This window comes from Mustela nivalis (assembly GCF_964662115.1).
Source record: "Mustela nivalis genome assembly, chromosome: 7".
NCBI classification, from domain to species: domain Eukaryota; kingdom Metazoa; phylum Chordata; class Mammalia; order Carnivora; family Mustelidae; genus Mustela; species Mustela nivalis.
Window position 1 is genome coordinate 54,288,292 of NC_139026.1, and position 72,089 is coordinate 54,360,380.

The 72,089-nt window shown below is 37.0% G+C and overlaps 4 protein-coding genes across 4 annotated transcripts; all 4 read right to left on the bottom strand.

The window, feature by feature from the left end:
* Positions 1-1,146: 1,146 nt before the first annotated feature.
* Positions 1,147-2,142, bottom strand: TAS2R9 (taste 2 receptor member 9; the record flags this gene model as incomplete). Its single annotated transcript, XM_082742430.1, has 1 exon — positions 1,147-2,142. One exon carries the CDS (start codon positions 2,140-2,142, stop codon positions 1,147-1,149), a length of 996 nt encoding a protein of 331 aa, XP_082598556.1.
* A 10,265-nt stretch (positions 2,143-12,407) lies between these two features.
* Positions 12,408-13,373, bottom strand: TAS2R10 (taste 2 receptor member 10; the record flags this gene model as incomplete). Its single annotated transcript, XM_082740539.1, has 1 exon — positions 12,408-13,373. One exon carries the CDS (start codon positions 13,371-13,373, stop codon positions 12,408-12,410), a length of 966 nt encoding a protein of 321 aa, XP_082596665.1.
* A 19,323-nt stretch (positions 13,374-32,696) lies between these two features.
* Positions 32,697-33,632, bottom strand: LOC309870238 (taste receptor type 2 member 8-like; the record flags this gene model as incomplete). The annotated part of the gene is made up of 1 exon (XM_082742431.1): positions 32,697-33,632. The coding sequence occupies one exon, from the start codon at positions 33,630-33,632 to the stop codon at positions 32,697-32,699; it is 936 nt and encodes a 311-aa protein (XP_082598557.1).
* A 16,123-nt stretch (positions 33,633-49,755) lies between these two features.
* LOC309870239 (taste receptor type 2 member 46-like) lies at positions 49,756-50,679 on the bottom strand (the record flags this gene model as incomplete). The annotated part of the gene is made up of 1 exon (XM_082742432.1): positions 49,756-50,679. The coding sequence occupies one exon, from the start codon at positions 50,677-50,679 to the stop codon at positions 49,756-49,758; it is 924 nt and encodes a 307-aa protein (XP_082598558.1).
* Positions 50,680-72,089: the final 21,410 nt, after the last annotated feature.

Consider the following 72,089-nt stretch of genomic DNA (forward strand, 5'->3'; position numbering starts at 1 on the left):
TAATACGGGAAATGCTGTCCATGACAATTCACTTCCTGAAATGTCATCTCTTGGATAAGGAACATTTTCATGTAAAATTAAGAAAACATATTTTAAATTATTCTATTTACAACCAAACCCTTTTATAAGATTTATAATCTCACATTCTAAATTATAGTCATTTCTCTAGATGGTGCAATCACTTTTAAGAAAATATTTACTGAATTATATTTCCAGGGAATAGGACTAATTCTACTATTAAATTGATTTATTCTTTCTTGGGAAAACCAACCCACAATAAATTTAAATCTAGGTAATACAAATCACATAAACTAAGGTTCTTCTAACTGTGTTTAGGTATTTCTATAATGTAAGAAACATATGTACTATTTTTCCTATTTCTTATGCATGCATAGTGTGTAATAAGAAAGCATGAAATTAATAATTTAAGGAAACCCAGTTGTCTTTAAAATGTTACAATAAACAAAAAAGAAGAGAGAATGATGCTAAAGAAAAAAAAAGACATGTCAAAGATTCTTGAGTAAAAAAAAGAAAGAAAGAAAAGAAAGAAAACATTCTAAAAAATCTTTGAGAACTGACTCTTAAAACTGGCTAGGGTGGTTTCAATATGCATATTTCTAAGTGTACACCCTTTGTCCCCTTGTCCCCTTTCCTGGTCAAACTTTCCTTGAGATCACCCCTCTTTTTTACCATTGTATTTCACCCTAGGGAGGATCTCACCAGAGTGTCCTTTCTCCCTCCACATGAGGATAAACCATTCTGAAATGGAGAAGACAGGGCAGAAAAGGTAAGTACTGACTTCCAGCACAAAGTAGACAGGTTTTACATGATTGATTTTATAGGAAGGACTGATATATTCTAAAATCTCTGCTCCGCACCCTATTTGCCTAAAATTCTACTTTTGGAGTTCAAGACCTTTACCAGACAGAAAGAAGTAGAATCTCTTTGCATTTAGGCAATGATATGAAATGTTAGCATGGGGTTTGTATTCATTTTTTTCTTGCAAAGGCAAGGAAATATACGTGGCTCGATAACATTTGATTTAAAGTTAAGACAGAAATGTGAAGGAACACAAAGGAAAATTTAGGATAACGATAGATATAGATATTAATGATTTTTAATAGCATCTATAAAAACTGAATGTAATTAATTGGGAGAAGGGAGAGGATCTTTTGTTGATTTCTTTCTCCTTGTATTCAGGATTCTCCGCAGAACAAAAGGTTTTCTTCCTCTGTGCAAACTTTTCACAACCCTTAGCACTTTCAGAAAAGCCTTCCTCAGTTTGCTGTTCCCCATTATCAGGATGAATGAATGGCTTGATGGGAAAATGACAGCTATAGCACTACCAAACATCACCACTAATTCTCCCTGAGGAATCAGTAAGCTAGAGGTTAGTATAATAAAGACTGCATAGTACATAAGGAAGAGAAGCAGAAAGATGATCAGTGCCTTTATGGCCCTCATGTGGGCCTCTGTGCTGGGGTCTCTGGACCCTGTGGCATAAAGTTTCCTCTGCTTGGTGTGTCTAATCAGAGAGAAAAGTAATAAGAGAAACGAGGTTAGGCAAAGAACAAAGGGAATGATAACCCCCAGGTTCAGGAAAAGCAGTTTGAAAGCACTTGGGATTTTACTCACTTTCAGTTCCCAAGTTGTGTTTTCCTTATGATTGACTTTGAAGGGATCCCAGAAGTCCTCATTCATTGAAACACTAATGATTATACAGCTAAGGAAGGACATCAGAAAAATCCCCAGGATGATTCTGTTAATCTTTAGTTTCAGCCAGAGGAAAAGTGGGTGGGATATATTGACTATCTTCAGTAAATAGAAGATGCTGAGGCAAGAAGTAAACCAGACACTTGAATGATTGCTAAGTGTCCAGAAAACATCCACAATGCTCATTAACTTGCTATTGGCATATGTATCTGGAGAGATACATATAAGAAGGCCATCTAAAGATATCACACACAACAAACAGATTCTGGAGAAGGCTAAGCTCACCAAGATGACGTCTATCATGGAAATATCTCTCCTTTTGATCCAGCCAGTACAGTTAACCAGTACAATAAATCCATTTCCCCAAACTCCTATAGTCAGTTCACCAGCGATCAAGATGGTATATATTACCTCCATTGTACTTAGCATGTCAACAGAGAGATCTGATTTGGGATATCACTGAGGATGAATTGGCTTTCAGCTGACCGGTGAAGAAGGGTGTATATGTCTGTCACTTAGGTCATGCTGCAGTTGTCTCTTCTGTCCTCTTTGTCAGCTTTGATCCAGGTCAGTGAGATTGCTAGTTCTGCTCCAGTGAGAACTGCCTAAAGACTTCATTGATTGGCCAGTAATGTCTTTCATGTGCAGTGATGCTTGAAAGTCTCCAAGATGCAAATAGGAATGGATCTCATTTCTTGGATTTGCAAAATCTTCCTTATTTTATGCTCTGTGTATTTTGGAGTTGTTGAATTTAAGCTTTTGACCAGGAACTTCAAGAAAAAAAAATAATTACTTGGAAAATATGGATACTATTTAATTTGGAGATGTGGCAGCATTACTATCTCTGATGACTTACAAAGTACCCCCAAATTATGGTTCATTTGATGCAAAAGGATGCTTTGGAGCTGAAAAATAATTGTGAATTTAGAGTGTAGACAGTTAACATGACTAATTTCAGCCTTGTAGCCATGTATTCACCTCATTAATTAGGATAACTCAGGTAAGGAAGCAGTGGTTTTCAATTTTCTTATAGAGACAGTTACTTGACTTTCCAGTTCTTTCACCCTATGATAAAGAAGTCTGAGCATTGAAGATATTCCAGTTGTGTCTGTTATTACTCAGAATTTGACCTCAGAATATGTATTTGTATGTAGCTTACATTAGAATCTGAGTACAATCTTCCTTGTAATAATCCCTTATAATGCTTTTATGATAATGAATACCAATTTCAAAGACAAAACATATTGAATCACATTTTTACTATTTGTATACTTTTTTTATCTGTATACTTTTCACGATTTAAAGCACATAGCATCTAAATCCAGAAAACAATAAACCAAGCTATATTAATGTTCTCCTGTACAGACTTTAATAGTTCACCAACTTAACATGTATGCTGGTGATTTCTAGACTTTGCTCTGACTGGAGAAGCTACTCTATCAGAGGGAAAGGACTTGAGGTGATGATCTTAGCAAACATCCAACATCATTTGCACATGCGTTTTAAGAATATTCGTGACAAAAGACACTGAGTATCGGGACTGCAGAGGAAGAATCTCACCCATTAGGTGAGTTAGGAGTCAAGTATCATTTCATATATTTAAAAGCCATTTGAATTTTTTTTTTGTTAGACTGTTTATATTTTTGCTCATTTTTCTACCTTTTTATAAATTCCTGTGGTGTTTCTATGTTAGAGAAATTAGCATATTTGTATCGACAGTATTTCCCCACTTTGTCATTTGTCTTTAGTTTTTTCTTGTATTTTATAAAATGCAAGCAGAAGTTTTCAAATTTCATATAGTTATATTTATCAGTTGTTTATAAGTTCTGGATTTTGAGTTATTGTTAGAAAATTTCTCCATTGAAATTTTCTGATATTTTCTCTGTTACTTTCATGGTTTGCTTTTTTTACAATAAAAAAATTGTAAAAGTAATTTGGCAATATATACATGGCTATATTGTCAAACTGTGGATCCAACTTGATTAATGGAATCAAGATGGGTATCCACTTGTTTCAATAATATTGATTTGGTAATCCATCTTGTACCCCTGCTTGAGAGGCCACCTTTACTGAAATAATCTCCCTTATGTATTTGCAGACCAAGTGGCTACTGCTTTTGACTTTTAATGCATTAGAAATGACTAAAAGGATGGTGAGTGGCGTAGTTATTTCTAACTGCATAAGGAGAACTGATGACAACTGGAGATTTTACATTTTCAACTCATGACAGTCTGAAAACCAGAGATCTATGGTGGCCCTGAAAGATTCATTTCTTTACAGTGGTAAGTCAGCTCTAAAAGTTAACTGTGTACATAAGAGAATTCCTATATAAGATGTAGTCACAGACTCATCATGTTTCATCAAATGAAATTTAGAGCAATGATGGGAAAAGAGTAGGACCTTAAAACTGGGAATGAGGAGATCAAGGTACACCTGGATCAATAAACGTGAGAATCTCAAATTTCCTTTCTGGTGGAAGCAGTCCACCCTCCCATGTCAGAGGGAATCAGCCTTGCTTTGTTTGAAAACCATGTAGTAGCCTCACCTGGGAAAGTTAGCATGCAAAGTGATGTTTATTTTCCTTAAGATCCACCTCAATCACTATTTTTGTCTCTAGACCCATAATCAAAGTCATACGCAGCATGTTCCAGGCAATGGGGGCAGGAAAAGGTGGAAGGTGTTTACAAAGTCTGACAAAAGGGGAAAACATCTCTTACTCCAAAAGAACTGCAAGATTTCACTCGTTTATACTGGCAGACCCTCCAAGAATACATGTGAGAATGGACCGTATAGAGTTTAGACCAAAGAGGATAGATTATAACACTGCACCTGGGTCAGTGTATTGATATAACTGCCCCTTGGTAGAATCTGGGTTCAACGTATTAGCCTGGGTTATTTCTCTCATCTCTTATTATCAGAAGTGATCAAATACAAACTTATGTAGGCAGATGTTTCTTTAAATGTATTTTCTTTTCTTTGTTGAAATACTGTTTACCATTCTTTAGAATATTGCATTTTCTGTTGATATTTTCCCCTTAGTTTTGCTCCTGATTATTTATGGACAAGTCAGGCAAATGACTATACTTTCTACATGTATCAGGAACAGAATGCTGGGGCACCTGGGTGGCTCAGACTATTAAGCATCTGCCTTCAGGTCAGGTCATGATCTCCAGGTCCTGGGATACAGCCACATGTCGGGCTCCCTGCTCAGTGGGGAGTCTTCTTCTCCCTCTCCCTCTGTGTCTCCCCCTCTATGTCCTCTCCGTCTCTCAAATGAATAAATCAATCTTAAAAAAGAAAAATAATAGAATGCTGCCATACTGGTCCTATTTTTAGACAACTCATAAATTGAATCACTTGCTGATTTCATCTCCCTCTCCACTCCAAATCCTTCACCATGTCCACAGCAATTCATGGTAAATTATCACAAAAACCTGATGTTCTCATCCATTTTTCTGACAGTTCACTTTACCTTCTTTGTTTGAACTCAGGGAGTCTTAAACTTTTTTGTACCATGGACTACTTTGACAGACTGGTGAAGACTATTATGTCCTCAGAAGAATGTTTTTTTAAGTGAATGAAATGAAAATACACGGAATTTAAAGAAATCCAGATAGATTAAAGTGTATATATTTTCCTGTCAACTCAGAAACCATTTATCTTCACATTTAAAGCCTACAGTGATTAGTAGCATATGTTCCTAAGCTGACCTTTCTGGATCAGTTTTCCCATATATGTTGTCATTCCAACATATGACTTCAAGTAATTTATTTTATTTATCTTATTTTTTCAAATAATTTACTTTTAAAAAGCTTTCTTGAATGTTCTTTTTAAGTATTAGCTCATTTCTTTATTTTGTTTTTTCTCTTCAGAGATCCAACTGTTTGTTTATTATGACCTGCTTTATAAAAATTTTTATTTAAGTTCAATTTAATTAATATATACTATATTATTAGTTTCAGAGATAGAATCCAGTGATTCATCAGTTTCAGACAACACTCAGTGCTCATCGCATCAAGTCCCCTCCTTAATGCCCATCACCCAGATACTCCATCCCCCACCTGTATCCTCTCCAGTAACCCTCAGTTTGTTCCCTATAGTTAGGAGTCTTTTATGGTTTTTTTCCCCTCTCTTTTTTTTCATCCTATTTTATTTTTCTCTTCCTTCCACTATGTTCACCTGTTTTGTTTCTTAAATTACACATATGAGTGAAATCATACATTTGTCTTTCTTTGTCTGACTTATTTTGCTAAGCATAATACCCTCTAGTGAACGTCTTTCAGAAATATTTTAGGAAATATAAGATACTATAAAAACAAGGGCGCTTGGGTGGCTCAGTGGGTTAAGCCTCTGCCTTCAGCTCGGGTGGTGATCTCAGAGTCCTGGGATCAAGCCCCATATCAGACTCTCTGCTCAGCAGGGAGCCTACTTCCCCCTCTCTCTCTGCCTCCCGTCTGCCAACTTGTGATCTCTCTCTGTGTCAAATAAATAAATAAAATCTTTTTAAAAAAAAGATATTACAAAAACATTGTAAATTTATATACTGTGGCTAAAAAGAGAGTAGATTTAACCAAAGATTAGAATTTGGGAAAAACTAAAATTAAATACAATAGATTTTTATTCATTGAGAAACTCTTCTTTCTTTCTTTCTTTCTTTCTTTAACAGACAGAGATCACAAGTAGACAGAAATGCAGTCAGAGAGAGAAGGGGGAGGGAAGCAGGCTCCCCGCTGAGCAGAGAGCCCAATGCTGGGCTCCATCCCAGGACTCTGGGATCATGACCTGGAGCTGAAGGCAGAGGCTTTGACCCACTGAGTCACCCAGGCACCCCAAGAAACTCTTCTATAGAGAAGTTATATGTATGTTCTAAGAACAGAATATAAACAGAACAGAATGGAAAAAAAATCAAAAGAGTCTCATTTATTTCACCTTTATTCAAAATAATTTGGTCAGAAAATCCTCTGATTTGAAATCTTGCTGTTTCATATTGAAAGGCATTGACCAAAGTTTTTTAAGAATTTATGAACTGAAAGAATATTTAAAGTAAAAAATTTTGTGAATTACGTCCTTTGCATACTTGTTAAAGTAGTTATTAGTGTCAAGAAGTAGTTTCTGTAACTAATTTTCTGAGCAAAATAACTCACTAGTACCAATTAGTTAATATCAAAATTTTGATGACATTTGTGTTCAACTCTTTTCATGTGTAAAACATGGCTAAAAATAATATCTACCTCATAGAAGTTATGATTAATGAAGTCTTATATTAGATATTATTATTGAATTTCTTGTCAATTCAAAAAAATCATGACACCTTTATCAAATTGTTTTGCCATAGAGCCTTTCTTGATGTATCATAATTATAATTCCCTATGTTTGTACAAATTCCAAGGCTCATGATAGTTATATGAAATCTAATATGGCAATATAATAGTGATGGTTCAACAATTTATTTATTATTTACTGAAGATGTATAAACTAACAATGGAGTTAGTAAGGTTTTCTTATTCAGTTTTTTGTTCTTTTATTCATTCAGTATTAATGCTAATTACATATTCTGATACTGATACAACAGGTTTCTCTTTTGTTTCCTTCACAATGGCATAAATAAAATGAAACTAACAGTACATCCATGTAAACACAAAGGAATGTTTATTTCTATTTGATGACTCAATTAAATGTGCAAGTTAAATGAAAATATTCTCAGGTATATAGGTTTCAGAATGTTTACAACACACAGACCTTTTTTCAAAGAAGTTTTTTGGAGGATGCATTAGCAAAAACTGAAGCAGAGTGAGAAGAAAGCCATACAACATATGTGGAGTTAAATTTAGTAAGGAATTTTATAAAGTTTATGATGGAAATCTATGTAAAGCTGTGGTGAACATCAGTTTACTAGGAAAATAAATCTTAAAACTCTAGTTGGAGGGTATACACACAAAACATGCTGTTTCATATACCACTACAATAAACAATCTTAAAAGTAAATATAAAAAATAGTTCCATTTACAATAGCATACAAAAGAATAAAATGCCTAGAAATAAATTTAACCAAGGAAGCAAGAGTATTATACACTAAAAACTATGAAGTATTGCTGAAAGAAATTAAAGAAGACACAAATAAATAGAAAGATAAGACAGAGATTCATGGATAAGAAGACAATATTGTTAGGATGCCAACACTACCCAAAGTGATGTATAGATTCAGTGAAATACCTACCAGAAATTCCCAGATGTTTTTTTTTTCTCAGAAACAGAAAAACTGATCCTCAAGTTCATATGGAATTACAAGGGATACTGAATATCTAAATAATTTTTTAAAAAAAGAACAAAGTCGGAAGACTCAACACTTACTGTTTTCTAAGACTTACTACAAAGCTACGGTAGTCGACTGTATGGTACTGGCATAAAGATAGACACATGTACCAACACAATAGAGTTGAAAGTCATGAAATAAACCCATACACATATGGTAAATTGATTTTTAACAAAGATGTTAAAACAACTTATTAGGAGAAGAATCTTTTCAAGACTGCACAGCATTGTGAATATAGTTAACGTGACAGAATTGTACACTTAAAACAGTTAAGAGTGTATATTTTTTGTTGTATATATTTTACCATAATAAAAAGACATTTTAAATGAAAACATAAGTTTTGAAATTGGAAACCTCAGACCATAAAAATATGCACATAGGAAAGACTAGAAGTAGATAAGCTAAACTTCAATTTTACTTGGGGTGAAGATTTTTATTTGATTTTATTTTTTTATTTTTATTTTTTTAAAGATTTTATTTATTTATTTGACAGAGAGAAATCACAAGTAGATGGAGAGGCAGGCAGAGAGAGAGAGAGAGGGAAGCAGGCTCCCTGCTGAGCAGAGAGCCCGATGCGGGACTCGATCCCAGGACCCTGAGATCATGACCTGAGCCGAAGGCAGCGGCTTAACCCACTGAGCCACCCAGGCACCCCTATTTGATTTTATTTTTTGAGGGAGAGAATTCATGAGTGAGTGGGGAGGAGGAGAGGGAGAGGGAGAGAGAGAATCTTAAGTGGGGAGCTTGATGCTGAGCTCAATCTCACAACCCTGCGATCATGACCTGAGCTGAAACCAAGAGTCGGATGCTTAACCAACTGACCAGAGGACATGAAGGTAAAGATATTTTTAGACCAGCACATGAAACTGTAGTATCAATAGAGCATAGGAAAGGAGGGAAAGAAAACTAGAAGAAAGGATGAAAAACTGAAACAAAAGAAGAAATGGGAAGATAAAAAATTAATATAATTGCAGTTACAGTAAGTATAAAAGGGTTCACTTGATGACCATAATTTTGAGATTCTAATATTAAAGCATCAAAAATCAGTTATTTGTTTCCCACAAGAGACAATAAAAGAAAAGTATAGAAATGTTGAAAATATACAGATAGAAAACACGTAGTAATCAAATATGAAGCAAAGTAACAAAATTAGTGATTTTTAACATGGACAAAAGAAAAGTTAGAGCAAAAAACTACATGTGTGCCAAGCAGTATTTTTAATATAAGTAAAAATAATAATAAAAGTGATGACCATGGGGTGGGAGGTCGGGTGAGCCTGGTGGTGGGTATTATGGAGGGCACGTATTACATGGAGCACTGGGTATGGTGCATAAACAATGAATTCTGTTACACTGAAAAGAAATTAAAATAATAATAATAATAATAATAAAGTAATGACCATGAACACAAACACAATTATTAAAATATTGCTTCAAGTTAAATGCAGCTACAAATAAAAGAATTATCAATCATTTGGTAATTGTGAATGAATGTATATTAACTATTGCAAATTAACAAATAAAAAACACAGATAATAGAGAAGCCATATCACTAATATGGTTTATCTCATGTATGTAAATTTCACTTGAACACCATCAAACTCCTTTTTTGAAAACATTGTCCATTCACCAAAACAGATCATATATTAAGCCAAATAAATCTTATTCTAGGCCAAGTATCATATAAGTATGTTGCCTGACCTCACTTCCGTGAAATATCAATGCAAAACTTCCTTTATAAACCTCTTCTAACTAGAAAATTATTCTGTTAACTCTTAAATAGAAATTACAAGGAATATTTTAAAACTCTTCGAGCTGATTGAAAAATATAAGAACTATGTGTTGACACTGCAGAATGTATCTAAAAAATATTGAGGCAGAAAATACAGCTTTGGATGTATTTACAAAAAAGAATGAGGAGGAGAGGGGGAGGAGGAGAGAAGGAGGAGGAGGGGGAGGAAGGAGGAGAAGGAGGAATAAAGAAAGAAAAGAAAATCCAAAAAAACACACAGAAAAACAAAAAAATGCAAAAAAAATTAAAATTAAAAATTTTTTTAAATTAAAAAAAAAAAAACAACTTTTGCTTTCAAGAGTATGCCAAACAAGATGTCTAGAGAAATACTTCCAGTTCAAATACACAAAAATAAGGAAAAACAAGTCTTCAGAATTACATTAAGTGTATGGCTTAGTTGCCAGGAAAAAATTTTTTAAATATCTTCAGATGCAAAAAATAGTGAGATACTGCAAATTTTGAGAAGAAAAGAAATGCTGCAAGTAAAGTTTTGGGGGGCATTTTCAACTTCATACATTTTGAAGGACCATGCACAGGCCAGATAATGGGTGTAGCTTGGGCCTCTCCAAGGTTAGAAGTGAGATTGAATGCTATCAATTAACCAGGACCCTTGAAATGCAATTCCTTAAAAATGATTGAAAAAATACTGTGTGTCCAGCAAAAGGTTAAAATTAGGGATATTTACCTGTCAAGCACACTGAATGAAGTGAGAATGTAAAATATTTGTTATTCTGAGATTTTCCAAAAGAAGACTTGTACATATGTATATTTGCAACCAGAATTTGTACTATATATGGAAAATGGATGAGCTAAAGGAGATTATGCTGAGTGAAATAAGTCAAGCAGAGAGAGTCAATTATCATATGGTTTCAATTACTTGTGGAGCATAAGGAATAACATGGAGGACATGGGAGATGGAGAGGAGAAGGGAGTTGGGGGAAATCGGAGGGGGAGACGAACCATAAGAGACTGTGAACTCAAGAAACAAATTGAAGGTTTTGGAGGGGAGGGGGTCAGGGGGGTTGGATGAGCCTGGTGGTATTAAGGAGGGCATATATTGCATGGAGCACTGGGTGAGGTGCATAAACAATGAATTTTGGAACACTGAAAAAAAATAAAATAAAGTGGAGAAAATATTAATTTACAATTTCTGCAGGGTATTTTCTCAATTCTGCAAGGAATTTATCAAATTTTTCCATATTGGAGTTTTTCTTAAAAAATAATTTCACATACTGCACTCTCTATATGCTAGTCATATTGGACCTTCAGTTCCTGCAATGCCCTCTACTCCTTCTTGCTTCAACACGTATGCACTTGCATGTTCCCCACCCCAAACCTCTCCCGCTCTGCCCACCTTACTCTTAGGCATTATTCAGATCTCAAAAACAGAAACAAAAGCATTTCAACTTCAATGGCACCTTCTCTTTTCTCAGGACCAAGTCAGATCATTTATTTAGTATCCTTCAGTTTTTCTTTCACAACTCCACAAATAAAATTGTCTAAGTTATTATTTGCTATTTATTTGCTTTTCTACTAGAATATCTTGTTCCTTATGCTGGCCTCTTGTTCAGTACTATAGCTTCATCCCTTAACAGAGTTAGTGTTCAAAAACTATTTGAATGAATTAAGCACTTATATTTAGAAATCTTCTAGACCTCAGGTCATAGTATAAGATCAATGCACTTCTGCAAGTGACCAAAATAAGTTACTTGGTTCACATTCTGGATTAGGCATAAATATTCCCTTCTAAAATCAGCATTTGAGATACATCTGTGAGTGCAAGTTTGTGTGTATGAACTTAAATACATGTAAGAGCTTAAAGCAGAACATCTCCTAATTCATACTGATTCATCCCAGGTTCAATCTTGTGTCCCTCAGCATAACTCAGGGACCGTGTTGAGTCTTTTGTATCTGTACCTCTAGCAGAAGTTTTGCTCAGCTCCAGTTGGTTCGTGATTCTGCTTCATCTCTAGTCAGTGGGTTTGAAATATAAAGACTCCTTCATCAGGGCTCTAATGCCCTGACCCCCATGTAGGCTGTGCTTCCTAGCTCCTTCTTACCGAGCACCTACTACTATCTCTATCCCATCAAACACATCCAGTTCCACACAAATTAAGATTTAAACAGTGAGAGTAAAAGTGATCTTTTAAATAATTAAAATTGCACACTCAAAACACACACTTCTGTCTCTGACTCTTATATCCATGTTCTAAATATCAAGGCTGATTATGATTCCCTTTGTCTTGCTTTCTGTTTCTACGGGTCTTCTTGGTAAAAGGCTCTCAGTGGTTCAGGGAAGTCGGGCAAAGCACAGTGCAAACTCTTGTTTTAGGTGCTTATTCTCACCATCATAAACTTATCAGTGAAAATAGTCTCCAAGCTGGTTTTCCTCCAGGAGGCGTGTGGGAAGAAGACATCACAGGGTCGGAAAGGTGACAAAGCCACCGAATCATCACTCGAAGAGTAAAATTTCCTAGAATGTAGTCAAGATAATTATGGACGATTTTAGCGAGGTTCAATAACACAGTTACAGTCAATGCAAGTGCGTGTGGTGCAAGTAATACAGGTCTACAGGGGCTTCTTCTCTAGATTATTCTCCTAGAACATCCATTTGCCCCCACGCGGGTCTGTCAGCTGTGAGCCGTGTCCTGGCCTCACAGCACTTGCATCTCTGCAGGGCCTTCAAAGAGGCTCGCTTCAGCTTGCTGTTTCCTAGAATTAGGATAAGGGAGTGACCCCAGGGATAGATGGCTGCGGTCGTCATGCCAAAAATAAACAGTAGTCTGTTTTCTGGCATATTGAAACATACTATCTCTATGACAATGCCTATAAAATACAAGATGAAGAGAAAGATAAAAGATATTAAAACTTTCATTGCTTTCACGTGTGCTTCTGTACTGGGGTCTCGGGGTCCAGTGACCTTCATTTGCATGCGCCTGCTGTGTCTCCAGAGGGAAACGATTAACAAGAAACATGTAACCAGGCAGAGTGTAAAGAGAAGAATGACTCCTAGGTTGACCAAAATCTGCTTAGTAAAGAACATACTTTTTGGCATGTTGAAGTCCCAGGTTGTATTTCCACTCCTCATTCTGTTATCATTAATAATCCTTACAATTTGTGGAAAAGTAAATAACCATGAAATAAACAAGGATCCCATCAGAAGGTGAAGAACCCTATTGATCCTACCCTTCAGCCAGAGAAAAATATGGTGGGAAAAATTTGCTATCTTCAGGAAATAGAAGATACTGAGGCTGGTGGCAAACCAGATACTTGATTGATTGATAATTATCCATGAGTAACTAATAAAATCAATTAGTTTGCCAGAGTAATACATATCTGGAGAGAATAGCTTTATAAGTCCATCTGTAATTATTAACAATATCAGAAAAACTCTGGAAGTAGCTAAGCCAGTGAGAATAAAGCCAATCATCGAAAACTTTTTGTTCTTCACATAGTCTACACAGTTGACAAGTCCAATAAATCCATTCCCTAGAACTCCCAGTACCGCTTCACTAACTGCTATAAAAATGAGAAGGCCTTCCAGTATGCTTATCATATCTGCCAATTCCTAGTATTGCTTCTGTTACATTACATTTATGTTACCTGCTTCAGAATGAGACGAATGTTAGCTGCTTGATGGAAGAATTTTTTTCTTCTATTTCATTTCATAAATACTTAAAAATACCCCTAAAATGCCTTGTGATGGAATCGGAAATGTCTTCATGGAGACCACCTCAGTTTCATTTATAACTTAGCGAGTCTGAGGAACATGTGTTCAGACTGAATGCCTATGTACGATTTGTGAAGATGCAAATGAAAGTTTCTGTTTCATGGATTTCACTTATCCTCCTGTGAGACTATTTTGCATCTGTTAACCTGACTTGTGGAGTAGGAGTGTCAAATGTATACCCACAAGAAACAGAACAGAAACAAAAATTTGACTTCGTCCTTTTAAATATCAACTACAACTTCATCATTTGGGTTGTATTTATGACCGATTAAACATATATAAATGAAAAACAGTTTATAGAGGTGGCAAATGAATCTAGCCAATGTAGACACTTACTTTGAATAAGTAGAGGCATAAACACATTTTTGTTATTTTCCTGATAATTTAGGCAAAACACATTTTAAGTTTCAATATAAAGAGGACAATAGATTATGAGTCAATTATATAGAAACACTGAGCAATTGCCACTTTGCAATAGAAATGGACTGATCCAGCGAGCATAAAATCAGTAAGGACATAGCTGGATTCAATAGGATATAATTGACATCTATAGATTACTTCCTCCAACAACAGCAGATTATACCTTCTTCTCACGCTCACCTGGAACATTCTTAAAAATAGACCGCCTTCTGCGTCACACGGTACACCTTAACAAGTTTAAAGAGTAGAAATTATACAGCATCTGCTTTCAGACCAGAATGGAATTAACAATCAATAACAGAAAGGAACTGGAAAATCCCCAAATACAGGGAGAACAAACAACACATTTCTAAAGATTATGTGGGTCAAAGAAATAATCCCAAGAGAAATTTAAAATATTTTGAACTAAAGAAAATGAAAACACAACTTATCAAATCTGGGAGATGCAGGGGAAGCAGAGCTTAGAGGGAAATACATAGCATTGAATGCATGTATTAGACAAGAAGAAAGATCTATAATCATCATCTAAGCCTCGACCTTAGGAAACTAGAAAAAGAAGAGCAAATTCAACCCAGTAAGCAGAAGAAAAGAAATAAGAATTTGAGCAGAAAACAATGAAACTGAAAGCAGGAAATCAATGGACAAAATCAATTTAAAAAATGCCACTTCCTTGAAAGGTAAATTAAAATAGATAAACTTCTTAGGTTAACAAAGAAAAAAAAGAGAGGAGATGAATTACTAATACCAGAAATAAAAGGGGACATCACCAGTAATGGCATAAAGATTATTTGTAAAAATCAAAATCTGGAGAGTAGATAATTTGTTTTTGGTTAGCATTACTAAAAGTTATGATTTGACTTTTATATGAATTAGAGTACCTGCAGTTAAGACACATCGACTCCAACTCATTATACACACATTCTGCCACAGATAAAGATTTTTTTTAATTGACTTTGAGCTACCAGGAAAATTTCCAAGGCAGTTCATCTTCATTTGACACATTTGATATGAAAACCATTATTCTATTGACAAACATTTATAACTGCTCTGACATTATCAGATGCTATTTGGGGATGCTCTTAGAACTAGGGTGAATTCATTCTGAGAGCAGTTTCAATGTGTGGAGAAAGTTTGGTTCCCATACCATCAACAAGAAACTCTCCAGACATCGAGAGTTCTACAATTCAATTCAATTCTCACACTATTTACTAGGAGATGTCAGATTCCAGAAGGTCAGGGCTTGGTCCTATACAACTACCTCCCTCTTCCTCCACTTCAGATACCAATCACCAGCCCACGCTGTTACGTGGGGCTCTGAACTAACTCTAAATCAGAGAGATTCCCATAACCTCCTCCTTGGATTTTGATTAATTTACTAGAGCAGCTCACAGAACGTGGAGAAACATTTTACTTACTCTATTACTGATTTATTTAAAAAGATATGACTCAGAAACAGCTAGATGGAAGAGATGCATAGGGCAAGGTTTATGGAAAGGGTGCAGGGCTCCTGGGACCTTTCCAAGAGGGCCACTGAACCCCCAGGCGTTTACCAAATGCTGAATCCTATCCTTTGGAATTGGAAAATCATGATTAACACATGGGAGAGCTTCTTACATTATTTGGAAAGATAACGTTTATTAATAAACACTTTTTTAATAGGTAATTAAGAATATTAATAGATTCAAGTGACCTTGATGATGAGACACTTCTTGGAAGGTAAATCAAAATTCCATTCAAACATTATTTTCAATTATATTATTAATGTAATATAATATATTATATATTATATACTTAATATATATAATATATATTAAATAATATACAAATATATACTTATATATTATTTAATATACAGTATATATCATATATTATAATTACATATTATATATATGTAATATATGTAATAATATATTAAATATATATTTAATATATTTAAAATATATTATATTTTAATATATATTTAATATATATTAAATAATATATATTATATATTATAATTGCATATTATATAATATACAATAAATTATATATAAAATATTATATATAATGTATATATAATATAATATAAGTGCTCTGAAATTTTATTAATATTAATAATAACAAGAATTCTACGGACTACGTCAGAAATACCTTCTTTGATCAGATGCCCAAATTCTTTGATAAAATGTGAAATGTATCATACTACTATGCCCATATATTTTTTTCTACTAAGTGTGTGGGAGAAGAGGAGCATGTAATTATTTCATTTAGTTTTCTTATTGAAATGTTGGAAAATAAAAATACATTTGATTGAGTCTGTATAAGGAAACACTAGATAGACAAAACAATTAAAATAATTATTTCTGGAGTTGGGGTTCAGGGGTTTCAGTTTGGATTTATTTGAATTTACACCGAAGATGGACTTTCAAAAATACAAAAATACTGTAATATTATAATTTAAAATAAACATATATTTTTGTCTCCCACCCATGGTGCCTGGTTCACAGTTCCCAAAACCCTTGGAATTTCCTAAGTGATAATTATGAACAGTGGAAGCATCTTACATTATAACACATAGTTTTTTCCTCAGTTTGCTTCAGAGCCATAAAGGTGAAATGAATGTCCTGTTTTAATAAGCCCCTTTCAGCTGCAACTGAGTTTATGTTAAGGAACTGACTTTTGGAAAGCTGGTGAGGATAGAAGTTGGTTGCAGGGAAATCAACCAGAATTAGAGGATGGAAACTTTCAGTCCCATCCCCTGATTTCTGGGGCAGGGGATTAGAGATGGAGGTGAAGTCAATCACCAACAACCAATCATTTAATCAATCTTGCCTATATAGTGAAGCCTCCATAAAACACCAAAAAGGATGGGGCTTGGAGAGCTCCAGGCTGTTGAATCACAATGCTTCCAAGTGCCACTGTGCAGGGTCCCACGTTACACAAGGACAGAAGCTCCTTGCTCAGGACCTCATTCTGCCTATCTCCCCCATATGACTTTTGATTTGTAATCCTCTAATGTCTTTTGTAATAAACCGGTAATCTGCTGAGGAAACTGGTTTCCTGAGTTCTGATGAGCCATTCTAGCAAGATTAACAGACCCGGAGAAGGGGGTGTGGAAACCCCTGATTTATAACCAGTTGGGTCAAAGCACAAGTGACAACATGAGCCTGGGATTAGCATCTGACTGGCAGTCTGTCTGGTGGTACTGAGCCCTTAGCCTATGGGACCTGATGCTATCTCTGGGTAGAGAGTGACAGAACTGAGTGAAGAGCTGGGTGGTACAGGTGGTATAGGAAATCTCTCTCCCTATTCCCCCCACCCCCCAACACACTGGAATTGGGTGTCAGAATCAGTAAACACATACACACAAGATTTCTCATAGCAGCATTGTGTGTCATTGCAAAATATTGGAAACAAAATAAACATAAGAACGTTGCTGAATCCATTCTGGTACTATGAAGCCATGAAAAAGGATAAGAAATAATTTTACAAATGGATGAAGCAGTCTCTTACATATTATAGAATTAAAAAAAGAAAGTGCAAACTGTCATTCGTATAAGAAATGGGAAAAAGGTAATCTGTATGTATCTTTTTTTTTCTTTAAATTTTTATTTTAAGTAAACTCTTTTCTATACATGGGGCTTGAGCTCACAACCGGGAGATCAAGAGTCACATGACCTATAGACCGAGCCAGTCAGAGGCTCCATATTTGTTTACTTTTTCAAAAACACAAATAGGAGGGGCAGTCCCTACAACACAGCAGCGACCTGAGGAGGTGTCACCTGGTGGTAGGACAGCCCCGTCACCTCTGCCAGCACCGAAGCCCCAACTGCGCCCCCCACTCCGCTCATCCCAGACGGCGACCCGCCCTCCTCCCCCCACCCCCAACGCCCCCAACCCCCATCTCCCATCACTGCAGGACAACCATACACACATCTCAGATCCCTGCCCTCCATCCCGGTATCACTTCCATTCATCCAAGCAGACAGCCCACACACCCCTGTCCCCTGCTCCTGGCCCAGGCAGAGGTGATGCCCAGGAGAGCCCCCGAGGTTTGCCTGGGGCACGCCTGGGGCAGACGGCTTGAGCTCAGCTCCCTTCCTGTTGATCTTGGGGGCACACTGAAAACCTGTCCACCTCCTTAAAGCCTGGTTTCCTGCCCATTCTCTCCACTGCTGAAATCACCCCCAAGCCCAGTGATTGTGGACCACCCTGGAAAGATCAGGAATTCTCCAAAGTTGGTGCAACATTTAAATCAATTTATGAGTCACCATGGTCATTCCTGCCATTCATTGGTGAACCGCTGAACTGAGTGAGGATGAAGGAGCAAAAGTTATTCTTTGATTTTTCACGCAGTTTGGGGCTCTGTGCTTTTCCAAAGCATTTTAAGCAGCATAATTAAAATAAACAGTGAATTTTGGAACACTGAGAAAAAATTAAATTAAAAAAAAAAGAAACTGATACCTTCCTATAAAAAAAAAAAGAGTGAGAAAAACAAACAAAATACAAATAGGAAGAAGAAACCAGAAATAAGTGAAATTGACTACCTATAGGGAGTGATTTAAAATGAAATGGAAGTTATGGAAGAGGGATTACACTATTATCAGTATGCCTTTTGTTTAGTTTTGAGTCTTAATGATAATGTTTTAGATAATAAAGCAAGGGCTGAAGAAAAAACCTAAAGCAAAATGCAATTAAAATACAGCCTTTACATCTTCAAATTAATAGAAGGGGAAAAAGAAGAGAACCAACCAAAATAACTTTTTTTTTCCAAAATAACCTTTGAACAGATTTTTTTTACTGTATGTCTTCATATAGGCATTCATGAACAATAAAGAAGTATTGAGATGTAGTTAGTACTCTTTCTTTCTACAAGTGGCATGTGTTAGCAAATCTGAAACTACTTTCGATGTATTTTATGATTAAACAAATGAATGTGTAGACTGAAAAAAAATGAGAGCCATGTTTTTCATTGTGAAAGAGGATATACAACATGGAAAGAATAGTCTGTAATTTTTAATTGGGTTAGAGATATCAGTGTATTTTCATCATTATATATATATATATATATATATATATATATATACACATATATATATATATAGACACGTGGAGAGAATAATGGATGTGTATGTATGTATGCTACCAAATCCTGATTTTTAAGTACACTTCTACACTAAAAGAAATCAGGACTCCTTGGAGAAATAGTAAATACAGGGCAAAATTAGAAGAAATACAAAATGAGCCCAAAATATTTTGCTGTGCAAGAATGTAAGGAAACACTAAAAGCATTATGGAGACATGTCAAAAGAATACAAAAGTCAACTAGAAGTGGTTTTTACTTGACAAATCTAGACCCATGTAGGCATTAAAATAAATCATGATAGTAATAGGTAATAACCCATTGAATAAAATATGAGCCTGCATTATACAGTATGTCTGCTGAATAAAATATGAATCATCCATATATTTTAAATATAAATATATATTTATTCTTATAAGCAAATGAATAAATAAGTGATTTCAAGTAAGTGTACTTTGTCAGACAAAAGAAGTGTTCTACTTGTTTATTAAGTGTGTGTGACAGGGTATCTGGCTGGCTGGCTCAGTCAGGAGAGAACGTGACTCTTGGTCTCAGGATCATGAGTTCAAAGCCCCACACTGGGTATAGAGCTTACTTTATTATTTTTAAAGATTTTATTTATTTATTTGACAGAGAGGGAGATCACAAGTAGGCAGAGAGGCAGGCAGAGAGAGAGGGGAAAGCAGGCTCCCCGCTGAGCAAAGAGCCCAATGCAGGGGCTTGATCCCAGGATGCTGAGATCATGACATGAGCCAAAGGCAGAGTCTTAACCCACTGCGCCACCCAGGTGCCCCTAGAGCTTATTTTAAACAATAAAATATACCTTGATTTTTTTTTAGGAGTATAAATCAAAAGACCATTAAATATAATGTCTCCCTTATTCAGGTTAAGAGTATATTTAGAAGACTACTAGTTAACTTGATCCTGGTATATTTTAAGAAATAGAGTCTCTTTTCTTGTCTCTCTCTCTTTTTTCATTCTCAAAATCCATAATAAAGTCTCAGCTTTACACAGCCAGCCCTTTGCTTCCCTCTGTGTGGGAAGCACTTAGCTCTTGAGTGATGTGCAGGCGGCTCCTGGAGAATAAAATCTTCAACATAAAATGAAGATTTCTACTAACTGCTATCTTCTTGACTCTGAGATTTATAGCACCATCTGAAAGTAATCAGAAATCTTACCATTTTGGGGCTCCTGGGTGGCTTAGTCAGTTAAGCTCAGGTCATAATCCCAGAATCCTGGAATTGAGTCCCACATTGGGCTCCTTGTTCAGCAGGGAGCCCACTCTCACTCTGCCTGCTGCTCCCCCTGCTTGTGTTCTCTCTCTGTGTCAAATAAATAAAGAAAATCTTTTAAAAAAAGAAAGAAAGGAAGAAATCTTACCATTTTTCAATTATGTCCTTATCTTCGGAGGATGGCTTAAGAAAGTGGTGAAGTCTGTATTTTTGTGTACAATATAATGGTCTTCTCTGTATTAACAACATAGTTCCATTTTTATTGGAGGATTCCTCCTTAAGGATCAACTATCAGGTAGGATTGTGCATTGTGAATATATAGGTATGGTAAAAAAAAAAAATCGAACCACTTTTTCATACTTTTACCTTTCTAAGCATAACTTATAAAACAAGTATTTCCAAGAAATTGTTTTATTGGCCTCTTACTATATTTTCCCTCTTTCATATCTGTGTTTTATGCCAACAAAAGACTAAGATGTAAACAAAGAGCATTTCTCTTCATTTTCTTTTTTTTATTGTTTTATCTTTTATAAACATATATTTTTATCCCCAGGGGTACAGGTCTGTGAATCGCCAGGTTTACACACTTCACAGCACTCACCAAAGCACATACCCTCCCCAATGTCCATAACCCCACCCCCCTTCTCTCAACCCCCCTCCCCCCAGCAACCCTCAGTTTGTTTTGTGACATTAAGAGTCACTTATGGTTTGTCTCCCTCCCAATCCCATCTTGTTTCATTGACTCTTCTCCTACCCACTTAAGTCCCCATGTTGCATCACCACTTCCTCATATCAGGGAGATCATATGATAGTTGTCTTTCTCTGCTTGACTTATTTCGCTAAGCATGATACGCTCTAGTTCCATCCACGTGTCGCAAACGGCAAGATTTCATTTCTTTTGATGGCTGCATAGTATTCCATTGTGTATATATACCACATCTTCTTGATCCATTCATCTGTTGATGGACATCTAGGTTCTTTCCATAGTTTGGCTATTATAGACATTGCTGCTGTAAACATTTGGGTGCACGTGCCCCTTCGGATCACTACGTTTGTATCTTTAGGGTAAATACCCAGTAGTGCAATTGCTGGGTCATAAGGCAGTTCTATTTTCAACATTTTGAGGAACCTCCATGTTGTTTTCCAGAGTGGTTGCACCAGCTTGCATTCCCACTAACAGTGTAGGAGGGTTCCCCTTTCTCCGCATCCTTGCCAGCATCTGTCATTTCCTGACTTGTTAATTTTAGCCATTCTGACTGGTATGAGGTAATATCTCATTGTAGTTTTGATTTGTATTTCCCTGATGCCGAGTGATATGGAGCACTTTTTCATGTGTCTGTTGGTCATCTGGATGTCTTCTTTGCAGAAATGTCTGTTCATGTCCTCTGCCCATTTCCTGATTGGATTATTTGTTCTTTGGGTGTTGAGTTTGCTAAGTTCTTTATAGATTTTGGACACTAGTCCTTTTTTTTTTCTCTTTATTTTCTATTTAACTTTTTTTTATGAAAAATTTCAAGCATAAACAAAGGCAGAGAGGACAATTCAATAAGTCCTATGTACTAATCATCTGCTTTCATCAGTTACCAATATATGACCACTCTACCCTTACCTATCCTACTCCCTGTGCATTATTTTGATATGTATTCCAGATATGATAGCCCCACATCCCTCAGGATGTACAATACGCTAGTATAATAACATTTGCAGCATTAGTTACCAGATGATACGAAAGGATTTTAACAACCTCAATGAATTTTAAAACTATTTGATTTCTGCAGTTACATCAGTACAGAAATACTCTCAAATACCGTTTATGGCAAAAGATTACCAAAACAGGAATTAAATGGCTAAATCTGGATTATTCCAGAAACCAGGTGGTGATTTAGAGGAATTAAATAGCTTTAGGTAAAAGCACATTAATATGACATTAATATCCCTGAATGACCATTCATATCACAGATCCATACTCGCCTCCTAACATTTGTGAATGATTCAGTGTTAATGACAGCGATTTTCAATTGGTCTTGGAATTTTTTCTTCTATTTAGCTTTGTCTCTCTGCCATATCTTACTATACTCACCTGTTCAATTTTGATTACTTGTGTTTGATTTTTAATAACATCTTTCTTCTCTAGGTCTGCATGAGTGGAAGGTGACTTATACATACATACACAGAAGTTCGAACAGTTCAGAGAGGTGATAGTTCCTATTTATTTATTTATTTATTTATTATTTTTTCATCTGGTTATTGCTTAGAGGTCTGTCCAGATCTAGGAAGAATTTAAATGACACTCAGTGAGATAGCACATATACAAAAGGAAGAATCCAGTGAAACAAGGAAGATTACACAGACTTCTCATTGACTTCTCTCATAGGCCAATGTAGCTGAAAATGCCCTCCCTTTAAGATTTTACTCATTTGGCTGTTTCCAAAAATCACAACTTATGTGTGACCTGAAAGATAGGGAATTCTTATCATACCACCAAACATCCAAACCAAGCCAGCTTGTTCTGTAGCAAAAAAATGTCCCCCAAATTTGAAAAAGGCAAACGGATATAGCACAAAGAACACAAGAAAGAGAAAATTACGTTTGCCTCTCTGAAATGGGCCTTCATACTGGGGTCTCTAGAATCGCTGATGAGCTCAATGTGCTTCCATGTGTGTTTCCACAAAAAAAAAAAAAAAAAAGGAGGAACAGAGAAAAAGAAAATCAAGGGGATACAGGAGTGAGGAAACTGGAGGGGCCAAAGCCAGGCCACTCCCACAATGTGCCACTTTGGCATACTGATTATTTTAAATAAAAGTTACTTAAGAAACCAGTGCAAAAACACTTGGACCCTCCTCCATTCCCCTGAAAGCAGAAATGAATCTCTTAAATAAAAAAATATCCCCTCTGCGATAAAGTAAAAAGACATCCTTATCACCGGAGATAGGGACTTGAAAGCTGAGAAAGCTGTAGAAACAAACATCTTTGCCCTTTTTTCACTCCTTTACAACTTCAGCCCAAATTCTGTTTAGAATTACTTACTAATTAAAACTCCCAAACACCTATTTTCCTTGTCCTGTAAATTCTTCACAAATTTATTTTTTCTTTGTCTAAAATGTATAAAAAACTGCCTGCCTTGGTAATTTCTTTAGGTCTCAATTTCATTGTTGAGTTTAATGAGGGGGAAGAAAAAAAAAAGCTTTTTTTTTTCCTCCTCTTAATCCCTCTCACATAAATCTAATTCTTAGTCCAGCTGGGAGAAATTGCAGATAAAGGGAGAATTCTGCCTTCCAACAGACCAGTAGTAAAGATAATCATAGAATTTAAATTTTTATTTTTATTCACATTGAATATCCCAGTTATATTTCTCTCTCTCCCTCTTTCACTTCCTCTTTGTTGGTGTTTTAGGGAATGATATTAGAAACATCAAAACTATATGGCAAAGGAAAGCTTATGAACAGGAAGGTCACAGATACCAGCAGAAGGATGAAAACTGCCTCATTAATTCTCCATTCTAGGCAAAGGGAAAGTGAATAGAGAAATTGGCGACCTTCAGGATTAAAACAAAAAGGCAGTGAGATAGATAGCTAACCAAGTGCTCAAGTGGCTGGCCAATGTCCAAACACTAGTTTAGGATATGGTTATTTCCCATAGGAACAGGGATTTTCTGGTACAACAACACTGAAAACAAATCAATGATTGTTAACCACAATTGACTAATTCTGTCAAAGGCCAAACTAATAAGAATAAAGCCAATCAAGCATAATTTTTTACTTCTAATCCAAACAATGCAATTTGTGAGTCTAATGAATCCATTCCTTAAAATATCTATTTTAAATTTCTCACGTGTTACAACCATGAGAACTTTCTCCAATGTATTTGATATGGTTGCAAAGAAAAAACTGATCTTCAGTTTGTTGACTAATGTCCTTACGATTTACTAGATTAGGATATAGGTTTTGTTTAGTTATGCAATAATATCTACTTTTCTTTTTTATTATGGCTCTTCTTCTTAGCTATGAATCCAGTCATCTCCAACAGCCATTGAACATTTCCAACCAGCTCTGCTAAGATTTCCAGTCTTGGTCCAGATGTCAGCTAGAAATTGTAACATCCTATGTAAAGAGAAGGTTGAAAGACTAGACCCTCATTTGCTAATATGTAAATAAAGGCACAGATTAATTTTCATTCTTTTGAATAAAAATTCCTTTCTCCTCTCAAGGAACTGCTTCATTTGATTTACAAATCTCAATCGTGAAATAGGTACCTCTGTTAAATAACAAAAAGTCAACTGAGTTAAATTTTAAGATCCCATTGGCTTTATTAATCAGTTCTTGAATCAAACAACATCCTATGTAACAAGTAGAGGGGAGCTACAAAGGGCTACAGAAAAAGAAAAGTTTTTAAAGGTAGAGAGGGAGCAGAAAATAGGGAATTACTAACAAAGAATCTATTATTTTAGGCAAGGTCACACTCCTAAGGTGACTGAAAGGGGTCTATCAGTAAATTTGCTGGTGCTGGCCAGGAAATTCCCATGTTGATCTCTCTCTCTCAAATTAATAACTTAAATCTCTGAAAAATGTTTTACTATATTTAAAATTACCTACAGGGTATATTTCTGCTTAAAATACAAAATGCCTGAGGGATATCTGTTCTGATCATTTGAAATAAATTAGAAAAATATTTTGATTTATTGATGTCTTCAGTGCAGTTGAATCAATAGTAATTAGATGTCACTCTCATCCCTACCTTTCCGACTTGGTCTTTCAAGAGAATTAGTAGTGAAAAGATTCAAATAATGACATAACTAGCCCAAGGGAAGAGATCCTATGAGATTATGATGTTCTAGAAGCAGATCATGTTAAGGTAGTCCTGCAACAAGCAGCTAGTTAGTTAGCTGGTTTGCTAGTTAGATGATGCTTTGGGACTAATTAAACCTTGCCACTTCGACCTCTACGAACAAACAAATCTACCATAAAGGAGGGCCCATCAACAATCTAGACATGATCCAAGGACAGTTTGATCATCACGTTTGTTGCTAGCAAAATACATTAGAGGAGAGATACACAGACCTTAATCACTTCATGCCCTAAGGACTAGAGATCGTGTAAGAGAAGAGGGGTCGGATGACACCCCTTTTTGCCCTCCACTTTCCAGTATATCCAAAATAAATCTCTTTCTTTTATATTGTCCAGTGTTGATTTAATCATTCCATAGACTAGAGAGAATTCGCAAAGACTAGTTCTGAATTTCTCAAACAAATCCAGAAATTATAGCTCTAAATCCTTTGTAGGTCATCTATTCACAGAAGCCAGAAATCTGTGCCAGTCTGATTTTACTTTTACTCACTACCAAATCCAGTAATTTTTATGATCTTAAAAGCTCTCAAATCTATCCCCTTGTCACCAAGTCTATGACTACTACCTTGATTCAGACCCTCATCATTTTGGCACGGACTGCAAGACCAGTCTCATTACTCTTTACTTAGAGTCTTATCCTTTTGTAGAAGTTCTTTCCATTATGTATGTAGAGGTTCTGCTTTGATGAAAATGCTGTCATTCTTTTCAGGATGAATGCATCCCTATTTTCATGCTTTAGTCCTGGCGCTCATCTCCTTTCTGATTCCCGCAGACATAGTTTGGATACAATTTCTTCTGGAAAAATGTCCCTCATCATCTGAACTTGGATTTGGTGTCCTTTTTCATCATCCTGTGTCTCTCTAATTATAGCATTTTTTTGTGATCTATTATGACTACTCTCTGGACTGTAATTTTTTGGAAGGAAGAAAAAATTCTAATGTTTCACTGTCAAAATCCTCTTAGTAAATGCAAAACCTGACAAATAGTAAACATTTCATAAATATTTGCTGGATTGAAAAAAGTACAATTATAGAAAGTTCTAGAAGTATATAAAAATTTCAGGCACCTGGGTGGCTTAGTTGGTTAAGCTTCTGCCTTCACCCAGGTCATGATCTCAGGGTCATGGGATCCAGCCCCACACAGGGCTCTCTGCTCAGAGGGGAATCTGCTTCTCCCTCTGCCTGCCGCTCCCCGGCTTATGTGCTCGCTCTCTCTCTCTATCATATAAATAAAATCTTTTTTTAAAAAGTAGGTAAAAATTAAAATACCAATAATGTATTAATATTTATACTGATTTTCTTCCAGTATTTTAATATTTAACTATTCCTTACTTATCATTACACATAGTTATAATCATACTATTTTTGTAATGTTGAGGTCTAATTTTGATTCACTAGCTTTAGAAGATAAGGCCTTTTGTAAATTTTGTAAACTCTCCACAACAATTATTCTGATTATAGCTTCATAACATTACATCAAAGGCATATAATATTTTTATTTCAAGTAATCCCTTATTGAGAGTACTTTTATCTCTTTTTCTACTTTATTTTTTCACAATATGACAATGATTACCCAAGTACCTGTAATTATTTCTCTACTTAGATAAAACTTCAGAAGTGAGATTATGAGTTTAAATGTGTAAGTATTTTTGGGTTTTCCAATGCATATTTTTCAACCCAAATTGTTATCAGCCTATGCAAAGCATTACCATTAATTAATAAAAAATATTTAATTGAAAAGTGGAACATGGTGTTTTCCATCATGATATATCGGCATACTTTCTGTTTTCTGTATCAATTAATCAATCTCAGTTGCTACTTGCTTTTTAAATTTAGAAGCTAAAATAGAAGTCGTTAATTTATAATTTAAAATGTATACCAAATGGAATATTGAACAACTGTACTCTTCTCCTTCCAGACAAAAACTCTTTAATATCTCTTTACTTACAAAGTCGTTACCCCCATGATTTCCACTGTTGTAACAAGGTGGAACTTAGTTCCGGGTTATGACTCTTAACTTTCTATACAAGTTCATCAAACTGCACAGGCCTTTTAACAACATGTCTCTAAACAGAAGTTTTATTTTTCTCATCTCAAACGTAAGACAAAAAATATATTTAAAATTAGTTGGGAAACTAAAATGGATTTAGGAATAAAGTCAATAGAAAAAAGCATAATACCTAAGGGAAAGAATAATTATGAAATGTTATTGAATAACCTTAGAGAAGGCGTAAGGAAACTAATTTGTAAGTTATATGCTTTAAAGGGAATACATTACGTTTTAGAGAAATCTGTAAGTTCACTGCGAGTCCAGTCAAAATCCCAATAGTGTATTTTATGGGATTTGAGAAGTTGATTCTGAAAATCCTCTACAAGAGTAAATGTTACACAGTAGCTAAAAAATTGAAAAAGACAGTAAGAGGCCACAAACTGGCAGACTGATCTGACAGTAACTGTTTAAAACATAAATTTGAACATAATTACGAGGAGCTCATTCATAGGTTCATCACAATTAGCTCTACTATCAAAGTGCTTACACATTTATAGACATTCCTGGCTCCTGTGGACTCTAGAGTTTGCTACCACTACATAAAGATATTTTATTTATCCTAAGACCCTGCAATTACACTACTGGGCATTTACTCCAAAGATACAGATGGAGTGAAAAAGAAGGGCCATATGTAGCCCAGTGTTCATAGCAGCAAAGCCACAGTCACCAAACTGTAGAAAGAGCCAAGATGTCCTTCAAAAGACGAATGGATAAAGGAGATATGGTCCAGATATATAATGGAGTATTACGCCTCCATCAGAAAGGATGAATACCCAATTTTTAAAAAAAATTTTATTTATTTATTTGACAGAGAGAGAGATCACAAGTAGGCAGAGAGGCAGGCAGAGAGAGAGGGAGAATCAGGCTCTCTGCCGAGCAGAGAGCCCAATGCGGAGCTTGATCCCAGGACCCTGAGATCATGACCTGAGCCGAAGGTAGAGGCTTAACCCACTGAGCCACCCAGGTACCCCCCCCCAATTTTTGTATCAATATGGATGGAACTGGAGAAAATTTTGCTGAGTGAAATAAGTCAAACAGAGAGAGTCAATTATCATATGGTTTCACTTACTCATGGAGCATAAGGAATAACAGAGGACACTGGGAAATGGAGAAGAGAAGTGAGTTGGGGGAAATCAGAGGGGGAGACAAACTATGAGAGACTGTGCACTCTGAGAAACAAACTGAGGATTTTGGAGGGGTGGGAGGTGGTGATTGGGTGAGCCTGGTGGTGGGTATTAAGGAGGGCACGTATTGCATGGAGCACTGGGTGTGGTGCATAAACAATGAATCTTGGAACACTGAAAAAAAGTTAAATTTAATTTAAAAAAATAATAATAAAATAAAGGTATTTTACTTTAAACAGTTTATTGATCATCTATTCAAATTAGTCAGATTCCCTACCTCACAAAATATACAAAATTAAAAATGAGTTTGATTAAAGATGTAATTGTGCCAAAACTTGCATATAAAAAAGCTAACAAAAAAACAAAACTAAACAAAAAAAGAAATGGGTAAATGTTTCTTAAAAATTGAATATGAAATTCTTCCTAAGAGTTCAGTTCAAAATTCTAGAAAGGGGGAGATGGGTGGGCGATGAGTGAAATGAAGAAAACTAAGAGTGCTCTTATTAAGATGAACACTGAGTAATGTACAGAAATACTGAATCATTAAATTGTATACCTGAGACTAATAGAACATTATATATTAATTACACTTCAATTTAAAAAGTGAGGGAAAAAAAAGAACAAAATCCCAGAACCATAAAAGAGGTGAAAATTTTTGTACATACAATAGTAAAATGATTCTATAAAAATTAATACCATATGTAAAACTTTTAAAAAGAAATAATTTATTGGGAAATATTGCAATATTTGAAACACGCAAAGAGATAATAGTCATAATTCATAAAGGGATCTGAAGAGTAATAAGAAAAACTCAAATAGTCCTGTTAAAAAAAGGGATAAAGTTCATGACAAGACAAACAACTAAATTGAGAAAAAATAGTGCAGTATCTCAGGTTCTTTCAAGGTGTAAAGGATGCCATGTTTCCAAAAACAAGCAGTCCATTTATCTTAAGAAAATTCTGCAGTCATTTCTTCATGCTTTTGTCTAACATATTTACCAGACCCAGGGTTTCCTAACCATGATGCTCTAGTTTTTAGGCAACTGGTGACTTTCACTTGGACAGAGAAAACTGACTTGTTCCCTCTACTTATTAAGGCATATCCTTGAGTAAGGTCATAAAATCAAATTCCTATAACTGCTGGATGGAAACATGAAGGTGTGTTGTACACACATATGGATATTAGAGATTAATATTGAGGAAAATCAAAACAAGAGAAATGCTAAATTGAAAAAACAAATGAACTAACCTTCAAGAAAGTGCAGAAAATGCAGAGGTCATAGAATATTAAATCAATATTAAATAAAGAACAATTGGTGGATCCATAGGATAATATGCCTACATATTATTATTTAAAAATAGGGGCACCAGGGTGGCTCAGTAGATTAAAGCCTCTACCTTCGGCTCAGGTCATGATCTCAGGGTCCTGGGATCAAGCCCCGCATTGGGCTCTCTGCTCAGCAGGAAGCCTGCTTCCTCCTCTCTCTCTGCCTGCTTCTCTGTCTACTTGCGATCTCTGTCAAATAAATAAATAAATCTTTAAAAAAATAGAAGAGAAAAGATAAATGACAAGAAATAATCACATAATAGGAAAAAGTTCCTAGCCAAATAAAACTCTGGATTGTGAGGGTAGTCCAAGTGCTAAACTGAGGACATTCTTGAGGCTTTAATAGAAGGAGAATACTCATCATTATAATAATAACAAAAATTTTAGAAAGCAAATAAGCAAACTCCACACCTAGATATATCTTGGAGAAATTTATAAATTGCAACAATAAAGATCGATGCTTCAAATTTTCAGGAAGAAGGTCATTAGCTCACTAAAATGCTGTTTAATCCATATAACACAGGAGAATTTTCAATTTTCATAACAAGAATCCTAATTTAGGTTGCTATGAAAGAGAGCCACAGTCTCTCACCCAGTTTGGAGCTACTTTTCAGGCATTATATCTGTATTGGAGTAAATTAACAGAGCACAAGCAATCGTTGATCTGTCTCTCCCCACCCCCCCGACTGTCACTATAACAGCCCTTCTGAGTTCCCTGAGTATTTTTGTGAGTCATCAAACATGAGGGTGGTCTTGGGGATCCCAGACATAGATACCTACAGAAGAATGAATCTGCATTAAAATATCTGATATGACTGACAACTTTCCTTAGCCAAAAGAGAGCTATAGGGGACACTAGCTATCCAACTCTTAGAATCATAAAGAAACTAAAAGCAGCAGGAATACTGGGGAGAAGAACAAGACTCAACAATGACACAAGCTTTCCTATGTCAGGTTTTCAAGCTTGAGTAGGATCTGAAAAAGGTGAGTGAGAGAAGTTTGATATTAAATGACAGATGTAGTCTCTCATGGTTCACCTCCCCTTCCACGTCAGGCTCCTTGCTCGGCAGGGAGCCTGCTTCTCCCTCTGCCTCTGCTGCCTCTCTGCCTGCCTGTGCTCACTCTCTCTCTCACTCTCTCTGGCAAATAAATAAATAAAATCTTAAAAAAAAAAAAAAAAAAAAATGACAGATGTAAGTTTTGGTTTTAGTCTCGATTGGACTTAATGTATGAGTGACTATAGCAGCTGTGGACTCTGTCTAAGGTTTTATCCTGGAAAAAGATAACTCAACAAAAAGGGTTGTGGAGCCATAATAAGAAAGAATAAATTTGCTTTCTGCTTTCATGCTATTAAGTCCAACTTTTTAAAGATAAATTTCATTTATATCTCACCTAGGCAAAGCCTCTTGTATATTCTACCCCCTTAAAATGTCGGTACCCCATATATAAATTGAAATTCCCAAAGAAGGAGCCAAAAGCAAGTGATCACTCATTTTGCTAAGTGAGATAAATTACACAGAGAAAGACGAATACTGTATATTACTTATATGTGAAATCCAAAACATCTGAATTTATAAAAAGTGAGTAGAACGGTGGTTACCAGAGGCTAGGATTGAGGATTTGGGGGAATTTTTGTGTAAGGGTATAAACTGGCAACTAGTAGATAAATAAATCCGTGAGGTCTAATGCGCAACATAGTCATTATAGTCAACAACATAACTTATAAACCTCAAAGCTGCCAAGAAACTAGATCTTAATTGTTCTCAACACAAAAAATAAATCATAATCATCAACATGGCAGAAGTATTAGCTAATGAATCACAGTGGTAATCATAAGACAATATATAAATGTATCCACCCAACACACTGTACACCCCAATTACACAATGTTATATGTCAGTTACATCTCAACAACAACAAAAAATAATTCCGCCCCATTTATTTTCCTATGATACATTCTATAGGCCTTTAAAACAACATATTTCTGAAAAATAAATACTCTTTTTCTCATATACCAATGGAAAGTCAAACAGTGAACCCAAATCCTCTTGCTTAAAAAATAAAACACCAAGAGAGAGAAAAGTGAAATAAATAAAATAGTTTATTGGGGAATAAACTTTACTGGGGGGGGCGGGGAAAGCAAGTGATCTCTGTCAATACATGAGATTCCTGATAACCCAGCACTAACGAGTAATGCTTAGTACCAAAACTGGTACCATACTTGAGGAATGAGAAAAATGTAAAACTATTTTGCATTGTATTTTCTGTGTTTTTTACCCAACAAAATAACTTCTACTGTACCCTCTACTTTGAGTTTTGTATCTTTTTTGGGGGGGAGATACCAAATTACTTTATTTGAAGGAATGGTACAAATGAAAGAAGTTAAAAACATATGGAATGCTTCACGAATTTGCGTGTTATCCTTGCACAGGGCAATGCTAGTCTCTATATCATCCCAATTTTGTGCTGCCGTGTGATCACGCCTTGTATTTTCTAAGTCATGTGTTTTCTCTCTTACTCATTTACTTGTTTGAGACCGCCTTTGGTATATATTTAAGAAATAAATAGTAGGGTTCTCATGGGTTCTGTAACTGGACTTCCAGGAGCATATTTTAGATAGTAGCCGAAAATTTGTCATACCAGTTCATTCCATGTTCATTCTTTCCCAAATACAATTTTAAGTCATGGTTAGCCATCAGCCACAGGTAATAAGTTGTTAGAATTCTGAAATATTCATTTCATGATTTGGGGGGTTTTTCTGTCTCTGAGACTTGCTACACTTAATTTTTTTACAGTTGTAATCTAAGCACAAGTAAATTACTATCTTCTCAAAGTCTATTTGTGTCTCTCATCAAATCCCCACTGTCTTGGTGATATGTTCTAATTTTACTATTAATTATATCAGCATTATTCTGATGGAAACACAGCAAACTCTTCTTTCTTTTAACTTCTTCCAGACAGATATTTCCAATAAGGTTCAGGGACCTACCACAGAACAGTATAAAAGAAGTTGAAGGAAATAAAAGAAAGGTACATGGAGTTCTATTCACGATCTTCATTCTTCAGAAAATCACAGTCATTTCAGGCATGCTTTATGGATTTGCAGATTTCCTGACATTCCTGCACCACCTCAGCTTCCTCAGGACACAGAGAGAAGCCTGTTTCAATTTGCTGTTCCATAAAATCAGAAGGAATTGATGGCCAGATGGATAGGAAAATACAAACATATAAGCAAACATTTTTGCCACCAAACTGTCTAGCATGACATAGGCCATATATATTATAATATTGCTCCACCAGTACATAAAGAAGAAGAGTAGGAATGAAATCATAGACTTCATGGCTCGCACGTGGGCCTTGGTGATAAGATCCCCAGAACCTGTGCCCTTCATCCGCCTGGTGTGTTTCCATAAGGAATGGATCAAAAGGACAAAGGAAGCCAGAGACACTCCAAAGGGGATGATGAACATTATGTTCAGGACTATATTAGAAGTTAATAAATCATATTTTCTTACTGTGAAGTTCAATGTCTGATTGCTGTCAGGGTTTACCCAGGTTTTGATCAGGTTCTTAAATACTGTATCCTTAAAAAGCAGGGACAAACAGAAAGAGAGGACCGCTCCAAGGACAATAATGAGAAGCAGTCTGTGAGTTCTCTGTTTTATCCAGAAGAAAATGGGATTGGAAAAGTTGGCTATCTTAAGCAAATAGAAGACACTGAGACAGGCGGTACAGGTTATGCAGAAATAATTCGATCCTGTCCAGAGGATTTCAAAAGTCATCAGTTGATTGTCATTGTAGCATATTTCCTCACAAATTATATCTATACCTATGCCTAGCATTATTATACAGAGAAGAAGTATTCTGGAAATAGCTAAGCAGGTAAGAATAAAGTCAATCAAGAAGAACTTCCAGCTCCTGATCCAATCAATACAGTTAACCAATATAATGAACCCATTTCCCAAAAGCCCCGCTATGAATTCTCCAGCAAAAATCATCGTAAATACATTCTTGAATGTGCTTGCCATGACTGCTGTCAGGAAATCTCTGTCTTCAGTACTTCACTGATCTGTAAATTAAGTAATTTGCAAATTACACATTTGTGGATCCAAAACTTTAATGTTCAATACATTTCTTTTTCCTGGACGTTCATAACCACTGGCAAAGAAAAGAATGCCTCCAGTACACCCCCAAAGTCTTAGTTAACGTTGGGAAATCGTCTCTCAAGTTCCAGGCTAGTGATTTTCAAGGCAAATAACAGATTACCTGCTCCCATGACTCTGATTATAATTTCTATGTAAAGCTATTCATTAGGATTTGAATCCTGGTTTGTAAAAACACAAACCAGAGCTAGATTTTTACATATTTTTACAATGTCTTTTATTTTCTTTAAGAGTTAGACATTTTTTTGATTCATTGACCTTTGATTTGTTGACCTTTTTTTTAAGAGTTAGACATTTTGGGGAGCACCTGGGTGGCTCAGTGGGTTAAAGCCTCTGCCTTCGGCTCAGGTCATGGTCTCGGTGTCCTGGGATCGAGCCCCGATTCAGACTCTCTGCTTGGCGGGGAGCCTGCTTCCTCCTCTCTCTCTCTGCCTGACTCTCTGCCTACTTGTGATCTCTCTCTGTCAAATAAATAAATAAAATCTTTAAAATTTAAAAAAAAAAAGAGTTAGACATTTTTTGATTCATTATAAGCTAGACAGAAAGCACCAATCTAGAAAACAGAGTGACTCGGTCTTCTGTTCTGAGAAATAAGCAAATGAGCAGGGGAAAGGCTTGCATGGAAAATCAAGAAGGGAGCAAGAGAGGGCTGAGGGAGATGTTATAGGCTACATTAAGTCTGAGTCCTGTGGAGGGAGAGGGAAGGCAAGAAGGTAGGTCTTGGTCGCAGAGCAGTCCTAAGAGAGTGTCAAGAAGTCCAGTGGGACTTGGCAAGCCCACAGAGCCCATCAGAGGTGTCCCAAGCCTCGTGGGAGTGACCCTGCCACTGACTCTCTGCCCAGCTCAGTCACTGGCGGGGAGCTGCTCATAGAAGGGTCGCAGAGCATAGGAACATGGGCTGGCCAGCTGTTAAAGCAAAAAAGCAAAATCTCCTGCCAAACCCCAAAAAACCTCTCCAGGAAAGGTAGTAGAAAAAGAAAACCACTTTATTAAACCAGAATCGGATACACCTCATAAAAACTTTAAAAAGCAGAAAGAAGTCTCACCCTTTTATAGAGTGCAACAGATACTGTCCGTATGTTCTCAAGGTAAACAATAACTAGTCCTCAAGTAAGGAGACTTGGCATCATGGTTGAATACAGGCAATTTAGCCTCAGTTTACCTGGGTTGACCATCTATGTTAGCTAATTGGCTCTCTACAAAGGAAAAATTAGTGTTTATATTTATGACAGGAGGTAGTTTTGCCACTTGGAGTCAGGAACTCGCTGAAGTGAGGCTCCTACCCTCCCATAGACACTGGGAGATATTGAAAACCCTAAGGAGTGATTGTGGAAGCAGCCCACAGGTCAGCAGCATTCCTGTTCTCAGGCTTTGGAACACAGGCTTTGGGCCTGGTAGAACTAGGATCCCACAGACCCAAGGGGCTGGGCATGAGTTAGGAGCTATGGAAGGATGTGACCCTCAGTCCCCACCCCATTTCTGCACCTAGCGACTGGAGCCCCAACACCCCACTCCTCCCTTACCCCATGACTGACGCCCTGCGTGCCTACCCATAGGGGAGAGGGCAAGCCTGCTTCAGTATATTTGCCATCCCTTTGTACTCCTCTCCCATGCTGGGAAGCATCTGCCCTTGCTTTCCTCATTAAAAAAAGCAAAAACAACAACAACAACAACAACAAAAAAACAATAAAAAAAAAAACATGAAAGCCAAGTACAGGTTTCAGCGGCTGCTGCTCTCCCTTGCAGAGGCAGCCCTGCAAGGCTGCTCAGATTGGTGTTGGAGAACTTTCTTTCAGGGCGCAATCACAATTAAACCTCTCATTTTAATTTGTATGTGCCCTTACGTAGCCAATGAGGATCCCTTAGGTCAGAGATTTATGGGCACGTTTTCCTCATCACCACAGACAGCAGGCACCTTATAAGTCAGATTGATTGTTCATTTGTTTTGTATTATAGATTCTAAGCGAAATCATAAAGTATTTGACTTTCTCTGTCTGACGTATTTCACTTAGCATAATATTCACAAAGTACATTCATGTTGTTGTAAATGACAAGATTTCATTCTTTTGTTTAATGGTAAAGCAGTAGCACATCTTGTGGTATATATACATGTACACATATATGAGGGAATACGACTACATTCATTCACTAATGGACATTTAGACTACTTCCATAAGTCAGCTATTATAAATAAGGCTGCAAGGAACATTTGGTGCATACGTCTTTTCAAATTAGTGTTTTCATTTTCTTCAGATAAATAGCCGAAAGTGGAATTGCTGGATTGTATGGTAGTTCTATCTATAATGTTTTGAAAAACCCCCATACTGTTTTCTAAAGTGTCTGCACCACTTCAGATTCCCACCAAAGGTGTCTGAGGATTCCCTTTTCTCCACATCCTTGCCAACATTTGTTACTTCTTGTCCTTTTAAATATAACCATTCTGACAGGTGTGAGGTGATATTTCATTGTGGTTTTCACTGACATTTCCCTGATGTTGAGTGATATTGAGCATCTTTCATGTGTCTGTTGGCCATTGGGGTGTCTTCTTTGGAAAAAAGTCTGATCATATCCTCTGTCCTTTTATTCAGAGCGTTGGACTGGGTTTTTGTTGTTGTTCTTATTATTGAGTTGTATGAGTTCTTTATGTATTTTGAATATTAACCCCTTATTGGAGACGTGTTTTGCAAATAACTTCTCCCATTCGGTAGCATGGGTACTGTCCATTACCTTTATATTTTGGTGATGGTTTCCTTCATCGTACAGAAGATTTTTAGTCTGATGTAGTTTCATTTGTTTATTTTTGGTTTTGTTATCATTCCTTTTGGAGTCAAATCCAAAAAGAAAATATCATTAAGAGCAACATCAAGGAGTTCATTACCCATATTTCCTTTTAAGAGTTTTATGCTTTCTGGTCTTAGATGCAAGTCTTTAATCCATTTTGAATTAATTCTTCTGTACAGGGTAAGATAGTGGTCCAGTTTCATTCTTTTGGAAGTGACTTTCCAGTTAGCTTAGCAAAATTTATTAAAAGATGTTCCTTTCCCTATTATATATTATTGCCTTCTTGGTCATAAGTTAATTGACCATATGGGCCTGGGTTTATTTCTGCACTCTCTGTCCTGTTCCACTAATCTATATGTACATTTTTATGCCAATGCTATACCATTTTGAATACCATACTCTTGTAATATAAATGTGAAATCAGGGATCATGAAGCCTTCAGCTTTGGTCTTTCTCAAGATTTTTTGACTCTTTGGATCTCTTACAGCTACTTACAAATTTGGGGGTTTTTATTTCTATAAAAAATGCCATTGGAATTTTGATAAGGATTACCTTGGGTCTGTAGATTGTTCTGGGTAATATGAACAATTTAACAATATAAATTCTTCCAATCATGAGCATAGAATATGTGTATTCTGCCACTTTGGGATGAAACGTTTTGTATGTATCTGTAAGTCCATCTTGCTCTTTTATGGTAAGTCTGTCGGCAGCAAGTGCTCTTAGTTTTCTTCCATATAAGGAATTGATTTCCTCTTTAGTACTGAAGAATATTTTCACTGGATACAGCATCCTGGATTGACAGTTCTTTGCTTTTAATACTTTAAAAGTGCTCTGCCACTCCCTCTAGTCTTCATGGTTCCTAATGATACTTCCACTGATATTCAGATTGTTTTCCCCTATAAGTAATATATTATTTCTCCCCCACTGCTTTCAAGAATTTTTCTTCATCTTTAATTATGAGAAATTTGACAATAATTTCCAGTGTAGATTTCCATATATATATATATATATATATATATATATATATATATATATATCTCCTGGTTGGGGTTTGCTCAGCTTTATTAACCTGTAGGTGTATATCTATTGCCAAATTTGAAAAGTTTTCAGCCATTATTTCTTTGAGTAGATTTTCAGCTCCACTTTCTTTCTCCTCTTCTTCTGGGACTCAGATGACAAAATCATTAAGTCATTTGTTATGGTCCTTCATGTCCTTGAAGTTCTACTTGTTTTCTTTTCACTTATTGAACCTTGTGCTCTTCAGGTTATATGATTTCCATTAAGTCACACTCAAGAGCATGGACTCTTGTCTCTGTCACTTCCTTTCTGCTATTGATTAAACCTGTCATTTTTAAATTTCAGATTTATGTTTTTCGGTTCTAAAATTTAAATTTCATTCTTTTGTATAGGTTCTGTTTCTCCACTGAGAAAATATTTTCTGTCCATGTATTTGGAAAGTGTCTACTTTTACCCCATAGAGGATAATTGTAACAACTGTTCCGTGCTCTTTGTCTGATCATTTCCATATCTAAATTATTTGAGAGTTAGCATTGTTTGATGGTTTTATTTCTTGAAAATTGCTCTTTTTTTTAAATATTCAAGGATTTGCTCTCTTTCTGATACCAAAAGTTCTATAAGGAAAATTTTGGACATCAGAGAACAAAGGCACTCACACTAACTCTTGATCTACCTACTGGCAGCAAATGGGAGGGGAGTTTGTCCCCCTGACACATTCTCCTTCTTGCAGTTTTCCTCTGGATGACTCTCTCTGGCACTTATGAGACAAAAGTATATGTACATAACATCCTACTATACATACAGATGAAAAGTAACAAAAAAAAACCACACTGAGTAGTCCCAAAAGGTCCAACTTTTTTTTAAGGCAATGTTTGTTCAAAACTTACCAGTCAAACCCAGTCAGCTCTTCTTTTCTTTTCCATAAGAACAGCAGAGTTGAAATATCTGCTTGTTCAGGGCTATGATAGGAGGTCCTGATATCTTCTGGCTGCAGATTTGTGGAATGCGAGAGAATGAGGCTAGCTTGAGAAGAATGGCTAGAGCATCCAGGGAGGCTCTTTTTCCTCTTGTCCTAATGTCTGCCTCCTTTTCAGTGCATCTCCCAGGGTCTGTAGAGTCTGCAGACTCAGGGTTTCTCTTTTTCTGTCCCTTCACACACCACTGTGGCTCCATCCTCTATTCCCCAGCACCAGTGTTTATTCCTGTGCCTGGCAGGTTTCCTCCCAGTCCCCCAGAACTGAGTAGGATGGGGATTTGAGCTCCAGTACTCAACAGCGCCATGGAAGTTTGCATTCTTACCCTTCTTGGCATTTTGAAACATATTTGGATGAGTTCATAAGGTCTTTGGAGCAGAGAAATCTCAACCCCAACCCAAATTCTTTAAGAAACAGAGGTCAGAGCTGAGGGGAAGAATGGATCAGAGATATCCAGATAAAATATCTCTGTGCCAGTAACAAAACACATTTACTTTTGAATTCAAACACTTCAGTGGCTGCTTATGGCTCAACTGAATACATTTCCAACATTTTAGTTCTACCAAAATCTACCAGATCTGGGGAATCCTTAATCCTCTATCTATACCAGAGAGCAAAAACTAAAAGTGCCATTTGGGTGGGAGGCTTGTTTCAATACTACCAGCTCGCTCAACTATTAACCACTTCTCAATCTTACTCATTAATAAGCAACAAAATGGAAGATACTTTATTGACTAAATGGCTACGCAGTTTGGTTAATATGCCAGCTAATGATTCCTATGGACTTCCTCAAATACTATTAATCAGTCTGCAGAGCCCTTGAACTTCTCTCTGGAAGGCCATGTCTTTGCCACTGCCCCAACCTTATTGTCAAAATTATTGTAAGCTAATAAATTAGTCTGCCATTTGTAGTACAGAAGACATTAGACTATTTGTTACTCAGAGAAGCATTAGCCAGAGGAACATCACAGCACTGGATTCCCTAGTTTCAATCCTCTTAGGGAGGTAAGATGACAGCCAAATATCATATGTGTGTGCAGTGAGGGGAAATAACAGAAGAATCCTGAAATCAGGAAATTCTGATCTTATAAATTCTGACCACTGTGGATGATCTATCTTCCCTTCTGGGGATAAGGTCTCTGTGAGACCTTATCCTCACACTGGAATGTAAGCAAATTTCTCTGGGGAGAGAAGGAAACTATCTTTAAACAACTTGCCCTTTGACCAAGAGAGACACACCATTTTAAAATTCTAAGACTTTAGGCCAGCACCAGGTTTAGAAGGAGGCAAGAGAGGCACCTAGGGCATAAAATTTAAGGGGGTATTTAGTCAAGTGCTGAGCATACACTTGAGGGACCGTGAGACCAAGCAGCTTGTTAATCTTTGCCCCCTAGTTGCCTTGCATACCGCCCTCCAGCCCTGACCCTGGTCTTGCTGTTTGCTAATCAATCATGCTCTTTACTCAGAAAGGAAGACCACGGCCATGCAGAAATGCAATAAATTCAGGGAGGTTTTTCTTCTAATGCCTGTCACCAAGATCAAGTTTACATAAGGTGCTCAAGATTGTGGACTCTACTGAATCACAGCATCTATCATGGCCTGTGACAATGACATCAAATTACCTATCCTCTAATCATCATACAGTCAATGAGTGAGTTACCTTGAAGGTCAACATAAAATAGTCCCCGATATTTTATGGAATATTCCAAGGAAACATAGGAAGACTTCCAGTAGCTGGAATAAGTTCTTTCTCTTCCAATATTCTGGTTTTTTCCTTTACATGTCCAGTTTTCAACAGGACTGCTAATTACAGGTAGGGAATATAATTTTCAGCTAACTTTCCTTCTTCTTGGCATTATCTGTCCATCCAGTTATCCAAGATCCCAAGTTTAAGTCTACTTCCTCCCAAACTTGTTGTTAAGAGTACTATGAATCATTAGCGACTTATAGCATAAATGTTGATGTTTTCATCCCAGTATCAAATTCTTATATTTTGTCATTATTCTCTCTCTCTCTCTTTTTTTTTTTTTTTTTTTTTGCCAGAAAGTAGCTTGTGATTATGATTTGTGGGTCTGAAAGGCAATCTGGACGCTGCCATCAATCTATGTTAGCACACAGGATTAAAATAATCAAAGCAGACTCATGCAAATCAAATAAATATCTCACCCCATGCCAACATTTACTAGTGACTAAAAGAAGCCAGCCAAGGGGCACCTAGGTGGCTCAGTTGGTTAAGCACCCAACTCTTGATTTCAGCTGAGGTCCTGAGCTCAGAGTCCTGGGATCGAACCCTATGTCAGACCCTGTGTCAGGCTTCACTGTGCTGAGCATGGACCCTGCTTCAGATTCTCCTTTCCCTCTGCTCCCCACTGTTCTTGCTCTCTCCCTTTCAAAGAAGAAGAAGAAAAAGAACAAGAACAAGGAGAGCAACAAGAAGAAGAAGACAGGCAAACACAGATGTAGCATTTCTTGCTGGAGGACCCTAATCTATTGAAAGTGGCTTTTAAAAAGTCTCTTTCTCTCATGTTAAGATGTGTTTTAGTTTGGATTGAGAGATGAATTCAAAGTGGAAAGTGGGGACAGGAGGAGGTCTGTAATGAAGTAACACTACCCAACTCAGCCACTCAGGTGCCCTAATTTTTAAAGATTTTATTTATTTATTTGAAACAGAATGAACAAGAGAGAGAGCATGTGTGGGATGGAGGAGCAGAGGGGAAGTGAGAAGCAATCTTCTTGCTGAACAGGGAGACTGACAGTGGGCCTCGACCCCAGGATTCTGGGACCATGACCCTCACTGAAGACAGCCACTTAACCAACTGAGCTATCTAGGTGCTGCCAGGGATTTTAAATAAACATATTCTAAAATGAACTGCTGGAAAGTCTCAAACCCTGGGCTATATACATAATGCTAACCCCAAAGACCCCTCCATGCACTTGGCCTGAAGTACATTAAAAACATGGGAGAAAATATGTGAATCTCACTTTAAGACTTTGTCAATATGTAATTTTTAAAATAGTAAGCAAAATAATTTTTAAGGTGTCATCACTATTGAAAGAGAAATATATAAACTAATAAAAGGAAACAACAGTACACAAGAGATAATGATTAGAGGTATGAGCGCTTTTAAAAATGTAGTACCAAGTTGAACGAATCCAATTTTTTAAAATGAACAAAATGTTGACTCACATTTCAGTAGTGAAGACCTTTACCTTAAACTATTATTTCGTTGATATCAGTGTGGCTCTACCAACTTGTGTTTGGTTGGTATATTGGTATGTTGGTATAGAACTCAGCTTCATATTATAAAGCTAAATAAATGAGTAAAATCATATTAGTGATTTAGCTAGAAGTTTATCAACTAACAAAACCCAAAGTTTTGGGTTTTAACATTTTGGTAAACAGTAAAAAATTATTTTGGTTAAAAAAAAATTAGTTTGCACACCAAGATGCACATAACAAATAGCATGGAGGATCTGGGGAGATAGAGAGGAGAAGGAAGTTGGGGGAAATTGGAAGGGGACGTGAACCATGAGAGACTATGGACTTTGAAAAACAATCTGAGGGTTTTGAAGGGGCGGGAAGTGGGAGGTCGGGGTACCAGGTGGTGGGTATTAGAGAGGGCACGGATTGCATGGAGCACTGGGTGTGGTACAAAAACAATGAATACTGTTATGCTGAAAATAAATTTTAAAAATTAGAAAAAAAAAGATGCACAAGATAATATTAGGGTTTTGTTATTAACCAAGAAGGAAAGAATAAATACTGGAAAGCATCTAGCAGTCCTTTGGCCATTTGCATTCTTATATCTTTATCCATGCATTTTCAACCATTTTTGATTTATTTCTTTTAGGTTTAACTCTTGCATAGGATAAAATATATAAAATTTATAAACATACAAAATATTTAAGATTTTATTTTATAAAATATTATATACACCTAACATGTTTGTTAATCTAAAATTTGGGTGTTTCATCACAAAAGCCAGCACCAAAAATAATAATGATTATTATAAATAATCCAAAAAAGAAGTAAAATAATCATCATATGCAAATGACATCACTTTCTATCTGCAAAAGTCAAGAGAATGAGTCTTAAAAGAGCACATGTGACAATTTAGTAAGGCAACTGGCTTCTAACTCAACAAACAAGCAAATAAATACAATGACCTTTTTGTAGACACATTAACCAGGTACTAAATATCACAGATAAAATTAAGAATTATTAATATAAGTACCAGATTTGCATATTTTTATATGCTTTTCCCACTAGATACCAGATGTGGCTATAAGCAGCCTGTCCCTGTTGATAATTTGACTGAGTTTGGGGAGGAGCCCCACTCTATTCGGGATCATGCTAGCTCTGTGCTTGCATCCTTATGCACCACGAGGCAAGTCATGAAATACCTCAGGAAGTCAGTTTCTTCACATGAAAAACAGTATTATGCACGTGTGAAGTATTAACAAGTAATGAAGTGTGCAGGTTAACTGACACATAAATATCATAACTTACTCTTTTTAGTGGCTACCTGTTACATATGCTCACTTTTTGTTTTATTTTGTAGCTAATGTTTTTTATTAAAATGTCTCCAAAATGCACATAGAAAAGGTGTCTGGCATATATTTATTCAATAAATAGATGAATGAATGAATGATCCTCATCAAGAGGACAAGAAAATCTATTTCAAATATAAAGGCTTTTACTTTGTGAATGTAAGCCATGGGTCAAGAATTTTTTATTTGTGGGGTGCCTGGGTGGCTCAGTCATTAAGTCATTAAGTCATTGACCTGCCTTTGGCTCAGGTGATGATTCTAGGGTCTTGGGTTTGAGCCCCGCATTGGGTTCCCTGCTCAGTGGAAAGCTTGCTTCTCTTTCTCCCATCCTCTCTGTTTTTGTTCCCTCTCTCGTTATGCTTCTTACTGTCAAATAAATAAAATCTTTTTTTTTTTTTTAAGAATTTTTCATTTGTAAAAAAAAACAGATCCTGTCATACTCAAGATTTTACAATATTGAACACAGGGCACATGACCATGATTGTCTCTCTTTACTCTGCCCCTTGAACTTAATTTATTCTAAATTTTTTACCTATGTAGCTTTCATTGCTGTCATACAACCAATATTGATTAACATATAAACAGATTCAAATTTCATGCTAATCATTTGTTACTCGGGAGTTACTCTAAATTTCTGTACTATAATCTGTTGTTTCCCATTCACCAGCAAAATAGAGGTACTTGATAAAATATAACAAAAATACCAATCTCCCAGAAAGTTATACACAATTAAAAGACTATCATCAGGGACACCTGGGTGGCTTAGTTGGTTAAATGTCTGCCTTTAGGTCATGATCCCAGGGTCCTGGGTTTGAGTCCTACATCAGGATCCTTGCTCAGCAGCAAACCTGCTTCTCCATCTGCCTGCTGCTCCCCCTGCTTGTGCTCTCTAGTGCACTCACTCTCTCTCTCTCTCTCTGACAAATAAATAAATAAAATCTTAAAAAAAAGTCTATCATTAGCCAATCAGCCAAGATTTGGTAATCTTACACATTAAAATTAAAATGTACTGTGTTACATATTTATTTATTTTTTTTTAAAGATTTTATTTATTTATTTGACAGAGAGAGATCACAAGTAGGCAGAGAGGCAGGCAGAGAGAGAAAGAGAGAGAGATGAGGAAGCAGGCTCCCTGCTGAGCAGAGAGCCCAATGCGGGACTCGATCCCAGGACCCTGAGATCATGACCTGAGCCGAAGGCAGTGGCTTAACCCACTGAGCCACCCAGGCGCCCTGTGTTACATATTTAAAAGCTATATTGGCAAATACAATTTGTATCCAAATATAAATTATATATTCTTAATAATGGTAAATGCAATGCAAGAATCCTCGACTGTGAAACTAATAATATAGAAAGAATAATTAGAATTAAGCAGCTTCATGATTCTGAGAAATTTCTTAAAATTTTTTATTAATTCATCTGCTTGAAAAACAAAATGACAAGAGCACAATGTTAAACCAAGCATGAAGCCCCTCCAATGAGAAGCCCTGTGCCACTGAGCAAGGCGTACATTCAAAAAGCCACCATGACTTGAGGGCGTGAGTACATGTACTCCACACAAGGGTGGACTGCATGGAACACAAATCTATGTGCTTTCTCAGATTCCCTTCACTGCCTCCTCTTCTTTTGGTCAGCACCATGCTGGAGCCAGATTATCCTTCCATTTTTGGATTTGAAAGCAACACTACACTGTGGGCTATGAAATGTGGCTTTCAAAATGACCACCAAGGTGTTAATCCCACTTTGGTAAACCCTGCCCATGGAAAATAGAAGACAAGAATGAGCTGATTAGATACATTCCCCTCTCCTCTCTCTCTTCCGTGGACTAATGCTACATGTGGTTCCTCCTTGGAACCTCTTGGAAAAATTGTGTGCCATGTGCATCCATATGCAGACTACCATATTGTCTCTTGACACTGTAAGAGGCTAGCTGCCAGAGTGACACAACACAGCACAACCTTCTACATCTTCTCTTGTCTCATTTCCATATGTTCTCCCTATTACTGTCCCAGACTCAACCTTCCAAAATAAATGTCATCATTTTGAGCCCTGACTTTGATTGGATTTTAGAGGCCACAGGATAAGATAGTCAATGAGATATACAATCATTATTTACTTACTTTATGTGAGTTTATACAATAAAAATTGTATTTGGAAAGGGTATAGAAAATGTTATGTCAAAAATAACATTTTACTAAGGCAGCTGAGTTAGTAAAACAGTTACTAACTCAGTTTTAATAAATCAAATACAATTTTTGTGTATCCAATACCCAGCTAGAAAAAAATCATGTAAAAAGATAACATTTGCAATAAAGAAAATACAAATGTACAAAATCTTTTATATGCTTTTTAAAAATTATTGTGATAGATGTCTAACAGACATTGTACCTTGTTTCCACTTCACACATATAGAATAGTCATGCCAAGGCAATATTCTAGTGATAGTTTCCCTAGGAAATATGGAATAGCCAGTCTTCTGCTCTAAGAAATGTAGATATGAAACCAGAGCTGAGAATGCATGGCATCTGAAGGTTTTATGACACATTTTATTTTCATTGGTTTCCCAGTTTTCAAAAAGTTCACACATTCATTCATTAACTTGTTCATTTAAAAAATCATTTTTTAAAGATTTATTTATTTATTTTTGAGAGATACAGAGAGGGAGACAGACAGGAGCAGGGGGGATGGGGAGGGAGGAACAGGCTCCTGGTGGAGCAAGGAGCCAGATGATGCTGGGCTCCCTCCCAGGACCCTGAGATCATGACGTGAGCGGAAGGCAATGCTTAACTCTGTGAGCCACCCAGGCATCCCTAAAAAATCATTTTTGATCAACACGGTTTTTTAAATCTTTTTTTTTAATTTATTTTTTATTTTCAGCATAACAGTATTCATTATTTTTGCACTACACCCAGTGCTCCATGCAATCCGTGTCCTCTCTAATACCCACCACCTGGTACCCCGACCTCCCACCCCCCGCCCCTTCAAAACCCTCAGATTGTTTTTCACAGTCCATAGTCTCTCATGGTTCACCTCCCCTTCCAATTTCCCCCAACTCCCTTCTCTTCTCTAACTCCCCCTTGATCAACACTTTTATGACTGGCTTGTAAGTTTTAAGAGTCAGCACTAGATAAGATCTTCCCTTTTTCGAAGTGTATGTTACACTAGGTGAGAGAGATAATAAACAGATACAGCAGATGTGAAGATGATTTATCTTAAGATGTAGAAAATTGTTACAATGCCTAACACCAAGAAATAACGGTCATGCAGAATTCTGTTGTTGAGCAACTTTACATATTTCTTTACTACAGTAGAACTCTCTATCACTGAATATGCCAACACATACTCACATACTCTCATTTCATCGTTTTCAAAGATCATAATATAACATCTCTTTAAGAAACCCCCTTTAATTTTTACATGGACTTAACAGGTGCCACTTAATGTATGCAGAAAGGTATATTGAATTATAGTCCATAATTTCTTTACTATTCTTATAGTATTTTTTGATGGGGAGTATTTAGGTCTTTACTGAAGTTTTAAAAGAATCTTAAAAATGGAAGGTGTTTGAGTTGTTTGACGATTCGAGACCCAGAGGTGGTTTAAGAGAAAACTGAAATATTTGAAATCAGATCTCAACTTCAAATATGGTCAGTCTTTTCTCACTGCTTATGGAAACTCATAACAGCATTAAAAAGAGGTCATGAGCAAGATACAGCATCCGTTCCTGATTAAAATGCTTCAAAGTATAGGGATAGAGGGAACATTCCTCAACTTCATAAAATCTATGAAAAACTGCGAATATCATCCCCAATGAGGAAAAGCTGACAGCCTTCCCTTTGAGATCAGGAACACGACAAGGATACCCACTCTCACCACTCTTGTTCAACATAGTATTAGAAGTCCTAGCAACAGCAATCAGACAACAAAGAGAAATAAAAGGTATTTTATACAAAATCAATGTACAGAAATCAATTGCTTTCTTATACACTAACAATGAAAATACAGAAGGGGAAATTAGAGAATCAATTCCATTTAGTATAGCACCAAGAAACATAAGATACCTGGGAATAAACCTAACCAAAGAGGTAAAGGATCTGTACTCAAGGAACTATAGAACAGTCATGAAAGAAATTGAAAAGACACAAAAAGATGGAAGACAATTCCATGTTCATGGATCAGAAGAATAAACATTGTTAAAATGTCTATAGTGCCTAGAGCAATCTATACTTTCAATGCTATTCTGATCAAAATTCTACCGGCATTTTTCAAAAAGCTGGAGCAAACAATCCTAAAATTTGTATGGAATCAGAAGAGACCCCAAATTGCTAAGGAAATGTTGAAAAAGAAAAATAAAACTGAGGGCATCACGTTGCCTGATTTCAAGCTTTATTACAAAGCTGTGATCACCAAGACAGCATGGTACTGGCACAAAAAAAGACACATAGATCAGTGGAACAGAGTAGAGAGCCTGGATATGGATGCTCAACTTTATGGTCAAATAGTATTCAACAAACTAGGAAAAAATATCTAGTGGAAAAAATACAGTCTCTTCAATAAATAGTTCTGGGAAAATTGGACAGCTATGTGTAGAAGAATGAAACTTGACCATCTTCTTACACCATACACAAATATAAACTTGAAATGGGTAAAAGACCTCAACGTGAGGCAGGAATCCATCAGAATCCTAGAGAAGAACATAGGCAGTAACCTCTTCAACATCAGCCACAGCAACTTCTTTCAAGATATGTCTCCAAAGGCAAAGGAAACAAAAGCAAAAATGAACTTTGGGGACTTCATCAAGAACAAAAGCTTCTGCACAGCAAAGGAAACAGTCAACAAAACAAAGAGACAACTCACGGAATGGGAGAAGATATCTGCAAATCACACTACAGACAAAGGGCTGATATCCAAGATCTATAAAGAACTCCTCAAACTCAACACACACAAACAGGCAATCATGTCAAAAAATGGGCAGAAGATATGAGCAGATACTTCTCCAAAGAAGACATACAAATGGCTAACAGACACATGAAAAATGTTTATTGTCATTAGCCATCAGGGAGATTCAAATCAAAGCCACATTGAGATACCACCTTACACCAGTTAGAATGGCCAAAATTAAGAAGACAGTAAACAACATATGTTGGAGAGGATGTGGAGAAAGGGGAACCCTCCTACACTGTTGGTGGGAATACATGTTGATGCAGCCACTTTGGAAAACAGTGTGGAGATTCCTCAAGAAATTAAAAATAGAGCTTCCCTATGACCCTGCAATTTCACTACTTGGTATTTACCCCAAAGATACAGATGGAGTGAAAAGAAGAACCATCTGTACCCCAATGTTCATACTAGAAATGACCACAGTCACCAAACTGTGGAAAGAACAAAGATACTCTTCATCAGACGACTGGATAAAGAAGATATGGTCCATATATACTACAGAATATTATGCCTCCATCAGAGAGGATGAATACCCAACTTTTGTAACAATACGGACAGGACTGGTAGAGATTATGCTGAGTGAAATAAGCCAAGCAGAGAGAGTCAATTATCATATAGTTTCGCATGGAGGACATGGGGAGATGGAGAAGAGAAGGGAGTTGGGGGAAATTGGAGGGGGGAGATGAACCATGAGAGACTGTGGACTCTGAGAAACAAACTGAGGGTTTTAGAGGGGAGGGGAGTGGGAGGTTGGGTGAGCCAGGTGGTGGGTATTATGGAGGGCACGTATTGCATGGAACACTGGGTGTGGTGCATAAACAATGAATTCTGGAACACTAAAAAGAAATTTAAAAAATAAAAAAATTTTTTAAAAGATGTCATGAGCATGTTTCCTTCATATTATCCCTGTTGTAGAACTCAGTTCTTCCTAAGCTTTTCATCTTTTTTTTTAACTTTTTATTTTTTATAAACATATAATATATTTTTATCCCCAGGGGTATAGGTCTGTGAATCGCCAGGTTTACACACTTCACAGCATTCACCAAAGCACACACCCTCCCCAATGTCCACAACCCCACCCCCCTTTTCCCAACCCCCTTCCCCCCAGCAACCCTTCAGTAGAGTTTATTATACACATATATAAAATTTACTTGCAATATGTTTACTTGCAATATTTGTACAACTTTCTTAATCACAGCCCTAACTGCTCTTTATTAACCATGAAATAAGAATTTAGGGTTGAATAATATCAACCCCAAACATTCACCTCACTGCGTGATTTAGAATTGAATATTCTTACCATGCAGAAGACTGGATATTCAAACAATGAAATCTAAACACACAGTGATAGAAATTACAATGAAAAAGAGCAATGACATCCCAGATAACTTGTCAGTTATGAAAAATGCATAATCTTCATTCATTTCATCATACCTTTGTGAATGTATTTGAAATACACATGGCTTCATAATTCTCTGGAATTTCTTATAATAATATGCATAATTAGATTGTTTACCTGAAAAAAATTGGCAAGGGTATATTATTTCCAATCTTTCTTACATTTTTCATACATACACATATATACTTTCAAGTGATAAGCTTAAGTAAGACTTTTCTAAGTAAAACTCTGAAAATTACTCAATTACATACACTACGGAAAAACCAGTAGGAGGTATAAAGTGCTAACAACCTTCAAAATATACACAGTGCCACTTCTTACTGGTCTATGGAGTTGAGAGTTTCTGTTCTTTCAGCCAGTACTTCCCCTGATACAAAATAGACAGAAAGACCTGTTTTAGCTTCTTGTTTCCCCAGATCAGGATAAATGAGTGGCTTGAAGGATACACAAATCCAAAAGTTTGGCAAAACACGTAGAACAGTTTGGTCGGCAGCCACTCAGAACTCCAGACAGTGACAATTAGAGTCAGGAAGTGACCAGCTAATAGCAAGAGAAAGGAGATCACAGTCTGCATGGCTCTTATGTGGACCTTGGTGCTGGGATCTTGGCATCTTTTACCACCAGATTGCATCTTCTTGAGATGTTTCCACAGGGAAAAGATTAACAGCAGAAAAGATGTCAGGGATATAACAAAAGGCACAAAGTTTGCTAACGTGAATACAGTCATATTTGAAAGGCGTGCAATGTTCACCAATCTGGATTGTCTAGTGATGTTTCCTTCATATTCCTTCGTCAGCTCATATATGCTTACCACCGCAACATGAAAAACCAAAAAGAACGAAGACACCAACAGTATCACAAGAATTACACTTTTAACTCTCCACTTGAGGCGAAGAAAAATAAAGCTAGAGAAATTGGCTATTTTGAACAAATAAAATACACTGAGGCAAGTAGCAAGCCAGACACTAAAATGATTGCTTGCGGTCCACGCAATATGAACCAGAAGTCTTGTTTCCAATCTAAATAAATCTGGATTCAACACAGTTCCATACCAATTTATTAACATTACGCAGAGCAAACCGATTCTGGAGATCGCCAGAGCAGTGAGAATTTGATCAGCTGAGGACATCTTTTGTCTCTTGACCCAGTCAATGCAGTTCACCACCACTATGAAACTATTGGCAAAATTTCCTAGAACAAATTCTGTTATTATGAGGATTTCTAAAATGTTCAGTAGAAAAGTTACCATGTCTAGAAAGAAGAACAAACCAAAAGTCAAGTCTAATGTTACTGGTTGTGGTTCCTTGAATATTCTGACCTTATGTTCTATAGGCTGCTGATCTCTGAGTGTCCAGGAAAGTTCTTGTTTCTTTTAAATTCTGTGATCAATGTCAAGAAGGAAAACACCAGGGTATGCTAATAGATGAGCTCAACGCTGTCTAGATGAAAAACCATAGTTATTCCTCAAACAGCTCAAATTAACTTCTATTCATACACCTTATGTCTTTGCTGTAGGCTGGAAAACTCATAATGGATGCTAAAATGAAAGCTGAATTCTCATTTGCTAACATGCAAATAAAGCCGTATTGTCTTTCAGTGTTTTGCCATTTTTTTCTTGTTTAACCTCTTCATAATTTGTGTTCATCGACTCTATTTGCTGTATAGTAAAACTGAAAAATCCAAAACATAATATACAGCATCTTAATTGTTAGATAGAGCTCTATGCCCAATGTGAGGCTCAAACTCACAACCCTGACAAGAGTCACATGCTTTACTGAGTTAGCCAGCCAGACATTTCGTGTCCTATAATTTTCAAAATGGAAAATGAATTTCAGGGAGATCATCCAGGTTTAAATCCATCTTTTCTCTCATTCAGGCTTTTTAGTCCAGTATTTGTAGTTACTAAACATATCTCTCATGGTTAAGTCTTTGATTAAGTTTCTCTCTTGAGTCTATTTAATATTTAAGTATTATTTAATTAAAACATTCAGAAATTTTCTAAATATCCCTTGGAAACTTCAAAAGAACATGGCTTTCCACTGTTGATTCTGGACTTCTCTATTTATAAATATTCTGTTTGCCTTCAGTTTGATTCACTGTTGATTACTTAATATTTTAAGATTAATAGATGTTAAAATTAGCCTCTACTTTTGGATTTTCTTCAGCTCCAGCTTTTATACTATAATATAACTCATTTTATCAGAGGATCTTAGAGTTGGACTGCCAGGAAGGAAAACCCAGATTCTTTGCATCTTATGTTTCTAATCTATTTTAAAATTGATTTCTGCCAGGGCCCTGGGTGGCTCAGTCCGTCAAGCATCTGCCTTCAGCTCAGGTTATGATCTTGGGATCCAAGATTGAACCCCACAAGGGACTCCCCACTCAGCAAGGAGTCTGCCTCCCACTCTGCCCCCCACTCCCGCTCATGCTATGTCTCTCACTTTCTCTCTCTCGAATAAGTAAATAAAATCTTTTTAAAAAAATTACTGGCTGCCTCAGTCAAATAATCAAATAAAATGCAGATGATTATATCCTCTTCAGGTCTTGTGAGGAGTTAGTACATGATTTGTGTAAAGTGCTTTTCCTTTTACCTTTCCGGTACAGAGCAGGCCTGGAGGACTGTTATTTGATACTTTGTTATTCCATGCTTCAGAGTTAACCTGCAAGAACTTTCATTAATGAATACAAAGTAACAGGTTGAAAAAACAAGATTTCCTCCTGTTAATAACTGGGATTAGAGTAAAAAATTGTTGAAATTCTGTTTCAAAAAATCACAGAGCTGTACAAGGAAGGAGAACCAGCTGAACTAAAATCCATAAAGAGAAGAATCTTTTTAGGTGAAGACATGATCTATATATTCAATGCAATCCCTATTTTGGAAAATTACAGTTCCTGATTTCAAAGCTTGCTAGAAAGCTGCATTCATCAAAATAGTGTGATACTCACAAAATGATAGGCTTATATGAATCAGTGAAACACAACTGAAGTTCAGAAATCAGCCCTAATATTCATGGTTAACTGATTTCAAAAAAACTATCATGTCAATTCAATGGGAGAGATGATGTCTCATTTTCCTAACAAATGATGCTGGGAAAATTGGATATCCACATGAATAAAATTCATTTTAGGCCCGTCTTTTTTCTTTTCTTTTTTTTTTTTTTTAGATTTTACTTATTTATTTGACAAAGAAAGAGAGAACAAGAAAGGGAACACAAGCAGAGGGAGGGAGAGAAAGAGAAACATGCTCCCCGCTGAGCAGGGAACCCGCTATGGGGCTTGATCCTAGGACCCTGGGATCATTACCTGAGCTGAAGGCCAGACTCATAAGGACTGAGCCACCCAGGTGCCCCTAGACTCTTATTTCATACCATGTGCAAAAATTAACTTAAAATTGATGTAAGATATAAAACTTCTGTAATAAAGACTAGGAGGGGTCCTGGGTGGCTCAGTAGGTGAAGCATCTGCCTTTCAGCTCTGGTCCAGTCCAAATCGGTCTCCAGGCTCCACAGGGAGCCTGCCTCTGCCTCTCTCTCTCTGTTTCTCATGAATAAATAAATAAAATCTTAAATAAATAAATAAAACATAGGAGGAAACTTTTATAAACTTCTTTTGAGCAGACCTTTTAGATACAATACCAAAAGCATGATGCATAAAACTTAGAAATTGAAGTATATCAGAACCAAAAACATTTGTTCTACAAATACAAGTCTGATTTCATGATTATGGAGCTACAGTAATTAAGTCAGTATGATATTGTGTTTTGCTTATACAAATAGATCAGTAGATTACAAAACAGTATCTAATGATAAACCCACACACATATGGTCAGTTCATTTTGACAAAGGAACCAAACAATTCCATAAGAAATAAAATTCCCTTTAACAAATGATGCTGGGAAACTGAATAATGGTGTAGTGAAAAACTGAACTTCAATTTTTACCTCAGGCCACATAAAAATTATTTTGAGGTGATCTTAGATTTAAGTATAAAAGATAAAACAATAATGCTTCTAGAAAATAATTGGATTATGTTTCTGTGATCGTGGGATAAGCCAAGATTTCTTAGCAAGAACATATACATGCATACTTGCATGCACACACACATACATACAAAAAGCTAAATGAAAAAGAAAAAAAGTGATGAATTATATTTCATGAAAAGACACTTTTAAGAAAATTACAGGGGTGCCTGGATGGCTCAGTCTGTTAAGCATCTTCCTTCAGCTCAGATCATGAACCCAGCGCCCTAGGATCGAGGCCCACGTAGGGCTCTCTGTTCAATGGAGAACCTGCTTCTCCCTCTCCCCCTGCTTGTGCTCTCTCTCTCTGTCAAGCAAATAAATAATATCTTTTAAAAATTACAATGTTTACCATGTATATGTACGTATATAAGTATATATAAATATGTAAGCATAACTATAATATATATTGCCAAGGACTGTTTTATAAATATATGTGTAAATACTAAATAGTCTTTCAACTCAATACAAAGAAAACATCGCAATTTAAGGAAAATAAGCAAAAGATTTCAAAAGACCTTTAACAAAAGAAGATGCAATAAACCAACAAAAAGTTGCTTGACATCATTACACATAAGGGAAGTGCAAATGTAAACATCTTCGAATCCACAAGAATGCTGAAATTAAAGAAACTGATCGTGCTAGATTGTGACTGTGATCTAAAGCAACTAGAATTCTGATATATTTCTGTTGAGTGTAAAATACACCAACCACTTTGGAAGACTGATTGACAGTTTTGTTTTTTTTTTTAAGATTTTATTTATTTATTTGACAGAGACAGAGATCACAAGTAGGAAGAGAGGCAGGTAGAGAGAGAGGAGGAAGCAGTTTCCCTGCTGAGCAGAGAGCTGGATTCAGGGCTCAATCTTGGGACTCTGGGATCAGGACCTGAGCCTAAGGCAGAGGCTTTAACCCACTGAGCCACCCAGGCACCCCATGAGTGACAGTTTCTAATAAAGTTATACATATATATTGCCAACAATTCAGCTCTCCCACTCATATATTTATTTAATCAAAATAAATAAAATCATATGTTCACAAAACACCTTAGCAAGAATATTAATACCAACTTTACTCATTAGAGTCCATTACTGCTAGAAATAGCTTAAATATACACCAGCAGGGAGATGAATTAACAAATTATGGACTATCCATAAAATAAAATACCACTTAGCAATAAAAGAAATAAACTCAGCAATGTGAATTAGTCTCAAAAAACTATGATGTTTTTTGGACTGGGCAAAAAAAAAATACATACAGTATGATTTATAAAACAAGCAAAACTAAGAAAGGAACAAAAGTAGTTTCTGGAATCTGATCACAAAAGAACAGAATAACTTTGAAGGTGGTGAAATTGTTCTATACCCTTTCATGGTCATTTTTTAAGGAGGAAAACAATAGAGCTCATCAAATTACATACATAAAATGGGCACATTATACTATATGTAAGTTACACCTCACTAAAGTTAATATTAAAAATAAATGAGTAGGGGCACTATGCAGCCCAAAAGAAGTGTGTGAAGGGCTCTGCAGGCCCAGACATGGGCATGTCTTGTCCAGGCTCTAAGTAAGGCCCACATGGCAATAGAATTGGATTTTCACCCACTCTATGTTTCTCTTTTCTTCCTGAATCTGTGTTTTGTTTTGTTTTATTTTTTTAAAGATTTTATTTATTTATTTGACAGACAGAGATCACAAGTAGGCAGAGAGGCAGGCAGAGAGAGAGAGAGGAGGAAGTAGGCTCCCTGCTGAGCAGAGAGCTGGATGTGGGAGCTGGATCTTAGAAGCCTGGGATCATGACCCGAGCCAAAGGCAGAGGACCTAACCCACTGATCCACCCAGGTGCCCCTGAATTTGTGTTTTTATTTATGATTCTGAATGCTGAGCGAGTTTGGTTCTGGTTCTAATTTGTGCACTGCTAATAAACTGTTTCTTATTTGTGGCCTCTGTGGTGTATAGACCCTACCATGTTCCCCATGATTACCACACCCTAATGTTCACACCCTGCCTAATTCCCTCCTTTTAAGTGTGGCTTTAAGTGTGTGACTTATTTCTAGCCTGCAGAATATGGCCAGCATGAAGAGGTGGTTGCTGATACTTAAGATCCTGAAATCAACTAATTTCAAGATCATTGAAAAGGACACTAACCTACATGGCCCTGATGTAATCAGATTTAGCTTCAAAAGATTGGCTGGGCCTCTCCTGAGTGTGAGACTCTTGCTAGCCCTAAAGAAGGAAGCAGTGGTGGAATTAAGTGCCTGTGGAAAGGGCCACAAGAAAACCAACTCTGCCAACCACATGAACTGGGAGGTGGATTCTTCTCCAGTCAGGCCTGCAGATGAGAATGCTACACCATCAAAGTGTTCATTTTTAGCTTGTTGAGATCCTGAGGCAGCTAAGTCTTGCCCAGATTTCTGACCCTACAAAACTTTGACATAATGAATTTTGCTTTTTTTTTTTTTTTTAAGCCACTAAATTTCTGGCAATCTGTCGCACAGCAATAACAAGTGGATATAGTGACAGTGATTCAGAATTTAGTGTTTTGGTCTATTTCGTAGAGAAGAGCTCTCTTCCATCAGGTGGGAAATGCTCCACAGCTGCTTGGTTAGTTAGCTAGTTTGTTTTTTTAATCTGTTTGTGCAAGAATATATCTTGCTTCAAGGGGTGCTTGGGTGGCTCAGTCATTAAATGTCTGTCTTCAGCTCAGGTCATGATCCCAGGGTTCTGGAATCGAGCCCTGCATTGGGTTCCCTGCTCATCAGGAAGCCAGCTTCTACCTCTCCCACTTCCCTTGCTTGTGTTCCCTCTCTTGCTGTGTCTCTCTCTGTCAAATAAATACACAAAATCATATATATATATGATTTTGTAGACACACACACATACATATATATAATACACACACATATATATGTCTTGCTTCTTCTGGAAAGAAGAAGTCTATATTAGTGAATTTTACAACTGTACAGTGAATTTTTGTGTTCTAGATTTATTCTGTCCTGGGGCTGATGTTATACAAAAAAGCAAGCCTTCTGTGTTTCTGTTTGCAATAGACATAAAGCCTTTGCCTGTTACTATGAGTAAGAAATTTTTGCCTATAGAACAGATTACAAAGTCTCTTATATGAAGTGGCTGCAGCAGAGAGGAATGCTGTTTGGAGGTTTTGCCAGACCCCTATAGGAGGATCACAGTGTAGGCCCTCAGGATTTTGGAGCAAAGCCCTGCCCTCTTCCACAGCTCACTACTCTCCCTTTGGGAAACAGTTGTTGGTCTGCTACCGGGCCTTAGTAGAGACCGAATGCTTAACTATGGTAACCAAGTTATCATGTGACTGAGCTTTCCATCACATATGGGTACTATCTGACCCTCTAAACCATAAATTTGGCCAAGGACAGTGACATTCATCATCAAATGGAAGTGATACATATGTGATTGGATCTGAGCAGGCCCTAAAGGCACAAGTAAGTTACACAAAGAAGTGCCAAATATCCGTGCCCCCCACCCCTACTCTGCTGCACTGCTTCTCTCTCCCAGTCTGCACCTATGGCCTCACAGGGAGTTGTCTTTCATCAGTTGCCAGAGGAAGAAAGGACTTGGACCTGGTTTACAGACAGTTCTATCCAATATGCAGGTATCACCCCAAAGTGGACAACTGTGGCACTACAACCCCTTTCTAGAACATCCCTGAAGGACTACAGTGAAAAGAAATCCTTCCAGTGGGCAGAATTCCAAGCAATGTATTGTATATACCTTTGTATATATTGTATATACCTTTGCTTGGGAGGAGAAATGGACAGATATTCAATTATATACTCATTCATGCATTTTGGCCAGGGGTTTGGCTGGGTAGTCAAGAGCTTGGAAGGAGCATGATTAGTAAACTAATGACAAGAAGATATGGGGAAGATGTGTATGGACAGACTTCTCTGAATAGGCACAAAATGTGAAGGTATTTGTGTCCCATGTGAAAGTGCATCAAAGGGTGACCTGAAAGAGGAGGATTTTAAGAATTAAGTGGATAAGATGACACGGTCTATGAATATATCAGTCTCTTTTCTCAGCCACTCTGTTCTTGCCCAATGAGCTCATGAACAATGTGGCCATGGTAGCAGGAGTGGAGATTATACATGGGCTCAGTAACAGGAACTTCTGCTCACAATGGCCACTGTTTAATGTCCAATCTACCAGCAAGAGAGATCAACACTCAGTCCTAGACATGGCATTATTCTCCAGAGTGATCTCCAGAGTAATGCCAGTTATCTGGTGGCATTTTGATTATATTGGACTGCTTCCAGCAAGGAAGAGACAATGTCTTGCTCTTACTGGAATACACAGCTACCCTGGATATGGATTTGCCTTCACTGTACACAATACTTCTGCCAAAACCATGATCTACGCATTTACAGAATGTCTTTTCTACCATCAAGTTATTCCACACTGCATTTCTTCTGATAAAAGAAGTTGCATTTATGAAAGGCTTGCATTCATGAATCCCACAGGAACGTAGCAAACAAAGAAGCTGTTGTTAACTGGGTGCACAACCACCTCCTGTGGCCATCCTCCCTGAGCTTTGCACAGAGGGGACAGACAAAAAACTCATCTCCTAGTGATTCCCTAAGAGGTTTAATTGCATACTTTCCCAGCTGCTGCCTGATAGGTCAGCCTTTTTTTTTTTTTTTTTTTTTAAGATTTTATTTGTCTGTCAGAGAGAGAGAACACAAGCAGGGGAGCAGCAGGCAGAGGGAGAGGGAGAAGCAGGCTTCCTGCTGATCGAGAAGGATCCCAGGGCTCTGGATCAGGACCTGAGCCGAAGGCAGACACCTAACCGACTGAGCCACCCAGGCGTCCCTGATAGGTCAGCTTCTATGGTATCTAGAAGGTATCTAGCTACCTATCTAGTATCTAGGTCCTGAGTGGGATCATCCCAGGAGACCAAAAGAGCTGGTGATATTTCCCTGGCATTCCCCCCTGGCTTGCTCCAACAATAAAAATAAATGGCCAACTTCTCCCTGGAAGGAGTTTGTACACACATCTAGATCTGCAACTTTCACAACTGCCATCTAAGGGGTTAGCCCTCAAATCATTTAGCTCTGAGAACTAATGGCACCCAGCATTCATGAGTCCCCAGGACTGCACAAAACACAGAGATGGATATATTTGGGTGCACAGTCGCTCATAGTAATCATTCCTCTGGTTCAGCACAGAGTGAGTAGGCAAAAACACCTGGCTTGCAGTTTCTCCCTGATCAAAGTTGGACTGCATATCTCATGTCCTGATGTTCACAGCTGCACATAAAAGTTGGGTTTCCAATTAGCCTGCTAAAGGGGCAAACAATTAGCACTCACCTGGGAACCTAAACAGCCATATGGATATTTCTCAAGCTTTTGGGACACTGGCAAGTGTTGACACACCCTACACGGGGAGCCACTCTAAAGAAAAGCAACAGCTTGGGCAATCAGACAGATTTGAGAGGCAAAGAGGTTCTCATGCCAGACTGAGCAGGAGTTTCATCTCCTACATGAGGTTCGTCTTTCAAAAGTAGGAGAGGTGGCTGTTCTAGCTCCTGTGTAAAAACCAACACAGTCAAAGAAAATGGAGAAACAGAGAGTATGTTTCGAAGAAAAGAACAAGATAAATCTTCAGAAACTAACTTTAATGAAATGGAGATAAGTGATTTACTACACAGAGAGTTCAAACTCATATTTGTAAAGAGGTTTACTGAGGTCAGGAGCACAATGCAAAAAATAAGAATTAGAACAAAGAGATAGAAAATAATAAAAAGTGCCAAAGAGAAATTTAGGAGCAGAAGGATAAAAATCATTGAACTAGGGGCGCCTGGGTGGCTCAGTGGGTTAAAGCCTCTGCCTTCGGCTCAGGTCATGATCTCAGGGTCCTGGGATTGAGCGCCGGCATCGGGCTCTCTGCTCAGCAGGGAGCCTGCTTCCTCCTCTCTCTGACTGCCTCTCTGCCTACTTGTAATCTCTGTCTGTCAAATAAATAAATAAAATTTTAAAAAAATCAGTGAACTAAAAACTTCAAAAGGTTCAATAACACAAGTAAAGAGAAAGAAAGAGTAGTGAACTCAAACTTCAACAGAGCAGTTGAATCATTCAATCAGAAAAGCAAAGAGAGGGCACCTGGGTGGCTCAGTTGGTTAAGCAACTGCCTTTGGCTCAGGTCATGATCCTGCTGTCCCGGGATCTAGTCCTGCATGGGGGCATCGGGCTCCCAGCTCCACGGGGAGTCTGCTTCTCCCTTTGCCCTTCTCCCCTCTCATGCTCTCTCTTACTATCTCTTTATCTCAAATAAATAAATAAAATATTTTTTTAAAAAAATAAAAGAGAAAATGAAAAAGTGAAGATAGATGAAGAATCTTCAAGCAAACATAAGACTAGACAAAGAAGATCATTATATATTGATAAAGATGTAAATTCCATAAGAAGAAATAACAGTAAATATATCTGCACTAAACATCAAAGCATCCAGTTCATCACACACCTAGCTAACACAACACATTGTATGTCTCTAACTTATACAATGCCATATGTCAGTTATATCTCAATTTTTAAAAAAGGATCATACACCATGAAGTATAAATCCTCAGATGCAAGGGTGGTTCAACATTTGCAAATCAATAAATGTGACATACTACACTAATAGAATGAAAGATAAAAATCATATTATCATCCCATTAGGTGCAAAAACGGCATTTGACAAAATGAAACACTCCTTCACATTAAAAATTCTCAACAAATTAAGTATAAAAGGCACAGATCTCAAAATAATAAAGGCCATATATGATAAACCTGTAGTTAATGTCATATCCAGTGGCAGTTAAAAGCTTTTCCTCTAAGATCAAGAATAAGCCAAGAGTGCCCACTCTTACCAGTCATATTCAAAATTATACTAGAAGCCCCCGCCAGAACAATTATGCAAGAAAGAAATTTTAAAACATCCAAATAAGAAAGAAAGAAGTAAAATTTTCCTGTTTGCAAATGACATAATATTATATGGAGAAAATCATAAATAATTCACAAAAAAAGATAGAGCTAATAAATTCAGTAAAAATGCAGGAGACCTGGGAGAAGTAGCAGGCTGAGACTACTTCAGCTAGCAGGAGATCAGCAAGATAGCTTATCTAAAGATTGCAAACACCTGCAAATCCAACAGCAGATCGAAGAGAAGAAGAACAGCAATTCTAGAAACAGAAAATCAACCACTTTCTGAAAGGTAGGACTAGTAGAGAAGTGAATCTAAAGCGTGGGAAAGATAGACCGCAGGGGGAGGGGATGCAATGGAGCACAAAATCAGGACTTTTAAAAGTCTGTTCCCCTGAGGGACATGGCTCCAGAGGCTAAACCAGGGTGAAGCCCACATGGGGTCAGCATGGCCTCAGGTCCCACAGGGTCACAGAAGGATCGGGGGTGTCTGAGTGTCGTAGAGCTTACAGGTATTAGAATGGGGAAGCAGGGGACGCCTGGGTGGCTCAGTTGGTTGGACGACTGCCTTCGGCTCAGGTCATGATCCTGGAGTCCCGGGATCGAGTCCCACATCGGGCTCCCAGCTCCATGGGGAGTCTGCTTCTCTCTCTGACCTTCTCCTCGTTCATGCTCTCTCTCACTGTCTCTCTCTCAAGTAAATAAATAAAATCTTAAAAAAAAAAAAAATGCGGAAGCCAGCTACAGAGACAGAGCCAAGGAGTGAGCTCTCAGCTGAGGGTTAAACCAGTCACAGGCTTGGTGAGCTCGGAGCGCTGCCGGAGGCCAGGAAGACAGTAGTAATTGGGTGCTGTTCTCTGGAGGCGCACTGAGGAGTGGTGCCCCAAGCTTTCAGCTTCTCCAGGCCGGAGACCAGGAGGCCGCCATTTTGTCCCCTGAGCGCTTTCCGTAGCTCCTAGAAACAAACCCAAGCCGATTACTCAGCCCGGCCCCTGGTAAGGGTCGTGCAATTCCGCCTGGGGCAAAGACGCTTGAGAATCACTACAACAGACCCCTTTTCCAGAAGATCAACAAGAAATCCAGCCAGGACCAAGTTCACCTACCAAGGAGTGCAGGTTCAATACAAAGGAGAGCAGCAGAATTCCAGAGGAGGAGAAAGCAAAGCACGGAACTCATGGCTTTCTCCCCATGATTCTTTAGTCTTCCAGTTAATTTAATTTTTTTCTTTTCTTTTTCAATTTTTTTTCTTCTGCTGCTAATTTTTTTAACTTTTACCCTTTTCTTTTTTTAACATTTTTAACTAGTTTATCATATATATATTTTTTCTTTTTTATATATATTTTTTCTTTTTTTAATTGTTTCTTTTTTTTCCTGAACCTCTTTTTATCCCCCTTTCTCCCCTCCACAATTTGGGATCTTTTCTGATTTGGTTAAAGCATATTTTCCTGGGGTCTTTGCCAACCTTTTGGTATATTACTTGCTCCTTCATATACTCTTATCTAGACAAAAAGACAAGGTGGAAAAATTCACCACAAAAAAAAAAAAAAAAACCAAGAAGTAGTACTGAAGGCTAGGGACCTAATCAATACAGACATTGGTAATATGTCAGATCTAGAGTTCAGAATGACGATTCTCAAGGTTCTAGCCAGGCTCGAAAAAGGCATGGAAGATACTAAAGAAAACATCTTGGGAGATATAAAAACCCTTTCTGGAGAAATAAAAGAACTAAAATCTAACCAAGTTGAAATCAAAAAAGGTATTAATGAGGTGCAATAAAAAATGGAGGCTCTCACTGCTAGGATAAATGAGGCAGAAGAAAGAATTAGTGATATAGAAGACCAAATGACAGAGAATAAAGAAGCTGAGCAAAAGAGGGACAAAGAGCTACTGGACCACGAGGGGAGAATTTGAGAGATAAGTGACACCATAAGAAAAAACAACATTAGAATAATTGGGATTCCAGAAGAAGAAGAAAGAGAGAGGGGAGCAGAAGGTATACAGGAGAGAATTATTGGAGAGAATTTCCCCAATATGGCAAAGGGAACAAGCATCAAAATCCAGGAGGTGCAGAGACACCCCCCCCTCAAAATCAATAACAATAGGTCCACACCCTGTCACTTAATAGTAAAATTTACAAGTCTTACTGACAAAGAGAAAATCCTGAAAGCAGCCCGGGAAAAGAAGTATGTAACATACAATGGTAAAAATATTAGATTGGCAGCAGACCTATCCACAGAGACGTGGCAGGCCAGAAAGAGCTGACATGATATATTCAGAGCACTAAATGAGAAAAACATGCAGCCAAGAATACTATATCCAGCTAGGCGATCATTGAAAATAGAAGGAGAGATAAAAAGCTTCCAGGACAAATGAAAACTGAAAGAATTTGCAAACACCAAACCAGCTCTACAGGAAATATTGAAAGGGGTCCTCTAAGCAAAGAGAGAGCCTAAAAGTAGTAGATTAGAAAGGAAAAGAGACAATAGACAGTAACAGTCACCTTACAGGCAATACAATGGCACTAAATTCATATCTCTCAGTAGTTACCCTGAATTTTAATGGGCTAAAGGCCCCAATCAAAAGACAAAGGGTATCAGAATGGATAAAAAAACAAAACCCATCTATATGTTGCCTACAAGAAACCCATTTTATTTATTTTTTTAAAGACTTTATTTATTCATTTGACAGAGAGAGGTCACAAGTACGCAGAGAGGCAAGCAGAGAGAGAGGAAGGGAAGCAGGCCCCCTGCTGACCAGAGAGCCCGATGCGGGACTTGATCCCAGGACCCTGAGATCATGACCTGAGCCAAAGGCAGCAGTTTAACCCACTGAGCCACCCAGGTGCCCAAGAAACCCATTTTGAACTGAAAAGGTGAAGACACCTTCAGATTTAAAGTGAGGGGGTGGAAAAGAATTTACCATGCTAATGGACATCAGAAGAAAGCAGGAGTGGCAATCCTTATATCAGATCAATTAGATTTTAAGCCAAAGACTATAATAAGAGATGAGGAAGGACACTATATCATACTCAAAGGATCTGCCCAACAAGAAGATCTAACAATTTTAAATATCTATGCCCCTAACGTGGGAGCAGCCAACTATATAAACCAACTAATAACAAAATCAAAGAAACACATCAACAAAAATACAATATTAGTAGGGGACTTTAACACTCCCCTCACTGAAATGGACAGATCATCCAACAAAAGATAAACAAGGAAATAAAGGCCATAAATGACAAATTGTACCAGATGGACATCACAGATATATTCAGAACATTTCATTCCTAAGCAACAGAATACACATTTTTCTCCAGTGCACATGGAACATTCTCCAGAATAGATCACATCCTGCATCCTAAAAAGGTCTCAACCAGAATCAAAAGATTGGGATCATTCCCTGGATATTTTCAGACCACAGTGCTCTGAAGCTAGAACTCAATCACAAGAGGAAATTTGGAAAGAACCCAAATACATGGAGACTAAACAGCATCCTTCTAAAGAATGAATGAGTCAAACAGGAAATTAAAGAAGAATTGAAAAAATTCATGGAAACAAATGATAATGAAAACACAACAGTTCAAAATCTGTGGGACACAACAAAGGCAGTTCTGAGAGGAAAAAAATATATAGTGATATAAGCCTTTCTTAAGAAACAAGAAAGGTTGGGGCGCCTGGGTGGCTCAGTGGGTTAAGCCGCTGCCTTCGGCTTGGGTCATGGTCCCAGGGTCCTGAGATCGAGCCCCGCATCAGGCTCTCTGCTCAGCAGGGAGCCTGCTTCCTCCTCTCTCTCTCTGCCTGCCTCTCTGCCTGTTTGTGATCTCTCTCTGTCAAATAAATAAATAAAATCTAAAAAAAAAAAAAAGAAAGAAGAAAGGTAAAAAAAAAAAAAAAAGAAAGAAAGAAACAAGAAAGGTCTCAGGTACACAACTTAACCCTACACCTAAAGGAGCTGGAGAAAGAACAAGAAAGAAACCTGAAACCCAGCGGGGGAAGAGAAATCATAAAGATCAGAGAAGAAATCAATGAAATAGAAACAAACAAACAAAAAAAAATAGAACAAATCAACGAAACTAGGAGCTGGTTCTTTGAAAGAATTAATAAGATTGATAAACCCCTGGCCAGACTTATCCAAAAGAAAAGAGAAAGGACCCAAATAAATGAAATCATGGATGATAGAGGAGAGATCACAACTAACACCAAAGAAATACAGACAATTATAAGAACATACTATGAGCAGCTCTACGCCAACAAATTTGACAATCTGGAAGAAATTGATGCATTCCTAGAGACAAATAAACTACCACAACTGAACCAGGAAGAAATAGAAAACCTGAACAGGCCCATAACCAGTAAGGAGATTGAAATAGTCATCAAAAATCTCCAAACAAACAAAAGCCCAGGGCCAGACGGCTTCCCGGGGGAAATCTACCAAACATTTAAGGAAAAACTAATTCCTATTCTCCTGAAACTGTTCCAAAAAATGGAAATGGAAGGAAAACTTCCAAACTTATTTTATGAGGCCAGCATCACCTTAATCCCAAAACCAGACAAGGATCCCACCATAAAAAAGAATTACAGACCAATATCCTTGATGAACACAGATGCGAAAATTCTCACCAAAATACTAGCCAATAGGATTCAACAGTACATTAAAAGGATTATTCACCATGACCAAGTGGGATTTTTTCCAGGGCTGCAAGTTTGGTTCAACATCCGCAAATCAATCAATGTGATACAACACCTTAATAAAAGAAAGAACAAGAACTATATGATACTCTCAATAGATGCTGAAAAAACATTTGACAAAGTACAGCATCCCTTCCTGATCACAACTCTTTAAAGTTTAGGGATAGAGGGCACATACCGCAATATTATCAAAGCCACCCATGAAAAACCCACAGCAAATATCATTCTCAATGGAGAAAAACTGAAAGCTTTTCCACTAAGTTCAGGAACACGGCAGAGATGTCCATTATCACCACTGCTATTCAACATAGTACTAGAAGTCCTAGCCTCGGCAATCAGACAACAAAAGGAAATCAAAGGCATCCAAATTGGCAAAGAAGTCCAACTATCACTCTTTGCAGATGATATGATACTTTATGTGGAAAAACCAAAAGACTCCACTCCAAAACTGTTAGAACTTGTACAGGAATTCAGTAAATTGTCAGGATATAAAGTCAATGCACAGAAATCAGTTGCATTTCTCTACACCAACAACAAGACAGAAGAAAGAGGAATTAAGGAGTCAATCCCATTTACAATTGCACCCAAAACTATAAGATACCTAGGAATAAACATAACCAAGGAGGCTAAGAATCCGTACTCAGAAAACTATAAAGTACTCATGAAAGAAATTGAGGAAGACACAAAGAAATGGAAAAACGTTCCATGCTCCTGGATTGGAAGAATAAATATTGTGAAAATGTCTATGCTACCTAAAGCAATCTACACATTTAATGCAACTCCTATCAAAATACCATCCATTTTTTTCCCCAAAGAAATGGAACAAATAATCCTAAAATTTATATGGAACCAGAAAAGACCTCGAATAGCCTAAGAAATATTGAAAAAGAAAGCCAAAGTTGGTGGCATCACAATTCCGGACTCCAAGCTCTATTACAAAGCTGTCATCATCAAGACAGCATGGTCCTAGCACAAAAACAGACACAAAGATCAATGGAACAGAATAGAGAGCCCAGAAATAGATCCTCAACTCTATGGTCAACTAATCTTCAACAAAGTAAGAAAGAATGCCCAATGAAAAAAAGACAGCCTCTTCAATAAATGCTGTTGGGAAAACTGGACAGCCACATGCAGAAAAATGAAATTGGACCATTTCCTTACACCACACATGAAAATAGACTCAAAATGGATGAAGGACCTCAATGTGTGAAAGGAATCCATCAAAATCCTTGAGGAGAACACAGGCAGCAACCTCTTCGACCTCAGCCGCAGCAACATTTTCCTAGGAACATCACCAAAGGCAAGGGAAGCAAGGGCAAAAATGAACTATTGGGCTTTCATCAAGATCAAAAGCTTCTGCACAGCAAAGGAAACAGTTAACAAAACCAAAAGACAACTGACAGAATGGGAGAAGATATTTGCAAATGACATATCAGATAAATGGCTAGGGCCCAAAATCTATAAAGAACTTAGCAAACTTAAGACCCAAAGAACAAATAATCCAATCAAGAAATGGGCAGAAGACATGAACAGACATTTCTGCAAAGAAGATATCCAGCTGGCCAACAGACACATGAAAAAGTGCTCCACATCACTCAGCATCAGGGAAATACAAATCAAAACCACAATGAGATATCACCTCACACCAGTCAGAATGGCTAAAATTAACAAGTCAGGAAATGACAGATGCTGGCAAGGATGCGGAGAAAGGGGAACCCTCCTACACTGTTGGTGGGAATGCAAGCTGGTGCAACCACTCTGGAAAACAGCATGGAGGTTCCTCAAAATGTTGAAAATAGAACTACCCTATGACCCAGCAATTTCATTACTGGGTATTTACCCTAAAGATACAAACGTAGTGATCCAAAGGGGCACGTGTACCTGAATGTTTATAGCAGCAATGTCTACAATAGCCGAACTATGGAAAGAACCTAGATGTCCATCCACAGATGAATGGATAAAGAAGAGGTGGTATATGTACACAATGGAATACTATGCAGCCATCAAAAGAAATGAAATCTTGCCATTTGCGACGACGTGGATGGGACTAGAGGGTATCATGATTAGCGAAATAAGTCAATCAGAGAAAGACAACTATCATATGATCTCCCTGATATGAGGAAGTGATGATGCAACATGGGGGGTTAAGGGGGTAAGAGAAAAATAAATGAAACAAGATGGGATTGGGAGGGACACTAACCATAAGTGACTCTTAATCTCACTGGGGGGAGGGGGTTTGGGAGAGGGGGGTTGGTTATGGACATTGGGGAGGGTATGTGCTTTGGTGAGTGCTGTGAAGTGTGTAAACCTGGCAATTCACAGACCTGTACCCCTGGGGATAAAAATATATTATATGTTTATAAAAAATAAAAATTAAAAAAATGCAGGAGACCTAATCAATATAGAAAAGTCAGTTATGTTTCTATATATTAAAAACAAGCTGTTGGTCAGGGGGATTAAGAAAAAATCCCAATAATAACAGCATCAGAAAGAATAAAATATTTAGATATAAATTTAACCAGGGAGGTTAAAAATCTATACTTTAAAACTATAAACTGATGAAAGATACTAAAGAAGACACAAATAAATGGAAGAATAGTCCATGTTCATGGAGCGATCAATAATGTTAAAATGTCCATACCACCATAAAAATCTAGAGATTTAATGTAATTCTTTGAAAATTCCAATGGCAGTCTTTGCAGAAATAGAAAAAACAATCCTAAATTTTGTATGGAACCACAAAAGACCTGGAAAAGCCAAAACTCTCTGGAGAAACAAAAACAGAACGGAAGTCATCACACTTTCATTTCAAACTATATCACAAAGTTATAGTAATCAAAACAGAATGATATTGGCATGAAAACAGACACATAGATCAATGGAATAGAGCAGTAAATGCAGAAATAAACCCATGTATGTATGGAAAATTAATTTTGGACAATGACACCAAGAACATACAATGGGGCGAGGAAAGTTTCTTCAATAAACAGTGGTGGAAAAATAGGATATTTACATGCAAAGAATTAAATTAGATTCCAGTCTAACACCACACACAAAAATTAATTCAAAATGCACTAAAGATTGAGCATAACTCTGAAGCCATAAACTCCTAGAATAAAAAATGATAAGCTCCTTGATTCTGGTGTTGGCAAAGTGATTTTTTAGATTTAATTCCAAACAAAGGCAACAGACATAAAGATAAGCAAATGAGACTATCTCAAACTAAATGAGACTATCTCAAACTAAAAATCTTCTGCAAAACAAAGGAATCCATCAAAAAATGAAAAGACAACCTATGAAATGAGAGAAAATCACAGATCTGAAGCGAGGTTAATATACAAAATATACAAGGCACTCATACAGATTTATAAAAAAATAATAATCTGGCTTTAAAATGAGAAAAGTTTTAAGTAAACGGTTTTTTTCAAAGAAGACATACAAATAGCGAACAGGTACATGAAAAGGTGTTCCACATCATTGATCAATAGGGAAATACAAATCAAAACCACAATGAGATACCACCTCACACTTGTTAGAATTTCTATTACCAAAGTGATAAGAGAGAAGTTTTGGGAAGAATGTAGAGAAAAGGGAACCCTTATACACTTACTGGAAATGTAAGTGGGTAAAGCCACTATGGAAAACAGAATGGAGGTTCCTCAAGAAGTTAAGAAGACAACTACCATGTAATTCAGCATTCCCATTTCTGGGTATTTATCCAAAGGAAACAAAATCATTATCTCAAAGAGATATGTGTACTCCCATGTTCACTGCAACATTATTCACAAGAACCAAAGTATGGAAATAACCTAAGTGTCTGTTAACAGATCAGTGAATAAAGAAAATGTGGCAAGTATATATACAATGGAATATTATCCTGCATTTAAAAAGAAAGAAATCATATCAATTGTGACAACACAAATGGACCTTGAGGGCATTACCCTAAGTGAAATAAACCAGACAGAAAAGATAAGTAATGCATGCTATCACTTATATGTGGAATCTAAAAAGAAAAGGTGGGCCCTTTGAAACAGGAAGTAGAATAGTGGTTGCCAGGAGCTGGAGGTGGGGGAAATGAGGAGAGGTTGCTACAATGGTAGAAACTTGCAGTTACAAGATGAATAACTTTCAAGGATCGAGGATATAGCATGGAGACTACAGTTAATAATACTGTATTGTATAATTGATTTGTCTAAAAGAGTGGATCCTAAGCTTTTTCATCAAAGAAAAGGTAACCATTTGAAGTGATAAATGTACTAATTTACTTGATTGTGGAATGCTTTCATATATAAAAAGATCATGTTATACACTTTAAATATATTACAATTTTATTTCTCAATTTTATTTTAATAAAGCTGAAAATTTTTTAAATAAATAAATTTAAAAATCAAAGTAAAGGGTCATGAAAATACTTTCCACACATGATTTCAGAAGGTCTATGAGCCATAATTGCAATATGTTTCTATTATTCCTCTATTGAGTAGTACTGTTTGTTATAGTTATCCCTCATTTCAACCCTACATACCACATCTTTCTTTTTTTAAGATTTTATTTATTTATTTGACAGATAGAGATCACAAGTAGGCAGAGAGGCAGGCAGAGAGAGAGAAGGAAGCAGGCTCCCTGCTGAGCAGAGAGCCCGACGCCGCGGGGCTTGATCCCAAGACCCTAGGATCATGACCTGAGCCGAAAACAGAGGCTTTAACCCACTGAACCACCCAGCGCCCCAACATACCACATCTTTGCCAGGAAAACCACTTGTCTTTTAAATTTCTTGATTACCATATTGAGAAGAGTCATAACCAAAGGAAGTAGATCATAAGATCCTGGAATTCAAGAATAATGCTGTAATAATAAGACTCTGGTAGATGCTCGGATAGGAATGAGTATATTTCGTTATGTGGGAGGAGCCTGACTTATTTAATGAAGAAACGGATGGATTGACTCATTTTCCTGAAATTATTTAATCCTCACTGTAGCTATAGCCTTTGGATAGTAATCTTCCAGTATCTTCTACCATGGGCAAGGTGACGGCCTTGTCCTTTGGCTTTGAGCTCAATCATATAAGTTTGCTTTGATGAATTGAGGATTAATAGATGGGACACAGTAAAGGTTTGAAATGCCTCCTCCACTGGGGTCAGCCCCATCTCACTCTTCCTCAATCACCGTGAGAACATGTCCAGGCTAGTGCACTGCTCCCAGAAGGAAAATGACACAAATGGAATCAAATTTTCCCAGGAATATCCAACCTAAACTGACAACTACCCAAACTTTACCTGGCTTCCAGATATATACAGAGTTCATTTTAAAGATCACTGAAACAAGGTGTCTGGGTGGTTCAGTTGGTTAAGCATCTGTCTTCGGCTCAGGTGATGATCCCAGGGTCCTGGGATTGAGACCTGCCTTGAGTTCCCTGTTCAGTGGGAGTCTGCTTCTCCTCCTCCTGTGCTCACTCTCTTTCTCTCTTTCTTTCTCAAGTAAACAAATAAAATATTTTTTAAAAAAATTTTAAATAATCGAAACATCTATTTCTTTTCATATAATCTGTTTATCTTGGGCTATTTTTAAGTTTTTCTCTTGATCTTTGGATTCTTGTAGTGTTTAAATTTGTTTTTGTTATGTTGTCTGAAGTTCATGGTTTCTTAATCAAAGGACTAAAAAATTTTATTAGTTTTGGGAAAATTTCAGTAATTTCCCACCCATTTTTCTCTCTTCTCATTCTAGAACTCCAGACTGTGTTAGACTCTCACTATAACCCTCATGTCTCTTACCTGTGAGTCTGTATTTTTCCATTTATTTGGTTCTTTATGCTTCATATTGGATAGTTCTCTTCCATTTCCCTAATTCTCTAGCCCATGGTGTCTACTTGGTTATTAAATATTTATATTGAATTTGTCATCTTGATTGCTCATTTTCTTGGTCTTACTGTTTCTGTGATAAGAATAATCACTTGCTTTGCTTCTAAAAGCATCTTTTATTGGGAAACTGAATAAAATATGCATAATACTGTGATCTTAAAGAAAGATTTTTCCCTTTTATTACTGTTGAGAAGAAAAATGGTAACAATTCCCTTCTTACCCCAAACTTTGACCACAAAATAGAAAATTGCAGTCTAGTCATTGTCCAAGTTGAAAGGAATATGATGTGAGTAGCTTTTCTTGGATGGCAGCTTATCTACTGCTGGATCAACTCCAGAGGCTCTCTTTATGGGGAAATTCAAGGAGCAGAACTTGGGCCTCCAGATTCCACTCAAATGCAAAATATAATGCATCATCAGACACCATCCTATTCCAAGACTTAATTTTTTAGTAGTCCCTTTACTTCTAGTGTTAGAAATAGGTCTCTGTGTATTTACTTTGTGGTTCTAAAATCAACTGTAAATAATTTGTTCAGGTGAAACACTTAAAGAACACCCAGTTTATACATGTATTCAGCTTGATTTCAACTTTGCTATTTACTAAAGTAAGTTACCCACAATGATCTTTAGGAAATGACTTAGATATCATCCAACTTACATGTGTAAACATTTCACATATAAGTCATTAAATGAGATATATAATGATGATGTTGGTGGTGTTGATGGTGGCAGTGGTAGTGGTAGGGGTGGTTGAATGGGAGAATTCTGACAGGTGTTTCTTTATCCAGTTTTCTAAGTGGCAGAGTTCACCATGATGGGAAAATGCTACCAGTCTTCTCCATGGCCTTATGATACTTACATCATTCTCAAAATCAAGCCTTGTTTGAAAAAAAATCTTACCTACTCCTTAATCAAGAGTAACTTAAAACCAACATATTTGTGGTAATTTACTTGCTAGGTTTTCCTTTACTTTAAAAAAAAAATTATGGCAAAATGACTTCATGTAAAACAAACATTGCACTTTCCTATGGAGATGTATACAGCTTCTATATAATAATAGAGAATCTTTCCTTCATAGTTTTCTAAAGATGTTTATTTATTTATTTATTGGGGGGGCATGAGCTGACAGAGGGGTAGGGGTAGAGGGGAGAGGGAAAGGGA